General features: G+C 53.8%; 5 protein-coding genes, 2 long non-coding RNA genes and 1 pseudogene across 7 annotated transcripts in view; 3 read left to right on the top strand and 5 right to left on the bottom strand.

The window, feature by feature from the left end:
- LOC119091622 (protein ABHD14B) overlaps positions 1 to 8039 on the top strand; it is a 20181-nt gene extending 12142 nt beyond the window's left edge. The window contains exons 3-7 of the mRNA XM_037214429.1: positions 4011 to 4253; positions 4644 to 4818; positions 5359 to 5597; positions 7235 to 7429; positions 8034 to 8039. Coding sequence (XP_037070324.1) covers positions 4011 to 4253; positions 4644 to 4818; positions 5359 to 5597; positions 7235 to 7429; positions 8034 to 8039 — 858 coding nt within the window. The remainder of the gene's footprint in view (positions 1 to 4010; positions 4254 to 4643; positions 4819 to 5358; positions 5598 to 7234; positions 7430 to 8033) is intronic.
- On the top strand, positions 5557 to 8176 carry LOC119092743 (uncharacterized). Its single transcript, XR_005093538.1, has 2 exons — positions 5557 to 5597; positions 7235 to 8176. It is a non-coding gene; the product is annotated as an uncharacterized LOC119092743 (long non-coding RNA).
- A 927-nt stretch (positions 8177 to 9103) lies between these two features.
- On the top strand, positions 9104 to 12351 carry LOC119092637 (V-type proton ATPase 16 kDa proteolipid subunit). Its single transcript, XM_037215600.1, has 3 exons — positions 9104 to 9305; positions 11063 to 11252; positions 11694 to 12351. The coding sequence occupies exons 1-3, from the start codon at positions 9230 to 9232 to the stop codon at positions 11899 to 11901; spliced, it is 474 nt and encodes a 157-aa protein (XP_037071495.1). The 5' UTR covers positions 9104 to 9229; the 3' UTR covers positions 11902 to 12351.
- Positions 12352 to 13726: 1375 nt separating this feature from the next.
- On the bottom strand, positions 13727 to 19372 carry LOC119092112 (NEDD4 family-interacting protein 1-like; the record flags this gene model as incomplete). The annotated part of the gene is made up of 4 exons (XM_037215085.1): positions 13727 to 15156; positions 15718 to 15903; positions 17041 to 17194; positions 19166 to 19372. Coding segments are annotated over 4 exons (651 nt in total), but the record flags the coding sequence as incomplete, so codon positions are not given.
- LOC119092113 (uncharacterized) lies at positions 19373 to 23296 on the bottom strand. Its single transcript, XR_005093504.1, has 3 exons — positions 23211 to 23296; positions 20174 to 20242; positions 19373 to 19429 (listed from the first exon to the last, which is right to left on the bottom strand). It is a non-coding gene; the product is annotated as an uncharacterized LOC119092113 (long non-coding RNA).
- Positions 23297 to 31558: 8262 nt separating this feature from the next.
- LOC119091623 (ceramide kinase) lies at positions 31559 to 50588 on the bottom strand. The gene is made up of 10 exons (XM_037214430.1): positions 50363 to 50588; positions 46742 to 47014; positions 45760 to 45875; positions 40727 to 40916; positions 40181 to 40258; positions 34621 to 34773; positions 34240 to 34404; positions 33151 to 33347; positions 32338 to 32588; positions 31559 to 31661 (listed from the first exon to the last, which is right to left on the bottom strand). Exons 1-10 carry the CDS (start codon positions 50505 to 50507, stop codon positions 31559 to 31561), a joined length of 1671 nt encoding a protein of 556 aa, XP_037070325.1. The 5' UTR covers positions 50508 to 50588.
- Positions 50589 to 53425: 2837 nt separating this feature from the next.
- On the bottom strand, positions 53426 to 60271 carry LOC119091624 (histone-lysine N-methyltransferase KMT5B-B). Its single transcript, XM_037214431.1, has 6 exons — positions 60066 to 60271; positions 56172 to 56336; positions 55596 to 55764; positions 54964 to 55076; positions 53905 to 54091; positions 53426 to 53527 (listed from the first exon to the last, which is right to left on the bottom strand). The coding sequence occupies exons 2-6, from the start codon at positions 56318 to 56320 to the stop codon at positions 53426 to 53428; spliced, it is 720 nt and encodes a 239-aa protein (XP_037070326.1). The 5' UTR covers positions 56321 to 56336; positions 60066 to 60271.
- A 5021-nt stretch (positions 60272 to 65292) lies between these two features.
- Positions 65293 to 69955, bottom strand: part of LOC119091625 (actin-like) — a 5031-nt pseudogene continuing 368 nt past the window's right edge.

Genomic DNA, 69955 nt, shown 5'->3' on the forward strand with positions numbered 1-69955 from the left:
ATATATATATATGGCCTCGCAGGTAGGGTATTTGCAAAGAAGCATTTATATTCACATTTATGAGATTTGGTACGTTTCTGCATCGTTTCATCTTAAAGCGCACCAGCTTTTTGCTGAAAAACAGTGCAACAAATCACTGGTTTAAATCATTACAAACGCATACAGATGTCAGCTCAATTAATTGTTTGCAAATTATTCATATATGATTATTTCAAGGTACAGACAGAGCATAAATAGAGCATATAGAACAGATAGATATAGGACAGATAGATAGAACATTATAATAGAACAGATAGAGAATAAAACAAAGGGTGGACTTTCTCGTAATTGCGAATGGTTGACCCAGCGCAAAATTTGGGGATGGATGGATGGTCATGATCCCCGAAAAGAGGTCATCTCCGAAGAACATCCGTTAAAAGCGCGTGGAGGGAAAGTCGAAGTGCAGAGCACACTGTCGAATAGGTACGCAGTCCTAGCCCGTGCGGGCGCGAGCTACTGCCGCTCGGCATGTCAGCCTGCGTGTCGCACGTAGCCGGCCCGTCAATCAGACCAGCGGAAGAAAACAAATGACGTCATGATCTGGTCTTAGTTTCACAGAGCAAAATTATTGTATTTTAGCTTGTGACGTACTAGCATACGCGCCGAAACTGAATCTATATTTCACTTGATCTTTCGGCTCTAAAGCCGATGATAACTATGATGTGTCGATGGCCTATGATGTTTGCGTTCCGTTGTTTTTTAGAACGATGTGAATCGAAAGTGCGTCGGTTCGTTTTTTTTTATAAAGTCAGACGCTGACCAGCCGTATCGGTGCTCCACTATCGGTGCTGACTCACAGCCGTGGACGCGCTCAGTTGACGTGCTGAGTACGCCCTTGCTGTTCGAGACGTCAATAGTCAGCCAAAGCGACCGTGCTGATGAAAGCTGTCCGGAGCAGAGGAGTGGGCTGAGATAACACACGCTCCCTGGCAACTGCAGTTTTCTATTGCAGTTTCCGAGTTTCCGATTGCAGCGTTTGCGTGGGCCTACCTATTAAGAGGATTCGCATGCTTTGAGTTTGGTTCGTGACGCCTCCGACGCTGTAAAAGTCGTTAGAGAAGATAAAGGATTTCATATTGGCGGGAAGGCTTAAGTAAGTTATCATTAAAATACCTCCGCGCGATATTTATTCCACGATGATATAATGGCGTGCCATGTTTTTAATCCACTTATTCTTGCATGTCTATCTCGATTTTTAATCGTCAACATTGCTACGTGGATATTTTTACTTGGTAATATTTCATAGGAGCAAGTGCCCCCGGTGCTCCTTACTCTCCTCCCCCTCTAGAAAATATCCCTGAAGAGCTGCGTCAAATAAGAAGGGCATGTCACGTTTTGTGTGAGATGTTGTGATTTTATTAACTTCACCGGAACTCGCGCACAAGCGTTCAACTTTTGCGGGTCTCGGATATTGTGCGGAGGGCGCCCAAGTCTTGAAAGTTACAGCGGACGTGTCCCTACGTCCCTCACGGTATCACCATCCCTGGCCGGGACCAGGAGGGACCGGAACACTATTTTGAGGGCTGGCCCGAAGTGCTCGTCGTGTAGTAAAAGTGCGTGATTTCCCGATGTAGAGAAGCATGATGAGAAAGTCTTACATCTACAAAATTCCTCCTTTTTGCAAATTAGGGAGGCACTACTGCTCCCCTTTGTTCTCCCCGAAAGGGAACCGCATTAGTTCAGAGTCGGCGTTTTTCGAAACCAATATGCTGCATAAAAGAATTTGGAAACAATCCACCCCATATGGTATATTCTCACCGCGGTCATATTGGCGCGCAAAAGACATTTACAATGCACCGGAGCCAATGCTCTGTTTGGGTTCATTCAAAGATATACCCCGGGCACGCGGGAGGGTAGGCGTTAATAGTGTTTACCGGGATTGGTGGGGTTATCACGTAATGCAATGCAACTGAAAACTTACCTGCATCCTGATCCTGCACTCCAATGCGTTACTTGAGAACCAATCTGTGTTGTGCAGCCAGGATAAGTGCCTTTACAGAAAATATTAAGCCCTTCCCCATTTAGTGTGTGTTTCTCTTTGGATCCTTCAGAACTCCTGTCAGTTCATTGGGTCTAAGAATAAATATGGCTTGCATATGAACATTGAGTTGGTGTATGTGGCTTGCAGAGGCATAGATCAATGTAGCTTTGAAATGAATTAACCATTAAGTAGGGCAACCACGAAGTAAAGAGTCATGGGATTCCAGCAATTTTTAGGTATAAATAGCTATATATCTTTAGATGCATGTGTGTGCATGCATTTGTGGCATCCTATAGATGTGCTGAATATGATATATGCATAGCTGCTTATGCATATGCTGAAATATGAAGTTGAGTAAAACATTAACATTGGCAAGTCAGTAAGATAACAGCAATAACATTACCTGCTATCTTCTCAGATGCTGGGTGTACCTGACTCAAGCAGCTTGAGAAAGCCTAGTATGCATTGTGAATGTGTCATAGGTATATTTTGGTAGTTAAAATAGTGTACTTAAATAAACATACTTAAAAATGATATACTTCACTTTCAGTAGTTTGGCTCATGCATTTTTCTGACAGACAGATGATGACTCACTATCAGCTATATAGAATGTACCTGATTGGCTGATAACATGCACCAATTTTACATGGGACCATGACATCATAGGTTAAGTGGAGTTCTGGACATTTAGATCCTAGGAGTGATCTCCCCAAGTACTGTGGTGACTCACATTCTACTTTCACTGGTGTTTTATGCTCTTCTGATGTACATCAGAAAGTGGATGACTCTTGTGTAGTTATGATACAGCATAATTATACTGCAGGTACAATTGTCAATTTGAATCATCTTTATTATTCAGGTCTACATTAAGACTGTGATCAATGAGCTACAGCTGATCCTCTACTAAGCTGTTTTTCTTACAAGGCTGACATTCTTATGCTATCACCATTACTATGTGGTACTTTCCTCCTAGTTAATGCCAGCATGTTAAGTTTTCCAGTGTGAGACCAGCAGTTCAATAATAGCATAACATTTTGCAGTAAAGGTTTAAGGTAGGCATATCTGGGAATAGGAACAATGAAATTGCTAAGATTGTAATGACTTTTGGAATGGATACTATGCACCTGTTTGTAAAACTGTGGATATTTTTCTGATGGTAACATGCACAGTGGCCGGCACTACATACCCATAGAATTTCCATGGTCATGTATCCCTCGACAGCAGAGGCCATGTTGTCAAGGTCCATTTCATAAGTGGTGATGCTTGTCATTTCCAGTCCATGGCAGACCCACATAATAATTGCAAGGCTGGTTACTGAGCCCAAGTGTATGTTCACACTCATTATGTGGTTAGTTTCATTCCATTTTGAAGTCACAGTACCCAGGCTTTCATGTTGTGATCTGCTCCATTTGCTGAGATCTGACATGAGCCACTTAAAAACATAGTAAGCTGGGCAGATCCATGCTTTTCCCATGGCAGCATGTGGCCATCTATCTGTATACCTATTCACACTTACTTACTTACTTACTTACTCACTTACACTTCTGTCATTATGATTTCCTTGCAAGAGAATCTGTCAATCTTTCGTCGCTGCGACGCCGCGTTGTCAAAATCCGGGTGCGGTTTTGACCTGTGTTCTTCAGGATTTGTAACAAGTAGGTCAAGGTGTTAAGGAATGGGAAGGTGAAATAATAATTTTGCATTGTTGCAGGGAAAACTTCACTGATGAGACAACTCATGCACAAATGGTCAACAATATATCCCGCACAACCTTTCAAAAAACGGCACTTGTTTTCGCTGGAAACCGTATGAACCTGTGATCAGTGGCTGCAAAGCCATAAGCTTCCACAAAGCGCGGCGGCCGAACCAAGCCACGCCCCTGAGTTTGAAAAAGTAATGTTCAGTTCATGCAAAACTCGCTCGGTAATGCACTTTAGGTGATGCAGCTATCTAAGTGTGGCATTTTCATCTAAGCAGTACCATTCCACAGGCGCAGTTCTCGTTTCCGCCACGCACGATCATCAAGGGCAACAGCTTATATGAGCGCCTTCTGGCTGCCGGGAAAAAGTCGCCCATCATCATGGCTGGCGTGAATGACGGCGTGGCGTCGTCGGGACGCGTTGAGTCTCGGGCTGGCGCCGCTAGGAGCGCTGCCATCGACCTCACTGTTGGCCAGCTGCCCAGCCTCAGTGTGGACGAGATTACGGTGAAAACCGGAGAAGTCTCGGTTCAGGTGAGTGCTTGTTAACCAATTTTAATGTTTCGTGACTTCCTCTACCCTATGAAATTTGGAGATTTTGTACCAAGTGATGTACATGCAGCAAAGCACTGCGCGTTTAAACAGCAGCGCGGAGAAGAACATCGCGAGCATTGATATCTACCTGATCTGATTGAGTTGTGCGCGTTCTGGGCACGAAACTGTTGCCCATATCTCCTTATCTGTCTGGTAGCAGGATGAGGATTGTCAAGAGAAACGGTTTCGGAGGACCACGGAAGGGCTCATCCGCCAACAAGCGGCCGATCACGGCGCTGGGTCTCACTCTCGCTGCAGCTCCGACCGCACGCCCCCGTCGAGGCCCATGCCGGTGACTGATGGGCCTCGTCTGACCTCTCCCTCCTGCAGGGTGTGGACGTGCACTACGCGGTGGCACTGCCCGAGGCGCCGCCGGCGGACGGCTTGACATTCCTGCTGCTGCACGGCTCCCGCTTCTCGTCGGCCACGTGGCAGGAGATGAAGACGCTGCGCACGCTGGCCGCGCTCGGCTACACGGCCGTGGCCATCGACCTGCCTGGCGCCGGTACGGCGCATGCGCAGGCCCGGTCGGGACGTGCGGTGCCGCTGTGACTGCATTACTCACTGCCATGTCCAGCACAAGTATCCGAAAGGATGTGTCTTGCATTCACTTATTGTTGCCTTGTTGTGTTCGTCGTTGTTGTCCCTTAGTGTCGTTGCTGTGCTGTCTTGTGGTCCCAGCATGTGCTGCCACGTGGCTGAACCGTGCTCACGTCTATACAGGGGTGCGGAAACTCACCGCAAATGTGGAAGAGGGACAGAAACGTCTCGCAAATGCGTCTCGATCACACAATGCGATAATATCATTGTTTAATCATTCTCCATAATGTGAGGGCAACCGCGCCAGATCCTGTGTGGTAGTGCCGGCCATGGCGGATTGCGAGGTGTTTCACCACTCGCCCATCCACCCCGATCCCACCCGTCCGGACGAGCCTCACGCTGTGCACTCTGCAGTGCGTGAGTCGTTGCTGCGTGTGTCCGCCGCCTCACCGCTGCCCTCCATATCACGCGCCGCCGCGTGTCACGCTGCCCTTCTCGCCGTCAGGCTTCTCCAAATCGCGGTCGCGCGGCAGCCTGCCGGCCGACGCCAGCCGCGCCGGCTTCCTGGCGGCCGTGCGCAGCGCGCTGGGCCTGAGCGGGCGCACGGTGCTCGTGTCGCCCTCGCTCTCGGGCGAGTTCTCGCTGCCGCTGCTGGCCGAGCAGCCCGGCTGGCTGGCCGGCTTCGTGCCCGTGGCGCCGGTCGGCACCGAGAAGCTTTCAGCTGAGCAGCTGCGCGCCATCCGGGTACGCGGCGGACCGTCTGCGGGTCGGCCGTCACCCGCCGGCCGCGACGGTGGCGCCGTCGTGCGGCCGCGGCGGGCGCCGTCGTCGTCATAAGGGCTTTATGACGCTCTCAGCTGCTGAGACTGTATGGCGTCGCCTGTCTCTCACCGTGGCAGGAAGGGGGGGGGGGGGGGCGGGGGCACTGCGGTGAATCGAATCCCTGGTTTCCCAGACACGCAATGGTGAACGCAGACGCGTTAACCACTACACTGTTTCCACCCCCACGGTTGGCACCCGTAGTGGCTGTTGGGGTGGGACCTTTGGAATGGGTGGTGGAGCCTTATCGTCGTGTGGCCTGGACGACAGCTCGATTTCCAAGTGCATCGTGGTGCAATACTCCGTCAGTTGGGACGGAAACCGGCGAGTGGGTATTTTTACTTCCGGTACTGTAATCTGTCTGGGTCGGGTGTGCACCATGACTCCATAAGTTCCAGTGCCTGTTGTGGTTGTCTAACTGTCAAAGTAATCATTCACATTTGAAGATATTGTGGCAGGCATGAGATGAGACAGAACAAGCTCACTTGTGACTATTGGTACGCCTTTCACTGCAAAAGACCGTTCTAGATAAAGCAATGTTACTAGTCAGTTAATATGACCCTCGAAACGTCATCGTTTGATTAAGCCATGGCACAATTTTGTGGCGTCAGAGTCGCTGTCAGACTAGCCCTGTCAGAATTGCGAATTTTGGCGTTGGCTGACCTACTTATAGTACTTTAATTCGCCGCAAGGTGTTTCGTGAATTATGAGCAAAAAACGACCATCGTGATGTACGCGTGTTTTGGCCCTTTCTCGTGGTGTTCTTTTATATTTTTCCGTGATAGCGTGTTTTTTACTTGCATTTGCATTCTTCTGTCGGGCGCTTTTCTTAAGCTATTCGATTCCCAGTCTCATGTCTGTTACGATTAGTAGATCTGCCCAAAAGTCTGTGTTATGCACACAAGTCACAAAACGCTTTTCGAGATTTGCATTTAACGGGTTAGGCTTGTTGAAAGCTAACTGGTGTCCGTTGATGCGACAATGCGTGCTGCCGCAATTCAGGCACGGAAAGATCATTGGCCTTGCGTTTGTTGACCTTGAACACAATATGGCCTTCGAGGAGGCGGAATTCTTGTGACGTTTTTTCGACGTCATGCATCTCTGGGTGCTTTTAAACTAGGTGTCGCGAAAAATATGTACAAGTTCGCATGCGCCTAGCTTAGAAACGAGAGGATTTGAAGCGTTAAAAAGAGCATGGCTGTGAACTGCATGGAAGGATTTGAGAAAATGTCTGTCTCATTTCAAACCCCATACAAAAGTGGAACGATCCTTATCACTACACCTGCAAAAGTTGCTCGCCAAACTGCTGAGAAAAAAATCGTTTGCGTTAACAGATGTGTGGGCATTCGATTAGCTTGCAAAAAATCGGCCTTTAGCCATAGCCCTCACGCACGGTGGCTGCAACGTGTCGGTGCGTGCCATTCGTCGTCGAGTCACTGACCGTCCGTGTGTGTCGATGTCGGCTATGCCCGGGTAGGGTCCGCTGCCGCGTGCGGTCCGCCAGCCGCCTGACGCCGCCGCATGTAACCCGCCGGCCGCCTGACGCCACCCCGTGCCGGCAGGTGCCGACCGCCATCGTGTACGGCTCAGAAGACCGCGGCCTGGGCGCCGCGTCGCAGCGCGCGCTCTCGGCCATCCCGACGTCGACGGTGGCGGTGATCCCTGGCGGCGGGCACCCGGCGTACCTGCACGACCCGGCGCTCTGGCACCGCGTGCTGCACAACTTCGCCCAGAGCCTGGCGCAGCTGGCCGCCCAGGCGTGAGGGCGCTCGGCCGCGCTGGTCACGCGGCCGGCGGTCGCGGCGTGCGCTGTGGCGATTGGTGGAGCTCTCGGCGTGGTCGGCATCGCGCCTGGCGCCCGGCGCCCGGGGGTGATGCGCAACCTGGTTTTCCCGGCGCCTGGCCCGGTCGCGGTGTTTTATGAGGGGTAGTGATTTTGATGACCGGCGTGCCTCGGCGATGGCTCTATTTTAGTGATGCTTGTGTGGGGCGCGTGGCTTTGTTACGAGTGTGTTTGCGTGTGACTGACCTGATAGGTGACCTTACGATTCCCTAAGTCACCCTGCTCACGTGTCTTTGGTTTTTAGACGCGTTTTGCAGTGAGGCTGAGTGAATGATCATCATTTCATGTTCTCTCGCTTTGAGGGATAAGTTCATTCTGTTGGATGCGCCTGATTTTGTTGATGGTTTGTATCCTTTGTAATTTGCATGACTTGGTATAGACGATTAATTTATGATACAATCTTAGCTATAAAGTGGGAACTGTGACATTCGCCTGATGCTGCATGGTTTGCACATCACCCATTCCAGCTGGTTTAAGTGACGTCCTCATAGCATGTCCCACATGGTATACGTCTTCAGTACTAGTGTTTGTTCTGCGCTTTCTGTGAACGCGAAGATAACGTGATGCGAAGAAGTCCCGCACGCAGTCTGTTATTACATGAGCATAGGGTGGTGAATGTAGTGTTGATCCGTAGTCGTTCATAAATACGCATCCAATTGGTGATGGTTGTTTGATTTCGTCTTACAGATCAATATTTTTTGAGTATCTGGTCGGAGATTGACATACTATGATCTAAATATTGGGACTTATGTCCCGTGCAATCACATGAACATCAATACTTGCAACACAAGCGATTTAATCCGTCTGAACGCGATCTGGAGATTATGGTTGATGAGGCGGACTGCCTCGCGCGTGATTTATACAAAACGCGCACTGATTAGGTTCGGTGGCGGGGCGCCACCACAGCTCGGTGGTGTTTCAAATAAGCTGCAGGTTCCAGTTGGTTTTTGGAGGGAGGGGGCAGACCTTGGCGGAACGGGAGTCGACACTGTTGTCAGGTGTGGTCACGAGGCATCTGGGAAGGGAAGATATGACCCTTCTTGCCGGTCACGCTGCCTCCAATCTCTTGGACGACTTCATCAGCATCGGGCCGGACCGCGCAAATTTGGGTGAACCGCGCAAGTTTAGGCCTTACTGGAAACTGTCGGAAAGCCGGTTGTATCACAAATTGACCTAAATAAGGTTTCTGGACTTCAAAACTAGCTTCAACAGCTGAAAAAAATCGATTCAGAAAAAAAGTTTCGTAGCGTTTGCTTTCGCTACTTCTTCGCAGTTTTTTTCTGGGTACGTCGGTGAAGTTTGACGAAAGCTGTTGGGAGAAAACAGGGAACAAGGCTAAACCCAAGACGGCATGCTAAACATAGGCCTAATTAGGGTGGCTTCCCTTATGCAATCGCATAAACTAGCTAACGTTAGTCCTCTTTACCGTAGTAAATCCCACTTTCCTAGTCAAGTTTTGTGACGTCAGAGGACGTCATCGGCACGGTGCTGAGTGACAGGGTCTCTGATTGGTTTATGGAGGACGAAACTTGGGCCGTTGACGAATCAAAACCGCTAGAACAAATACATCCCGTCGCCGACTATTGAGTGTCACAAGACTCGGCCATCTCCCGACAGCACCGGCTGGGAAGTGGCTGTGTCGTGCCCCGTGCTGGCTGCCTGTAGGTTGGGTCGTTAAAGACACGTCACATAAAGTATTTCCAAGACCTACAACATGTCGACTGACGAAAGACCAATCTATGGCCCCTTTTTCGGCGTCATGGGAGCTGCTTCAGCCATGGTGTTCAGTGGTAAGGACCGCCGTATGTGAACTTGCCTATTGTTCGTCCCTGCCGTTAGCCTGTGGCCGGAGAAGTGGTGCTTGGATCTTTCCTTTCAGTTGAAGACATTGTGCAGAGTTTGTGGTATAATTGGCCAATGTCTGTGAATTGCTTTGTGTGAATTAGGGAATGTTTGCATGGATTGCAGTCACATTGGATAACAGGGTAAGGTGCCTAGGCAATGTGGATCGTCTGGCTTGGCCAGATGTGGCCCTCAATAAAGCTCTGAAATAGGAATTTGCATTTCCTCAGGCTCACCTTGACTCATCTTGCTTCTTGTTTTGCCATGCCTTAATGTTTGTCCAATCTAATTGAGCAGTCTTCCCTCCCCTGCGGTGTCACCTGATTGATGTTGTAACCTACTAAGCTAGGGATCAGGGTGAACAGTTCTCAGCTGTGTGATTTGACAAGGAGCTTGCACATTTTGAGGAACCAAAGCTGGCACCTAGATGTGAAGGTCTTTGGCTGCTTATTATGATGGCATTCCTCAAGATCATGTTAGAATGGGCATCACAGAAATAATGCTAGTTGGGACAAGCTTAAAATGTTGGGCAGTGATTCTGTTATGTGCTGTATGGCTTAACTGTGATGGGGGTGTGATCTATTGTAAGTTATCCTGAAATGTTGATGTAATTAAGAGTGGAAGGCCCACATATTAGGGACATCATTTTGATATATCAAGCATCTTTCTGACAGCCCTGTCATGCTTTGTGAGCTGGGGGTTAGTGGTATATCATTAGTGCAAAATCTGATGAAGTTTGGTTCCTTGACTGCATAATTAACTGAATAAAGCATAGCAGCATGTCAGGCTGCTGTTCTGGGTCTCTTAACATTCAAGATGAGTGCTGAAATATTTTTTAGCAGTCATTTGGCAGAGCCTGTGGACCATCTGTTCTGAGAGAAGGCCATCTTAAGTTATTCTGTGAAACAATTGAAAAATGATCATTTTTATGGATGGTTCTGAGATAAGACATTGTAATAAGTGATATGCAGACAGGATGTGAAGACCATGATATCTAGCACCATATCAGGGCAGTTCCATTTCAACAGCAAGTGTTGAGACAGCATGAGAGAATATTTCCTGTATCATATAATGCTGAGGGATGCCGCTCTGTGGCAGTTATGATATCTCACAGGCCAGTTGGCATCTAAACAAGAATGGCAAAATGTTAAGAGGCCCCATGACACACACACACACACACATATATATATATATATATATATATATATATATATATATATATATATATATATATATATAACTGTTGTTCATGAGTTCATGTTCAAGTTACAATCACTAGTCATGATCAATGAGGAAAATAGAATATGGTAGACTACACAAGACTGTGGGTGAAGTGAGAACATTGTTTTGGAACTTTGAGCAGCTCCTCTGTTTGTCTCTCCTTTCCTGCAGCAATTGAAAGTGCTAATAGGTTCAGGGATTTTATCCCCTGGACAGGTCTAAAAAGCAAATACAAGAGAAAATGTTGTTATGTGGCATAAAAATGATCCCCTCCCCACACCCTGTGAGGGATGACTGCGCCCCCCGAACTTTGCTCTTGTGTTCTGTCAATGATGTGAAGTCCTGCACACAGCATACAAACCGTGCTAGGTGCCCCTGATTGTCTGAGGGATCCATGACTGTCTGTGCCAGCCCAGTATCAGGTGACAGAGTTTTACGATGTGTGCTGCCAGTCACTGCTGACCCTGATGTGGGTTTTTCGCAGCGATGGGCGCCGCATATGGCACAGCCAAGTCGGGCACCGGCATCGCGGCCATGTCGGTGATGCGGCCCGAGCTCATCATGAAGTCCATCATCCCCGTGGTGATGGCTGGTATCCTCGCCATCTATGGTCTGGTGGTGGCCGTGCTTATCGCTGGTGGCATTACCAAGCCAGCCACCTACGAGCTCTTCTCGTGAGTTCTGCGTCCCGGTACCCGTGCACTGGTTGGCCAACATGTGCTCAAAGGGGCTGTGGACTGTGAGACATTCCGAGAAGGATGGATGACACTGATACACGCAAAATGTCGGAGATTCAGTGAGTCCTCCTTGGGGCATGAAGCATTAATGCCACTTCACTGTGTTCAAGGTCTCAGCGATGTTGTATTATGTTCAAGGTCTCAACAAATGCTGTCCTTTTAGAGTCATTGTTGACACCAGCTCATGAATGTTCGAGCCGTTTAACGTGATGCAGGAGTGTCACGTGGCGCAGCAGTGTCACGTGGCGCAGAAGTGTCCCGTGATGCAGGAGTGTCATGTGGCGCAGGCGTGTCACGTGACGCAGCGCGACTGTGTCCAGTCGGAAGCTGGCTGGCTCCCTTGACACTGCAGATGAGATGACCACGTCCCCTCCACAGCGGGTTCGTGCACTTTGGCGCCGGCCTGTCGGTCGGTCTGAGCGGGCTGGCGGCCGGCTTCGCCATCGGCATCGTGGGCGACGCGGGCGTGCGCGGCACGGCGCAGCAGCCGCGCCTCTTCGTCGGCATGATCCTCATCCTCATTTTCGCCGAGGTGCTCGGCCTGTACGGCCTCATCGTGGCCATCTTCCTCTACATCAAGGCGTAATGGGTGGCCGCGCGACCACCCCGCCCCCGCCTATATTCCATGTGATGCTGCTCTGAAGCGAGCTGCGTCGTCCGCCGCCACATTCCTAGCGGCGGCGCGCCGGACCGGCCGGCACCGAGCACGCCGCCGCAGGTGGAGCACGCGACTGTGGCGTGCGCCAGCCGGCCCCAGCCCGGGCCGCGTGCCGTTTTGATCATTTGTAGGGTGGTGCCAGTGCGAGGGTCAACCGAGCCGGGGTGTGCAGACGTGTGCAGGTGTGCGCGTGAGTGTGGTGCTACATGCTGCACGTCAAATATCATTGTAATTATTGTCCGCGTTAGGGAATTTGCCATTGATCTTTCCATTGGCTGAGCTACCTAGAGCTTTGTCGTACACATGGCGCCTGTAGTATGATGGCCTGCACAGGAAACGAATTGTGAGAAAGTTGAATAATAAATCCTGGAGAATATACCGCCGACCAGCCATACCACCAGTACACGGTGAATTGAAGGTACCGGACAACTTCCCAAAGGAGAAATGCATTAAATGGCATTTAAAATAAGCAGCGCCTCAGTGAAGACGCCTTCAAAAGTCGACGCACACCATGCTGACTTCTTAGATCCAAAATAAGCGATAGTAAAAAGTCAAGGGCTAAGCTATGCACGGGAAATTACGTAAGCTTGTCGCATGCACCAGCAGCTCATGCAAGCCGTGATGGATTAGCTCGCGGGGTCACGTCTACGGAAACCGGGGCTTTCGTGAGACGAAAGTCGTTTGGGCGCCGAGGAAAAATGAGCTTCTGCGCAAATCAGTTTGCCAAGCACAAACCTTTAGGTTTTTGTCATGTGGGAAGTGTGGTGCACTTCGTAAACGAACGAAGGATTTAGACGGTAGTAATAGCCTTATTCCTCCGAGAACAAACCGGAGAATGGAGGTATCGATGCCTTGAGAGTTTGGTATCATGCTTTTAGCGAAACGAAAAGCAGAAGCGGAAATACATCACCCTCCTACATTTTTCTCTGAGGAATAAGGCTGTTGCTACGTCTCACCTCTGTATATAATATTCATCGCGCATGCCCTTAACAGCTTACGGGGCTAAGAAGTAGTAGTAGTAATTGGGGGTTTACGGCGTTTCGACTGCGCGGTCATATAGCGTCCATTGGGAGCAATTAAAATCTTGCATTGCTGAGCGCATCGTGGATCGGGGCCAGAGGCGCGCGGCGCGTGGGTCGCGGAATAAAAGTACACATGTCAGGCCTCCGATCCGGTTGTTTACGAAATCCACATGCTGCGCTGTTTGCAAGGCACGGCACAACGTCCTTTGCTAGCAACATAACCCGCATTGCATAATCGATGGAGCATGTCGCAGGAGGTGCGGAAGGGATGCCGATGCTGATGGACTCGTATGTTGCGTTGTGCCATGAACACTAAGGCTGAGCAAACGCCCGGGTGTCGGTGTCATACGTGCCGGGGGGGGGGGAGGGGTACGGTCTGTCAGTGGCGCGTCCCTGACGGATGAAATCCACCACCTCCCCGTGCCAGTAATGCTCACCCCTCCCAATAATCCTAGAACTGGGAAGTTCTCGGAGAAAGGCCGCTGTGTACGATAGCACCTGGGTGATGACTCCTGGATGACAGATAAAATGACCGAAAGGTCAGGTAGCTTCGGGCCAAACGAAGTAAAAATTGATAAAAATCGTTGGCTAGTTGGAGGGGGACATTTATCGGACTGGAACCTACGGGGAGAATCTGCAAAGGCCTGGACTCATGCGTCTCTGATCGAAAGCGAGAGGCGACGCCCGCCCCCTAACCTTGGCAGGTGTACATGGGCAGAGCCACACACAAAGATGGTAGTTTAGGTGTATTTTGGACTAAATGACGACTCCTCTGACATCCGCGTGGCCCGGCGGTGACGGGCCTCGTGGCGGCTCCGCAGACAGCGTTCAAGGCGCCAGTGCCGACGGCCGCCTCGCAACAACGACCGGTGACTGGACAGAACACGCAAGTGCACACGACGGTTAGCTTCGAGGCGACTAGAGGACGTGAAGGCGCGTGGTTAGCGGATGAAGCGCGGCGGCGGCTATGTCCTCGACAAATGCCGACCGAGCGACGCATCGGCGACAGCGATACCGAAACCGGCGGAAACGGGGCCCACCCCGCGGACGACAACTGGACAACCCGACAACGCCTGTGCGTTTGACCGGACGGGCATGGCCATCAATGCTAAGTAGCAGACACGGCGACTAAGCTGGGGCCCGAAGAACCACTAGGGAAACCACCAACGCAACATCACATTCTAGTACAGGCGCACGGAGATGCGGTCCACCGAAAGGTGGCGCCAGTTCGACAGGTGCGGCACAAAAGCTCCCGAAGAAGTAGTAAAACGATAGAACGCATCTGCCCTCTTCACGACCTGCCATTACGCCTGCGATTAATGCAGCAAAGTGTGTATCCAGTCCCCATTAAATGTATCCAATACGCCGTCCAGCACATTTAAAACTTATGTGGCTGTCCCCCAACAACGCCGTCGGGACAAGACGGCGCTCAGAAGCAGCGAGGGGCGGAGCGTGGGCTCCTCCGATTAGGCAGGATCGGGAATGCACACTGTAAGAAGCGCTGTTGCCGCCGCCAATATCCCATATGCAACATTAGGTGCCCCGGCGTATGAAGGTATATCTCCTATCCTACTAGATCACATCAGCAGCATCCAACACTGCACGTCCCCCCAGCCGGAAACACGGATCACAGTCACACGCTATCATGGCCCGTGGCGGCCAACTGTACTCCAAACATGCACGCTACATACAGCCAGTGCAGTGGCGGCCGCGCAAACGGCCTTGCGCTTTTACACTGGTCAGAAAGCGCCGCGGCAACGGAACGGAGTCCCCGCAACGAAGTAGCCACGTCAATCAATAAAACCAAAAACCTATCCTTGATACGGAGGCCGGCAAGCGGGCTATCAGACTGGAGGTGGCTGCGGCAGCGCTCGACAGAGCCCTACACGGCGGGTGCGGCAGCAAGTGCTGGTGACCCGCGGCCGACTGACCGGAGGCAGCGTACGCCCCGGTCGGCCCGGCCGGGAGCGCGCCGCCAGCAACGGTCCGCCGCCGCCCCAGGGCCAGGCTCAGGCCGTCCCCACGCCACGCCCGGGGCGACGGCGCCGCGGCACCGCCTAGTAGAAGAAGATGAGCCGCTGGCGGGCGGCGACCGACAGCTGGCGCCACTCGCGCTTGATGTATAGGTACTGCAGCATGGCGCGAACAGAGATCACCAGCCCTGGCGGTGACGGGGTGTACAGGTCAGGGCGGCATCGACACCGCGTCGCCCCACAACGCGGTGTCAGGCGACGCAGGACGCCGCGGGACCTCGGTGGACACGACAGGGCGGGACCGCGGTGGACACGACAGGGCGGCACCGCAGTGGACATGACAGAGCGGGACAGCGGTGGACACGACAGGGCGGGACCGCGGCAGACACGACAGAGCGGGACCACGGCGGACACGACCGACACTCCGTAGGCATCGCGAAGGGCGAAACAAGGTACTTTCTAGCTAACTGGAATCAAATGTCAACATACACCCAGCAGCAGCAGATGAGTTTAAATGGACATTTTTAGCTAGACATTAGTCCCAAAAGTGGCGAACGGTAAGCAAATCACAGACTGATCCCAGGTCGGACATAACACCTCAGGTTGAAAGACGTCAACCTTAGTCAGCCTCGTGCCACACAAGATATCAGACCACGCCCACCAATCAAACTTCACCCCACGCGGTCCACTCCCGCCAGCATGACCTCGTGCTTACGCCGCCTCGCAGCGAGCGCAAGAGCGCTACTGACCGAACGCCATGATGAGCCACCAGAGCCAGGAGTTGTCGTGCGAGACAAGCGTGGTCGAGTTCTTCACGATCAGGGTCCACTTGGCGAGCGAGAGGCCGAAGCCAGCCAGCGCTCCGTAGCGTCCGGCCACCGAGTGGCAGAAGCACAGCAGCAGCAGGAACCCGATCCAGTTGAAGAGGAACGCCGCTGCGGACCGGGCGCCGACGGGTCGGGTCAGGCTGGGGCGCGGTGCCGCCGGCACAGGCCCGGGACAAGGCGGGACACGGGCAGGCGCGGGCGGCGCGGGCAGGCGATGGTGGGGGGCGTGGCAGCGGCGCCGCAGCCGGACACCACTGACATGTGGGGAGGAAGTCATACCAGCACAGCCAACGGATGATGAACGCACGGTGGAGATATGTGCAGAGCACATGATATGTGAACCGCGACATTTGAATGGGACAGGGTACAAACTGCTGTCGAAGATATCCCACATCTGGGTAATCAGTGACTAGACTGCAAACTGGACTACCAGACTACCAAATCACTGGGCATACCAGGTGGCAAGTGACCTGCTGGCAAGACGACCAATGATCAGGTCATCGTATCAGACAAATCACCAGGTCAGGTCAGTGCCCCACTAGACTAAACCATTTCTGAGTTTGCTACTGGGAAGAACGTGAAAGCCGAGCACAAGGCTCGACAACGCAATTGTGAAGAGCCGGATGACCGCAACGTTATTCACAACACTGGCTGGGCGGCCACCTGGTCAGGCTGAGGACAGCATCATATCGACTGCTTCGATGCGTTTTAGGCTATGTCCCGATAATTCCCCAACCCTCGTCAATTGCATCTGGTGACACAATCAAACATACAATTCAAGTCAAGTAAGCAATCACGTGACTGCATTGTGCTGTCATGGGCGGTGGTCCCACCAGAACGAGACTATTCATGCACTAAGAATTGCGAAGACCATTATATGTACTATGGAACCTTCTCGTCATCGCTCACCACTTGAGTCAATCTTCTCTTTCATCAACATGCTTCATGTGATATGTCCTATATGCAAGTGAGGTATCTAAACGAATTCTCCAAAACATGCATCACCAGAAAAAGGTAGTGAAGGATGCTCACTGGGCAGTGATCAAGAGCACGAAGGTGGTGCCAAGGCTGATGGAAGCAGAAGATGAAGACCATGAGGTCAGTGCCGAGACTGACTGACGAAGAAAATGAAAAACATGGGGTCGATATCGAGACTAACCGAGGAAGGGGGATACAAACATGGGGTCGGTGCCGAAACTGATCGAAGACGTGGATGAAGAGCATGAGGTCGGCGCCGAGACTGACCGAGGAAGGCGGTGAAGAACATGAGGTCGGTGCCGAGCAGCTGCTGGTCGTGCAGGGCGGCCGCAGCCTCCGGATCGAGGCCGACCGACGAGATGCGCCACAGGTGCAGCGCTGACCGGTCCTCGTCAAGCTCATCCGGGAGCGGCTCGGCCGGCTGTCGAGGTGAAGGTCATGAGGTCAGCCGGCAGCGAAACGGCCACGCCTGACAGCACCCGACGTCAGGCGGGCAGCGGGGCGTCACACACGTCGGGCGGGCAGCGGGGCGTCACGGACTTCGGGCGGGCAGCGGGGCTTCACAGACGTCAGGCGGGCAGCAGGGCGTCACAGACGTCAGGCGGGGCAGCGGGACGTCACAGACGTCAGGCGGGCAGCAGGGCGTCACAGACGTCAGGCGGGGCAGCGGGACGTCACAGACGTCAGGCGGGCAGCAGGGCGTCACAGACGTCAGGCGGGGCAGCGGGACGTCACAGACGTCAGGCGGGGCAGCGGGACGTCTCACACGTCAAGTGGGACGGCCAGATGTCACGGACGTCATTATCAAGCAGTGCGGGACATCACAGACGTCAGGAGAGACGGTACAACATCACAGACTCTGGGCCAGATAACAGACCTAGCGGCCACCAGGGTAGAAAGCAGGAGGTAAAGACCCCAGGGGAGACGACGGGAAGTCACCGACGCCAGGGGAGACAACGGAATGTCACAGACTCCAGAGGAGACATCGGAACGTCACAGACCCTAGGTGAGACAACGTGACGTCACAGACCCCGGAGAAGACAGCGGGACATCAGACGCCAGGAGACAACAGAACGTCACAGACACCAGAAGAGACATCGGGATGTCACAGACCCCAGGGGAGACATCAGGACGTCACAGATCCCAAGGGAGACAACGAGACGTCAGACCCCAGGGGACCACGGGACGTCAGACCCCAGAGGAGACATCGGGACGTCACAGACCCCAGGGGAGACAACGAGACGTCAGACCCCAGGGGAGACAGTCCAAAGTCCCAGACGCCAGGGGACAATGGGACGAAACATACCTCAGGCGAGACAACGGGACGTCACAGGCCGCACGTGCGACAACGGGACGTCAGAGACCCCAGGGGAGACAATGGGAAGTCACAGACGCCAGGGGAGACAACGGCCCGACACAGACACCAATGTCTTTTGTTTCAAAATTTTCCGTCACAGGGCAAACAAAGGGAGGTGTGAAATCAAGGCTCCAGAAATATAGAACTGATACAAAACAACTGAAATAACACTTGGCTCTGTCACGTCAGAAGGTCAGATCAATCACACAGCACACAACTCCTGCACATATCAAGAAAAATCGCCTGGGGATTGAGCACACCTATAATCAATACCAGTTGCATGAAATGTTACGCAGATTTTGAGCTGCCACTTCCATGAAGCATGGTGAATACTGAATAACTTCTTGAACTAAGCCCCAGGGGTCTTCTAAACCTCCAAAGGGTTTGTCATTCCTAAGGTGCTCCATCGCCACCAAATTTGCCCAAACCGAAAAGGGTCAGGGCCAAAAGTTGATCCGACGGGAAATGGCGGACCTATCTCCGAAGCAGTGAACCACGTGCGCGTCAGATGGACTGAAATGGTGGAGCCATCTTCGAGACAATGAACCACGTGCGCAACAGATGGACTGAAGTGGCGGACTTATCTTCGAAACAATGAGCCAGGTGCGCGAGCGGACGGGCTGGTCATATGTTGCACTAGAACACATACACACATACACCACTACAACACAATGTCGTTTTCGCAAATTCTCTTCACCAGTTCAGCACTCAGAATGAAGCTGGGTAGCATGCAGCAGCCAAGCACAGATGGGTGATCAGGCATCATTTGGCAGGGACACAGCTGGCGCGATGTCTCCGTTTAAAGGGTGGTACGGCCTTCACGGGACAGTCATCTGCACTCCTATGGGGATACGCTTACACGCCCAGCACCCGGGACTGGGGAGTGCACACGCACACGCGCACACGTCTCATCAGCTACCGACAGTGGCCAGCCAGCTGGTCGCCCTCAGCCGGAAGACACGGACCACAGACAGAACAGCAGCCGGGCGCGGCGGCCTGCGCTGGCGGGAGGCGGCCGTGCGGCGCGGGACGTACCGGCAGCGCCCCACCCTCGCGGGCCTTCTCCTGCTGCACCTCGTCGTAGCTCGGCAGCTTGGCCGGGTTGGTGGCGTCGTCGTACGCCGGCGGCGGCTCGAAGGGCGTGGCCTTCTCGGCCGACAGCGGCGGAGGCGGCGGCGGTGGCGGCGGCGGCGGCGGCGGACCGGCCACCGCCTGCGCCGCCTCGTACGGCGGCGGCGGCTCTGTCGGCGGCGCCGGCACGCTGGGCTCGGCGGCCGCCGCCGCCGGCGGCTCAGACACCTGTTAGACGGCCAGGCGATCATTCAGCGTATGGGAAGATGTCAGGGTCAAATGAATTGGGGAGGGACGTGAACTCATATTCAGTATTGGTCGAATAATGCCCTGTCTCCATTCTGAGCCCAGACTTCAGATACCATATGGGCCAGAGATCTGTGGGGTTGGAAAGACCCCAGTAGCCACAAGGAGAGCCAGCTGTGAGGGAAAGTGACTCAGCCACACAGTATCATGCCAGAACCTGATACAGGAAGCATCATAAACTTGTAAAATGGAGAAGATATGCTGGATGGTCATATAACACAAAGCAACTGAAAATTAATGTAAATGCATATATCCTTAGCAATATCTTCTGCCCCAAATATAACAGGAAACTCCAGAACAGTACATGATTGCCACCTCAATCATCAGGGCTGCTTTACATCTTACCTCATCCACCTATTCATTATAACTATATCTCATCTCTGGCAAAATATATCAGGCCTAATTCAGTTGAATAGCTCTTCTGTGGAAGCTCAAATTTGAAATAAGGTGAGTTTCTTAAGGGGCTTTTCAACAGTAACAGTACATGCATGTCCATCCAGTAGTTGTGGCTATAGACTGAGAATCAGGCAATAGAGCAATATGTGTCTCCTAAGGCTAAACATTCAGCAGCCGTAAGGTAGCTCCTGCTTTTAAACATGGTTCAGTACACTATTGGAACAGGCACTGCACACAGCATGTTATTTCAGTATCTTGGGAACCACTTACCCTCTGATATCTTGACATTGTTTCCTGTCTGTGCTTCTGAATATTACTTAGACTTTAAACAACTTAAGTCTGAAAACCAGCAGAGACAAATCAGTGTGATTGCAGCTGTACACATGGTTAGTGGTTACAAGTGAGTGATGTCATTCATGGCTACATTAGGACTTTAACTTTCAATACAAAGCAAACTACACCAAGCCCTAATTCAGGTGGCAGGCAGTGGTGCAGGTAGGATTTCGCCAAGCATGACACTGAACTGGGTCATAGGGGAACAGGGGGTATTCCAGCATATATTGATTGATGTCTACTTGGAGGGGATTCTCAACAACAGGACCACTCTGTGTTACTTAGAGGCCATGTTTTAGCATTTCAGTGATATTTTTAGGCACAGAATCAGAGGTAAATACCTAGATAGCCTATTTATATATCTTGGAAGCTCTGTATACACCCTAAACTGTAAGTCCTAGCCATAAGTGACACTGCTAACCCCAGCAGGAGGGTAATATGACTTGAAAAGCTTCCACTTAGCTATGCTGCTCATGGAAGGCAAATGTTTTGTTGTCACACATTTGTTAATTTTCATTGAGATCATTGTAAAACACTTTTGCACCTGCTGTAGCCTTTTCAAGTTCTACTAAGAAGGCAGCCAATACCACATGGTGCTCAAAAGTATACAAAATATGTGGTCAGTTACATGAGTAGAGGAACTGCTGATTGCAAAGCATAGGCACATGAGCCAAGGCTGGGTAAGCAGGAGTGCATGTGTAAGGTTAACGTAAGTCCACTGGTTTGACTGGTGTTACTTGGGATTGTTGTGTTGTGTTGTGTTGATCCTCTGATGCCCCCTAGCTTGAACACAAATTTGACAGCCAATCCACCTTAAGAGGCATTCAAATTTCCCCCAAAACTGAGACAACACTATGACATCTCCACTGCTTCTCACTGTTGCTGGTGAGCAGTGCTCTAGAATAAGACAGGCAGCAATATTTTAAAGAGCAAAAATGTAAACTACATTATTGGTAGGCCCCACCTTGTAAGTGCACATCTTGTAAGTACATCAAGTAATACTTGCCTTCCACATGATACTGGAAATTGCAAACAGTTGTGGGATGTGACTCACATATTGAATGATATCTATTTTTTTAAAATTTATACCGAATGGTTTGTATGGGTGACTTCAGATTCAGAGTGCCTGCTAAGCATAGCTTGTTGCGTGTACCCCGAACCCACCGCCCAAGCGTGCCATCCAGTTCAACAGCTAATTTTGCCTCCGCCCTTTCGCCGGACAGGAATGCGGAGGGTTTTACGTACCCCACAATGCTGCCACACGGCCGCCTGGGGTCTGGGTTGAACCTCGTTGGCCAGTTGCCAGCTGGCCTTTCCGTTTCAGTGGGGTCACACAATGCGCCCACTCTGGGACTTGTACCCAGTGCCGCTGGATTACGAGTCCAGCATCTTTCCCCAAGACCATGGAGGCGGCATTGGTGTATTTTAAGCATTGGTGTGCAATTTGATGGTGCTCCTCTCCAGCCCAGCTAACCACTTAGATCATCCATGTCTAGCTGGCTACATGACCATGGAAAGCCAAGCATAATGGTAATGGCAAACATAATGCAGCAAACAATGCTCTGCCACTTGGTATGACATCATTGAAAACAAAACATTACCCATATTTTCCTGGCTAAATCCAGCATAATATTATGCTAAGGTGTCTTTGTGTATTTTGCTTTTTGGTTACATAATACTAGAGCACACATCTTAAGAATATGAAATTCCAATGATTAAATGTTTCAACAATTGATATCAAGATATTTTGGCATACTGATTTAGACCCCAGAAAAATATTAGCAGCATTTATGGGTTGTTTATGCTTTCAAGAAGTGATGTCAATTAGTACACATAAATCATTTAGGATGACCCTATACTCAGCAAAATTTCTGAGTTATGCCATAAGCTAACTATTGGCTAAGTAAATACACTTCAAATTGTCATGACATGTTCAATCTTTAACTAAAACACTATTCCATACATGGGCTTGCACTTAATGCCAAATGGAGATGAAATCCCCTCCTGAATTAACAAAATACTGGTTCAGTCAGAGTTAAATAATTTCTTTTTCAAAACTTTCTGCTCAGTCCTGGCTGAATCAACCAAGTCATCAGCAAGTTCTCTCAAATAAGCTAAAAGCAATGGTATATATTCATGGTTTCATGGTCCACTGCTCTGAGCAGTAGCTATGGTTCAACTGCATGGTTATCATACCACTTATCTATTCAGGGTGGTATGCATGCCATTAACCAGGTTTTCATTCAAACTGTTTTCACTGGAATTCCATCAACTGGAGAGGATTTCAGGATTGAGCCATATTTGAGTCATAACCAGCAGACTTAAAATTATGCTTTAGTAGTAAGTACTAATCCCATGAATAGAAGCATAGCTACTCAGCCAGAATGGATTCTGTGAAAGCTAAACCAGGCGCCAATCTAGCACCCAGTCTTCAGACATCATTGACATCATGGTGAGCACAAGTAAAATAGACCTTTAGATCATACAACTGTCATACTGGTATCTTCAGCAGCTGGTGTGGGTATGGGCATAATCAAATTTCTGAGATTATGGGGATACATCAAGTTTGGGAGAGCCAACATGAAATCTGGGGACAGGGGCACAATTCACAACTTGACCTCAAAATGGCATTTTCAAACATGCATTCAATGACAATGCAAAAACAATGCAAAAACATGCTTTCTGTGGGCAAGATTGCAAGAGAAAAATTACATTCTGAAAAAATTGGAGGAAATGTCCCCAATTAGAGGCTGCACCCAAGAATGTGAACCCTTCCTTCCTTCCTCTTAATCTGATTCCACATCAGACTAACCAAACAGGAGTATGGCCTCACAATCCACCTGCCCCGGACTTGCCGAGAACCCAACAACTAACTGCCATCAAATTTCATACGATGCAGGCATTGGCGCCTAAAGGATTAGAGCAAACAACAATTTCTTTTCCCCTTACGCGCCAACGCCTACTCACCACCCACCTCCAACCACAAATGTATAATTTACTCCACCGATCCCACAAATATGTTTTCTTCGACCAACGTTACGGTGTTTTCGTCTTTGGGTCCGTTCATTTTTGATAACATGCCCAGTCGAATACGGGATCTACGAAGTACCACTCACCATTCTTATGACGTCAAAGTAAACTTACGCAACAAGAAATGTGTGGAAGAAAGGGTAATTAAGAGGCAGCAGCTTTGAAGAAAGCTTTTTTTTTGCATTTTTAATAAAACATTGGATTGGACATTGGGGCTTTCACACCAAAACTCTTTTTGTGTTACATATGACTTCTACGTAGTAACGTTCTCACAGTTGCGGGTGTTTATTCAGCATAGGTACAGGGTAACTCGGGAATTATGAACGATAGTCCCCTGTGATTCCATGCATCCACGGTTGATGACATTGTATATTCGGTGCAAGACAGTATCGTGCCCCGCGAGTCTACGTTGTATGGCGGTTCCCAGACCCATAGTCAGGCATGTGGAAGGGATATGTGACGCGTTGATGCTAACGCATGACGAGACAGAGGACATGGTCATTCCGAAGAAGATGGATTTCGAGTACATGCATCTTAGTGTTTGACTGGCATCGCGAGCTCTGTACGGGGCACTGGCGGCAAGTGGCGGGACCAAACCTGTTACCACAGCGAACTACGTTCTACTATGAGTCTTGTGGCATGCGACAGTGCAAGTGTGATGAAGGTGGTAGTCAGATAACAGCTGACCTTCAATTGATACTTGTCTGTGTGGATGGGGCTGCAGAGTTGGTATTGTCTTAATTCCCCTCCTCATCAATTGCCACCTTCATCACATATGTATTTTTCATGACTGTCTACTCAGTCTGTCTGTCCATACCAACCCATTCAGTCTATTAAATCATTATGATCAGAATGAGTTGGGCGCACCATACCCATGTTGGGTGTTTTGGACAATTCTCTATCTTGGAAACCATTCCTGTTGACAATGTGGTGCATAGAGTGCCTCAGGGTACAATGAAAAGTGAATTTCCTGTGTAATTTTGTTGTTCCTTCTTTGCTTTCAGAAAGCTTTTAGCAATCTTGGCCAGATGTTGATGGGGTTCTAGCCCCATCCCCTGATCTGTGCAGATCTTTCCCCAGACTATGGAGGTGGCAACATGAATTGGTCAGGGTGTTAGAACATTTAAGAAAACTTGGCTATCAATATCAATGGTATTGCGTCTGGACTATTTAAGCAATCTGAGCTGTCACCATCAAAGATGTTGCTTCTGAGACAGATGATGCATGGTGGGCGGATGTGCAGTATGGCAGCCCAGGTGGCTGTCAGACACTCCTTTCTAAGCCCAGTCATACCCCGATATGCAAGTACTTTCCTGAGTGATGTGCCCTTTGACTTCAGTCCATATCAGTGTGTGGGCTTTGACCTGGACAACACGCTATGCCAGTACCAGGTGCAGCCACTGATGGAGATGGCTTACGACCAGTGTCTTGTGCCGCACCTCATCTCTCGCTGGCAGTACCCAGCCGACGTGTTTGCGCCCATGTGTGACCAGCTCGAGTTGTGCGCGCGTGGCCTCATCCTGGACACGATGCGCGGCAACCTGCTGAAGTTGCGCCACGACGGCGCCGTACTGCGTGCGACGCACGGCTCGCAGCCGCTGACGCGCGCCGAGCTGGTGGAGGCGTACGGTCGGGGCGGCGCGCCGGCGGCCGCCCGCCACCTGGCGCTCTCCGTGGCCGATCCGCCGTGCGGCACGCTACGCAGTTTCCGCGACTATTTCGACGCGGTGGGCGTGCCGGCGGCCGCCTGCCTGGTGGACGCCGTCGACGCCGGCCGGCTGCCGGGCGTCGACTACGCGGCCGTGGCGGCCGCCGTCCAGGACGGCATCGCGCACATGTACGCGCGCCATCAGTTCGCCGCCGACGACGGCGGCTTCTTCAGCCGGCTGCGCGCCGACACGCCGGCGCTGGCGCACCCGTGCAGCGCCGCCGTGCTGCGCCTGCTGCGCCAGCTGCGCAGCCAGGGCAAGCTGCTGTTCCTGATCACATCGTCACACGCTGACTACGCGCGGCACATGGCGCGGCTAGCGCTCGGCGGCGCCGACTGGTTCGACTTTTTCGACGTGGTGGTGACGTACGCCTGCAAGCCGCGCTTCTTCACGGGCCGCGCGCCGTTCCTGGCCTTGGACGCGGCCGACCGCGAGGCGGCGCCAGTGGCGGGCGCTGCGCTGCGGCCTGGCCGCGTGTACTCGCAGGGCAGCTGGGCCGAGCTGTACGGCCTGCTGCAGCGGCAGCTCGGCACCGAGCGGCCCGCCTGCGTCTACGTGGGCGACAACCTCGCGTACGACGTGCACCCGGCGCGCGCCTACACGCGCTGTCACGTGGTCGCCGTCTGCGAGGAGCTGGAGGCGGAGTGGGGTGTGCGCTGCGCGAGCGGTGCGCCCACCACCGTGCGCCACTCGCGCCTCTGGGGCTCGCTGCTCTCGGAGGGCGACCAAGACACGCTGTGGGGCGCCGTAGTGCGCGGCGCGCACGGCTGCGTGCCCAGGGTCGATTACCTGGTGCCGCACTGAGACGAGGCGGGCCGGCTCCGTGGCCGCCGGAGGCTAATGTCCAACCATTTGTGACTGGCGATGTTTCATGCGTCCCTCCGGGGATCTTGAAGTTTCTCTGGTAGACGTCGGTAGATGTGATTGATGCATGTATCAGCAAGGTGTGCGTGCTGCTGCTGGCGTTATTTACGTTTTACGTGATTATTTTTACGAATTTCCCCGTAGGTGTGTGCTGCCGCATGCTAGCAATATGGAACTATGAATGTACGTTTGACGGTCCTTTCTTCCACGTCATTGCGTGATGAGTCTTGCGGTTTCTGAGCTGTGCCTTGTGTGTGCTTTTCGCTTGAACAGCGCTAACCTCGCTCATTTACCGAAACGCTCGATGGGTTGTGCGTGCTGTAGAACTGTCCCGTGACAGTGCACTTTACCTCGTAGGTGACAATGCTGGCGTTTTGTGACGTTAACCTTCCATCTCGATGACCCCCAATGCCGATAGGCACTGCTCTTGGTCGTTTGTGCGGTTTCGTGATTTCGGGGAACGCGTTTTGAGTCATAAAATGGCGGATAATGCGCACTTGTGCATGGGATTCCCCATTTGTGTTGTGATATTTGCATTCCTGATCTGATGTGTGTTGCCGTTCGCGTTGAAGACAAACGGTCTCGCAGTCGCCCGTTCTGCAAGGCGCCATGATGCACAGTGGTCGGCGCTCTCTAACGCATCTTACGCTGCAGCCTCGCTAGCCCAAAACCGGAGCAACAGATATGGTAGCTTGTCCGTGAGAGGCGGTGCTTTTCACATGTGCCCTATAATAAATCCTGTGCATTTAACAGCTCGGCGAGTTTGACCTTCACCGACATGCACGCCGAGATACCTGCAAGCGGCCACCGAGCGGCGCACTTACGAATTGCCGATGGTCTAGGCTTCGCGGCACCTGTACTCATGACATCCCCGCGGCATCTGCACGCGTGGCATCACTGCGGCACCTGCACGCGCGGCATCCCCAGCGGCACCTGCACGCGCGGCATCCCCGGCGGCACCTGCGCGCACGACATCCCCAGCGGCACCTGCGCGCATGGCATCCGCGCGGCACCAGCCGGCCCGAGCAGACCGGCCAGCCATAACCCGCGGCTGGCTGCGCCGGCCGCCGCGTCTGAGACCGCGCGAGCCCACGGACGCCAGTAAACACAGCACGCCTGATCTGAATCTTTTCATGACAGCTAGCTCAGGCTTCGTTACAATGACTTGGTAAGAGGGGCAAATTTGCCATGCGTCATTCTCCTGCATGTTTTGTCCATGCTGGGTCATTAAAACTTCTTTCATCTCAATCGCCAGCCACCACCATTACTACTGTAATGTGGCACTTCGTCGCCACACCAGTCACTTCGCTCACCACCACATCACCTGAAGTCACCATGTGTCACAGCTCATCAAAATTGCTCTTCCTTTCTGGGGGAATTACGATAACAGACGTCCAGTTAAAGGGCTGTGCCTGGCCATGCGGGGCCGCCTGATCTCTGGTTTACCACAACCGCAGGAGCCGCGGACCTGAGCGGAGGCGCTGCGACTTCATGGTTTAATAGTTCAATGACAAATATCTGGACTTTGTTTCGGCGTGTTGAAAAGCAGTGGTGGGGCATCCCTGCAAATATGCCAGCTGTACGTCTTATGCAAGTCATGATCCATACAGCCGGGATCCCTGCTCGGATGTTTGCAGGAGTTGCATTTCTGGCCGATGTAAGCAAACATCCGAGCAGGGATCCAGGCTGTATGGATCATAATGTGCATAAGACGTACAACTGGCATATTTACAGGGATGCCCCACCACTGCTTTTCAACACGCCGAAACAAAGTCCAGGTATTTGTCACTGAACTATTAAACCATGAAGTCGCAGCGTCTCTCCACAGGTCCGTGGCTCCTGCGGTCACGGTAAACCCGAGATCAGACGGCACCGCATGGCCAGGTTGCCCTCACTAGAGGGAGCCGAACAGCCACCCCCATGCTTACGTATCTAAGGCAGCTTACCAGCGTCCAGTTGCACAAGCACCATCGGCCGGCTGCGTTGCGTCCGTCTGACAATCCAATCTGGTTCCCCTCCAATACCCTCTAGCTGATATTGTGAACCAGTGAGGTCCACTAGTCCAGTCCGGACAACCAGCGATAAACGCCTTGACAGTTGTGCCGAGTCATACGCCGTCAGACCTCACGAACATCACCGGTATTTACGTAATTGCGGGAACTAATCGAGGAAAACGCACGGTTATTACACCAGACACAGTCAAGTCTAGCCCAAACCATACCATCATACATGTTTAAAGCATACAGCCCTGCCAGAAATACGATGCATATGCAGCTAAACGACTAGAATGCGGCTGTGGGTAGCGAAGCCACCACGCGTTGCCGCTGACGCACAACTAATGAAAACGGGATGACCCAGCTCCGTTGGCAGAAGTGTTAACTCGTCTATCGTTACACCGTCATTGTCATTGATCACAGCTGTGAAGCTTGCCTTTCGAATCGATATCGGGTTCCGGCGTTCCGGTGCGCCAGCGGAACACACGTGGGCTGCAGTGCTCCAGTTCACACAGACGCTGAGGATAGCCGATTTATTTATAGGTGATTTTCGTATCCACCCGGCCCATCAGTCGCGTGGACAAGTGGCAACTCTTATCACGTCGATCGACTATACGATCCAAAACACCGGAACAGAACCGACCCGTGCCCACACTGCACGCCGCTCGGCGGGAATGCCAGCGCGGGCAGCCCCGGCACCACCCGCACCGCTCGACAGGACGAGCCAGCGCGGGCAGCCCGGGGCCACCTGCACCGCTCGACAGGACGAGCCGGCGCGGGCAGTCCCGGCGTCACCTGCACCGCTCGACAGCACGAGCCAGCGCGGGCAGCCCCGGCGCCACCCGCACCGCTCGACGGGACGAGCCGGCGCGGGCAGCCCCGGCGCCACCTGCACCGCTCGACGGGACGAGCCTGCGCGGGCAGCCCCGGCGCCACCCGCACCGCTCGACGGGACGAGCCGGCGCGGGCAGCCCCGGCGCCACTCGCACCGCTCGACGGGACGAGCCTGCGCGGGCAGCCCGGGGCCACCTGCACCGCTCGACAGGACGAGCCGGCGCGGGCAGCCTCAGGGCCACCCGCACCGCTCGATGGGACAAGCCTGCGCGGGCAGTCTCGGGGCCACCTGCACCACTAGACAGGACGAGCCGGCGCGGGCAGCCTCAGGGCCACCCGCACCGCTCGACAGGACAAGCCAGCGTAGGCAGCCCCGGCGCCACCTGCACCGCTCGATGGGACGAGCAGGCGCGGGCAGCCCTGGCGCCACCTGCACCGTTCGACGGGACGAGCCAGCGCGGGCAGTCTCGGGGCCACCTGCACTGCTCGACCGGCAGGGGACCGGACCGCACAACGCGGCAGGTGGCACCACCTCTGCCGGCGTGCTCACCGGCGGCGGTCGCGGGGCGACGGCGGGCGCCATCCTGAGAACGTCGGGGACCGGCAGCCTTTGGCAATCGTGGCGCAGTGAGCGTCAGCAGCGAACACCAGTGACGTCACGCTGCAGAGGCACGTCGACCACAACACAAACACCGCAGACGGGATACACAGGCATCGAACGCCGCGTGAAGACGATCTGCTCAATTGCGCAACAATCAGGACCGGAATCGCCGCACAGCACACACCACGGAATTGGGCTACAGAAGCCTTTTATCGCACACGTCAAGTTCTCCTCTGGTCTGGTCTGAAGCTGGAATTACGTAGAGGAATCGCCAAGCTCCAGCGCAGCAACGTTAGCACACAGTGCGTGCGTCACGGAATTCCATTTTCTCATGCAAATGATCGCCGCATCCTCGACTTGATCAACAGACGCACATTCCTACCTCGACGTGGTCCCTCGTTCGTTTGTATCGAGCAACACGTCCATTTTGGCGCTACACTGAGGGCACTCCCAGTCCATCAGAGGGCCCGGCCGGTGAGGTGATCGCGTGTCGGAGTGGTTGGTCGGGGGCGGCCGGCACCACCGCCCGTGCAGTGTGGGAGGCCTCATTGTCCAGGGGAAACAAAAAATCAATGTCGCAGCGGACTGGCGAATAGCACAATGTCATCGTCATTGTCAAATGACGGGACATAGCGGTCAAAAATTGCACAAGACGTCAGGAAAGCTTCCAACAAAGTTAGGGGAAAAATAGATCAACTTGAACTCATGATTGAGCGAGGAAACTGCGAGCCAACACTCTAAATCACAATAACCCTAAGACGAAGACTAAAGGCAGTTCTACTAAAAAAAAACGAAGATAAGGAAGAATCAACGAGGATGGATGGAAAGAACAGCAACGCAATCGAAGCCAATACCATGATTTGATTATCAAAGGGCCGGTTACCAGGGTGCAGATCATAGACGGCTGCGAGCAACACACATCAAACACAGCGCAACGGTCACTGGTCAGTATCACAACACCTGTTAGGCTGCACTTGCTATCTAACCTGGCTCGATGGTTTGCAATACTAAGACGATTTTCATGCAACATTCCAGACATTGCATATTCTCAAAAATTGTTCAGCCCTGTCTCGAAAATAGATCAGGAATGTTGTTCACATTTCAAAATTTTTCTACAAAATGGCTCCAATCGTGGCCAGCGTACGACCTCCCTAGAGACAACGGAAGGGACGGAACGCATCTGCCCATTAATTGGCATGCGGCCGCGGCACCAGCACCGGACACCGTATAATGCCCTATAGCCTATGAAACAGACAGCCGGCATCATAGCTGTGATTGACTAGACTGGGGATGGCAGACTTTCAGTCCATGCAAGAACCGTTCAAGAATCGCGATAATTATCACAATTATTTTCGGAACCAACAAAATCACTACTGCGGCCCGGGAGCAAAAATCATTCATAGATGTATGATACCAATCAAATCAAACTCATTGACTTATAGTTCAAAGCAGCAACCAACACCTGACTTCGACTGAGACCTTCGGCCGCAGCCCCATTAACACTCCAAGACCTAACTACGTGCTACAAGTCGCCGTGAAATGGAACTTGTACCAGAGAAGGATGCATCAAGATACAAAAATAAAGGGAGAGTAGAATGGAGGATGAACACTACAGAGCACTTGGGGAAAGCTGCCACCCCTACTCTCTCCATATGAAAATATTTTTAGCAGCTCCCACCAAACAGAAACGCGCACATCCACCAGAAGACGTGCAGGGACGAATACCAGATTAGGATGCTGCCAACCGGGGTTGCTGTGCTGCGGGTCCCGTATCGAATGCCCATACAGCCGAAGGGCATTACTCCAGCTGCAACCTGTATTGGTCCTCGTAAGGATAACCCACGCAAGCTGCCCTTGAACAAGACTGAGCAAAGTTAAGTGTTTGCAGTGTATCAAGTCTTAAGTGTCTATAAATGAGTCGTGCCACAGCCGGCGGGCTGCGTCGTCCTGGCCAAGGGTCGGGTCAGTTCGGTCGTGTCGATTCGGAAGCAACTTTGCGGTTCAAACCATAGGGTTCGAGCCGCCGCGTCGCGTCCGTCGATGCGCCGGACCCGCGACTCCAACGAGCGGCCAGAACATTCCCGTATCGGATCAGCGTGACCCAGCGTCAGGACGACACCCACGGACCCATCCGGCTCGAGCGCAGGGTCCATCCCGACAGGCTATGGCGGCCGCGGTCAGCCACAACCGCCGGGGCCGGCTGGCTACGGACGCGTGTTCAGACAACGCAGTCGGGCAGTGCGGCGGCGTGGGGGCGGCGGGTGGCCGCTGGCGCCGGCGGCTCCGCCGGTCAGATGTGCTTCTTGGCGCGGCCGCCGCAGCCGCCGCAGCAGCCGCGCTCCTCCACGCGCTCCACGCCGCGTCCAAACATGCGCACGGCGCGCGGGTGCACCCTGCCGAGCGGAGGACGACACAGTGTCAGCACAATAGAGCGCGGCCCTAGCACAGCGCAGAACGCGGCCCTAGCACAGCGCAGAGCGCGGCCCGAGCACAGCGCAGAGCACGGCCCCAGCACAGCATAGAGCGTGGCCCGAGCACAGCGCAGAGCGCAGAGCGCAGCCCAGCACAGCGCAGAGCAGGCCTTCAGCACGGCAGAGTATGGACGTCGGGGCGGTGTCAGCTGGGCAGTGCGCGCGGCGTCAGGACAGCGGAGAGCACGGCTGACTGGCTGCTCGCTTTCAGCACGGCTGAGCCGGACGGCCCGAGGGCGGCAGGCGAGCGCCACAGGACTGCCGTCCGCCGCTCGCCGCCGGTAAGCGACACCGCCCACTGAGCCTCGGTGCACTGGCGGCTACAGCCGACACCCCAGGTCCGGCCAGGTCAGACCAGGGGATAGAGTGGGCCGACAGTTAGACAACTGGCATAGCCGTTGGACCAGGGTAACCCGTGCCGCCTGATCAGCCATGTGTCGTGGGCATTGGAGATTGCTGGCGGCTGGATGTGCGCACCTCAGATTGCTGGCGGCTGGACATTCTCATCTGAGAATGATGCGCGGCTGGATCTGCCCATCTAAGATTGATGGCGGCTGGATGTGCTCACCCGAAATTGCTGGCGGCTGGATATGCTCACCTGAGATTGATGCGCGGCTGGGCCACCACCTCGCCGTCGCAGTTCCAGACGCTGTCGCGCGCGTCGCCGGCAGCCGGCGGCACCACGGCCACCTCCGGATCGGCCGCCGGCCAGTCGCCGGCCGCCGCCGAGTCCACCGACAGCGCCGAGTTGACGTGCGTCTCCCAGAGCAGGCGGTGGCCATCGCCGACCACCTCCGGCAGCAGCTCGAACTCCTTGACGCGGTAGTACTCGACAAACGGCAGGTCGAACTGGCGGTGGGAGCAGCGGTCAGCAGCGGCGAGCCTGCGGGGAGGCGTCCGCCAGCAGGGGGTGGCAGGCGCCGCAGCACACTCCCAGACATGGTCCGGCCCAATGGAGCCTACGATCAGCCGATGCATTTACTTAAGCCCGTCTGGCGACATGGGCTGGTTGATACTGCTCGGGTACATCTTTTGCACTCCTATTTCACCCATCGGCACCCTTGCTTGCGTGTTGCTTTCGGCAATCGCCACCAGTCAAAACTTATCCACCATACACGAAACACTAGCAGACGGTGGAGTGGGCGCCCTCTATTCGCAGGATTGCGAAATGTAGATACAATGATCAGGAGCATAAGCAGGATTCCTCAATAAGCGGGGTGCAAAACTTTTTTCTCGGAGAAGGCAGCATTTTAGCACGTCCCGCGTTCGTCAGATTTCTTGCACGGTGCACAACGAAGTTGCCTGGGTTTTAAACTACTTTTACTTTTACTTTTTAACAACGCCCAGCGCCCCAGCACCAGCCCTCTCGCGCCGCGGCCCTCTCTCCGGAGGGCGGGGCGGCGGCACACACCGGGTCCTTGCCGGCCGCCGAGCGGTACATGTAGCGCAGGAAGTTGGCGCGCGATGTCTTGCGCACCAGGATCAGGTGCGCCCAGCCGTCCGACAGGTGGGCGCGCGGGCACATGCCGGCCGGCGTGATCTTGCAGCGGCAGCTGACGTTGGCACTGCTCACCACCAGGAACGGGCCGCTCACGCGATGCCACTCGCCTGTCGGAGGTTAGAGCCGGCGGGACGTCAGAGACGGCGGGAGGTCACAGACGGCGGGAGGTCAGAGCGGGCGGGCGGTTAGTCAGAGCGGGCGGGCGGTCAGTCAAAACGGGCCGGCGGTCGGTCAGAGACGACGGGAGGTCAGAGGGGGGCGGGAGGTCAGGGCCGGAGGGAGGTCAGGGACGGAGAAAGTCAGGGCCGGCGGGAGGTCAGAGACGACGGGAGGTCAGAGGGGGGCGGGAGGTCAGGGCCGGAGGGAGGTCAGGGACGGAGGGAGTCGGGGCCGGCGGGAGGTCAGCGCGGGCGGAAGGTCAGCGCGGGCGGGAGATCAGCGCCGACGTGCGGTCAGAGCGGGCGGAAGGTCAGAGAGGGCGGGAGGTCACAACCGGCGGGAGGTTAGAGCGGGAGGCAGTTCAGTCAGAGCCGGCGGGAGGTCACAGCCGGCGGAAGGTCAGAGCGGGCGGGAGGTCACAGCCGGCGGAAGGTCAGAGCGGGCAGGAGATCAGCCAACGGAGCGCCACCGGCGGCGGACAATCGGACAAGTGTTTCCACCTCAGCACGAGCGCCACCGTCGAACGGCTCGGTTCATCGCACTTTGGAAAAAAGCAATAACGCTTTCTAGGGAACGGTAACCTACCATTAGAGTCAATTACTATCCAGAAAACACTCTGCCCGGACAGGCCAAGAAATAATTAAGCCTTTGCTGATCTGTGCAAAAAATGTACCGTTACATGTCCAACAATATGATGTCACATATGCCAGAGACCCGTCCGCGTTACCACATCCCCAAACACAGATATGCCGCCACCCGTGACCCCACACTGCTCCCCCCCCCCCATCCCCATCGGGACGGCCCCTCTCCACCGTGACCTCACGAGGCCGGAGTGCCCACCTGTCGGCTCGGCCGGCTCCGTCTGCGCGTCGGGCGGCGGCGGCGGCTCGCGGCAGCACACATCACAGTCGGCGAAGCAGGGCTTGTGCGGCGCGAGCGAGCCAGCGGCCGTGCGGAACGCCACCGAGCCTCGGTAGGCGCGGCTCCGCCAGAACCGGCCGGCCCCTGCGGCACAGCCCACGGCGGCGTCACACCCGCGCCCCTCCGACGGCCTGACGGGCGCAGCACGCCACGCGTCGGCGACGTCACGGAGTCGGCGGAACGCAACAACAAACGAACGTCACGTCCCTCGCCACGTGTCGAGGTATAAACAAGCACGGAGAGAACGCGGGACCAGCGCCGAGGGTGGGGCCGATACGGCCTCCTGGGCTGCCGGCTGACCTGCCACGTTGTAGCGCATCGGACCGAGCCAGAGCAGCTTCTCGCTGTCCTTCAGCAGGTCGCCGAAGAAGCCGTACGTGATCATGGAGAGGGAGTAGCGCAGGAGACGGCCGCCGCTGCGCAGGCTGCACACGTCCACCCAGCGGGTGCTACCTGTCGGCAGGACGCAAGCCCCGTCACGGTCACGGTCACGGCTGGGCGGCGGCGGCACCTGGCTGCGGGGGGGGGGGAAGAGGCAGCCAAAGCGTGTCGGGTTTAATCCACGGCCAGCGGAATATACGGCCGTCTTTAAGCCAGGCTTAGTTCACGTACGCATGTGCGCGGTGGCCGGGACGGACGCAGCGTCCTGCCCGCCGCTGTTTGGTTCATCAGCTAGAAAACAGTGGATGACCACTGATTCCCTGCAAGGAGAGGCCTCTCAGTCCGAATGATTGGATTGGGGTACCATGGGTGAGTGTGGGTGCAGACGGTGACGGGGGGCGTGACATCCGGATCTGGGGGGATCAGTGCGCCCACATCCAGGCAGCAAACTCAAGGCCATCCCGCCCGGCCCAGTTTTCGCTGAGCGTTCCGATGTGTTGCGATGCGAGGCAGAACGTAATCCAAAAGCAGTATAGCAACCAAAATAGGCCGCACCGAAGCATAACAAAACAACGGCGACAAAGAGTAGCTTGTCAAAACGGCAGGTCATGGTGCGTTCCACGGCAATCCCCAGCGAGCGGTGGAAATAGTTGACTGAGATTCAACTTGCATCTGGCAAGGACAGCTCCCTCCCAACTCGCACGCAGGCTACAGCGTGGGGCGCATTGGGAACATCATTGCTTCCAACGTTATACTCCTCTTCAGTTCCGTTCCGCCTCACATCGTCAACGCCACGCAACGCAGAGGCCGGAGTGGAGCAGCCTTAAGCTCCCGGCCGGGCGCGCCTCGTCCCAGGTCCCCGAGGAGAGCCGCTCGGACCATGTCACCGCAGCTTCCGGCCACCCCGCCTCGTCCCAGGTCCCCGAGGAGAGCCGCTCGGACCGTGTCACCGCAGCTCCCGGCCACCCCGCCTCGTCCCGGGTCCCCAAGGAGAGCCGCTCGGACCATGTCACCGCAGCTTCCGGCCAGCCCCACCTCGTCCCAGGTCCCCGAGGAGAGCCGCTCGGACCATGTCACCGCAGCTTCCGGCCACCCCGCCTCGTCCCAGGTCCCCGAGGAGAGTCTCGTGGACCGTGTCATCGCAGCTTCCGGCCACCCCGCCTCGTCCCAGGTCCCCGAGGAGAGTCTCGTGGACCGTGTCACCGCAGCTTCCGGCCACCCCACCTCGTCCCAGGTCCCCGAGGAGAGCCGCTCGGACCATGTCACCGCAGCTTCCGGCCACCCCGCCTCGTCCGAGGTCCCCGAGGAGAGCCGCTCGGACCGTGTCACCGCAGCTTCCGGCCAGCCCCACCTCGTCCCAGGTCCCCGAGGAGAGCCGCTCGGACCATGTCACCGCAGCTTCCGGCCAGCCCCACCTCGTCCCAGGTCCCCGAGGAAAGCCGCTCGGACCATGTCACCGCAGCTTCCGGCCACCCCGCCTCGTCCCAGGTCCCCGAGGAAAGCCGCTCGGACCATGTCACCGCAGCTTCCGGCCACCCCGCCTCGTCCCAGGTCCCCGAGGAGAGTCTCGTGGACCGTGTCACCGCAGCTTTCGGCCACCCCGCCTCGTCCCAGGTCCCCGAGGAGAGCCGCTCGGACCGTGTCACCGCAGCTCCCGGCCACCCCGCCTCGTCCCAGGTCCCCGAGGAGAGTCTCGTGGACCGTGTCACCGCAGCTTTCGGCCACCCCGCCTCGTCCCAGGTCCCCGATGAGAGTCTCGTGAACCGTGTCTCCGCAGCTTCCGGCCAGCCCCGCCCGGCGCCTGGGGTGTCCGGTGCGAGGGCGGGATCACCCCGAGCGTTGGCGACACCGCGCTTACGGACGCCCCGAGCAGCGCGATGCGGCGCCACCAGCCCGCGCAAGAGGAGTCAGGTGCCGGGCCGGCGTCCGACGCCGCGCCACCCGGCGACGGGGCGTGGCCAGGCTCGAACCGGAGCCTTTCCGGCGCCGCCGGACAACCGAGCCGGCACCGACGTCGCATCCGACCCGGACACGGGCAGGGGAGGGGCTCAGCCGGCGGCCACATCGGCAGCTGTAGCGATGTTTATCAGTGAGGCTGTGTATTAAGGTCACCTGGCGCTAGAGGCAGCTGGTAAGGTCATACCCAACTTCTTGATCCTAACGTAAGCATAAGGACCAAACTGGCCGGGGACGCGCCCACGCTTATTATATGCTAGAGCACCTCCTATATTCAAGAAACCTAACAGCAGCCGCTGAGACTTCCAAATCACAGGAGCCAGACCTGTGTGGCTGCATTTCTCCAGCTCAAGCATGCTTCAACAAAAGGGACGAACGGTGAGCTTAGCACATAAAAGTTGCTTCACCCAAACCAGTGCAATGAGAAACTTGAGTGTACATTAATCGGAAGCGCCACAAACGTCGTAAAGGGGATGTTGCAAATGAACTGAGTACGTTCGACAATAGTGCACATCCTCCTTCCTTTCGGGTTCGATTAAGATCATTATTGACTGATCTAGCACTCGAATTTCAAGGACATTGGATTCTGTGTAGACAATCTGCCCCATCGGAAGTGCTCGAGGATTAAGCTCGAGCTGCAGTAAAGTGTGAGTACACTAAACATGGTCAGCCAGTCACGAGGCATAGGCAAGACGTAGGCGGGAGGTGCTTCGAATCTCCGGGAACGACAATGCACGCCAGATCGTTGTTAACAGCACCAGCCAACAGAGCACAGCTAACAAACTGTCGGGGCGGCGACCATACAGCACACCACCCGCTCGGTGTCCCTGGGAATGGCTGTGGTAACCGCTCAAGTCCACCAGCGTTGGGGGCCGCTCCCCCTCGCGGGAGTGTCTTGACATGCGAGGCACCCGAACTAGGGCACGCGCAGCCTCCACGACACCCACAAAGCATACGTATGGGTGTATTAAAACGCAATGCAGGTAATGTCCAACTGCTGTGTGAATGAGATCAGATATCAGTTCTATCCGAATTAGGTCAGATAAGGTCAGAAAACGACGTAGGTCCTGGCGGGCATCGCGGCACGTTAATTTATCACTGATATCTGCCGTTACACTGGAAGTTCACGATCGGGTGGTAGTCAGCGTCCACACAAGCACTGTTTGGCGTTAGCTCCGTTTTCAGAAGGTCACTCAAACAAAATGGTTCCGAGTAAATCTACAAAGGTGACCTCGCGCGGGTGACGAACAATCGCCGCGCGAAAGCCTTGATCGCCTGGCTGCGCCGGCGCTGGCGCTCTGGTGAGAACCACACCTCCGTCCTGGCGGCTCGCCCATCGTCGACAGCTGCCGACACATCACATGACGGCGATCGGCGATGGGTCACGAGGCTCATCAACGCCTCATCGGCCGATCGGGGCCACCTGCGACCCGCCATTAGCGACACTGGCGCGTCCAGGCCGGCCGGGCGCCCGCACCGCGCGCGACCTCGCGGCTGGTGCACCGCCGGTGGATGGTTCGGCGGACGGACGCTGCGCCTGCGCGGCCATGGAGCGCCCGTGGTGCGACTGGTGTGTCCCAACTCCGGTGGACACGGCCAGTCGTGGAGGGTGACGAGTGTCGTGCCGCGCGTTGGTTCAGGGGTTATCTACAGAGACGCGCGACTGTCTCCTTCGAGCTGCAGTGGATTTGTAGCAGCGCGTGCTTGTTCTACGCAATCAGCTTCTTTGACAATATTCGGGAAACGAGGTCACATTAAGACCCAGCGTGCACTCTCCACGACGTCACGCATCACGCTTTGCACGTACCATCCGGAATGGTAACGTACTTTTGCGTTATCAAGCGCAAGTCTCCAATGTGAGGCAGACAGCCATCCCGAGCAACAACGCGACGAATCGTCGAGCCACTGCTCCCCCATCGTCTTAAACGGCAGCTCGTCTCGGCTGGGCCGGCCAGACCAGCTCCACATCGGCCGGCCGTGGCCTCGTACGGCGCTGGGGGCGGCGGCGGGCCGCGTACGCCGGGCCGGCCGTCGATACGGACCGATAGCGGTTATCTGGCGCCGCCCGATCCGTGTGTACACCGCCGGCCGTTGGCCAGGCCCGGTGACGACCGAGGCAGGGCGGAGGTGGCACCAGACGGCCGGTATGCAGCCGACCGGACGTGACGCGGCGGGAGCCCGACGGCTGCGGCTGAGCTCGCGGCGGGGACGGCCGGCGGGGATCCCGACGGCTGCTGCTGAGCTCGCGGCGGGGACGGCCGGCGGGGAGCCCGACGACTGCGGCTGAGCTCGCGGCGGGGACGGCCGGCAGGGGCCCGACGGCTGCGGCTGAGCTCGCGGCGGGGACGGCCGGCAGGGAGCCTGACGTCCGCGGCTGAGCTCGCGGCGGGGACGGCCGGCGGGGATCCCGACGGCTGCGGCTGAGCTCGCGGCGGGGACGGCCGGCGGGGAGCCCGACAACTGCGGCTGAGCTCGCGGCGGGGACGGCCGGCGGGGAGCCCGACGACTGCGGCTGAGCTCGCGGCGGGGACGGCCGGCGGGGAGCCTGACGGCTGCGGCTGAGCTCGCGGCGGGGACGGCCGGCAGGGAGCCTGACGTCCGCGGCTGAGCTCGCGGCGGGGACGGCCGGCAGGGAGCCTGACGTCCGCGGCTGAGCTCGCGGCGGGGACGGCCGGCAGGGAGCCTGACGTCCGCGGCTGAGCTCGCGGCGGGGACGGCCGGCAGGGAGCCCGACGTCCGCGGCTGAGCTGGCAGCGGCCGCCCGCCGCGGTCGGTGCACATGTTCCGACCGAGATCCGAGTGGCACGGAGCGTCAGACATGACCTCACCCATTACAAAAGTGAGGGGCGACACTGGAAGGAGATCAGAGGGTAAAGAACCACTGGAAATGAAAGGAAAACTCGTAGGAAACTGTACAAGTCACATTAAACCGTGCCACACATCAATTCGCCATTTTTTTATATCACCACTAGTACCCACACTGGTGTAAGTTAATCCGGGCGCGAGCAAAAAATGTTAGACCAAAACTAAGGCTCAGCGACCAAGCATTTGTTCCAGAGTGACACGCCACCATCCCAAATAATTTATAGCCAGTGCCTTCCCAAACCCACCTGGTTCAGAAATGCATACATATGGCACAAGGCACGTGTAACCGACCTCAAGCGTGCTACATATTTGCATAAGGGCCAGCCGCTCACACCGGTACCTGTCCCCCGGGAATTACCGGTGCTCGAAACTTCGCGACAACAGCCGTTCCCGTTCACAACCACTTGATTACATTACGGGAGACTCGCGCCAGACAAAATCGGAACAAAAAAGCAGGGTCCTTCTTGCCTTTCACTATCTTACAAGACGGCGGGAACTCACATGCAACCGACGGGCAGAAAATCTGACTACTGCGCACCACTCAATCGCATGTGGGCTGCATGGCTGCAGCGGTAACCACCACCGTCAGACAAACGCACGCACGCCGCGTGAGCGTGCGGGCGCGGCCGGGCGGCCGCCGCCGGCCCGCGGTACGTACCCATCACGATGTGCAGGGCGGCGGTGACGGCGTCCTGACTACCCTGTAGGCTGCCGCACACGGCGTCCGTGCTGCCCGCTGCGGAGTGGACAGGGCGCTCGTGAGCAAAGCCGTGCCCAGGGCGCCGACACCACGGCAACGGTGCCGGCACACACAAGCCGTCGTGTATGTAGTAGTATGCTCGGGTGAGACTATGTGGATATCGACGTTCGCGCAGAGGCCTGTAGTGAACAGCGTTTTACGGCAAGTTGAGTGTTTAAAAAAAGGAAGAAAATAACAACTTTCTCAACTAATTTCAAATCAAAGTCAACTCGTATTTAAGTAACGGGAAACTTTATCGTGACGACGGTTTATCATAAACATACAAAACATGACTGAAAACGACGCAGAAAACGTACGGCAGCGATTTTACGTTGCTTTCGTACATATCCCAGCACTCCGCCATATCAGAGTAGGCCACGATAAACGAAGGGGACACTCCTGAGCGACGATAACACCCATAGAGAGCCCACTGTCCGGGAATGGCGCCGGTGAGAAACCACTTACCGGGGATGACACCGATGGGGACGGGCGCGTTGGGCGACTGGTCGTCGGGCTGCCGCTTCAGCAGGCCGTTCAGCACCTCCATCAGGGTGCCGTCGCCGCCCACCACCACGACGCCATCGCAGCCGCTGAGCGAGCACTGCTGCAGCAGCGACGAGGCGTGGCTGGCGTGCGTGGTCTGGATCACCTCCGTCTGCCGGCCGGCGGCGGTCACGGAGGGTCAGAGCGGGTCACGGCCGGTCACAGTCGGTAACAGCGCCTCGCGGCGAAGCGCAGCAAGTCGACCACGCGCCACCAGATCCTGACCAGTCGCCTCGACATCCTCACCATTCACCTCGACATCCTGACCGGTCGCATCGACATCCTAACCAGTCGCATCGACATCCTGACCATTCACCTTGACATCCTCGCCATTCGCGTCGACATCCCAACCAGTCGCTTCGACATTCTGACCGGTCGCATCGACATCCTGACCAGTCGCATCGACATCCTGATCAGTCGCTTCGCCATCCTGGCCGGTCGCATCGACATCCTGACCAGTCGCATCGACATCCTGACCAGTCGCTTCGACATCCTGACCGGTCGCATCGACATCCTGACCAGTCGCTTCGACATCCTGACCGGTCGCATCGACATCCTGACCGGTCGCATCGACATCCTGATCAGTCGCTTCGACATCCTGACTCGTCGGCACTGGGTATTCATCACGCGGCACTAAGCCCCAACCAGCGTCAAAACATCTAGACAAGTCCCCGTTAAACCCCGACCAGTGGGCGCTAGCCTCCAAACAGGCGCTCCAAACGCCGACCGGGAGTCGCCCGATCCTGCCCGCATGCTGTTTCCGGAGCCCAACAACGGTGTGTCCTGATCACGTCCGCTCACCAACGGAGTGCTGCCGAGCGTTCCCGCAATCTGACACGCCATCCTGATTCAGCACGCACATCGAAGCCAACTGACAACGCCACGCAGAGGTGCACGACTGCGCGGCCCTCCGTCACAACACGCTGTGCTGCGGGTGGCAGAACTGGCTGAAAACAGCGCTGCCATGGCTCGTTCGGCACGGACTGGCAGAGGCGGCAAAAGATCGCACGTGACCAGGAGTGGCATGGGGAGGACAGTGGTGGTGCCATGAGGAGTTCCAGGCATGGAGACGTCGCGAGGAGCGAGCCTGTTTCGCATTACAGGATTCGGTCCGGAGTCGCCCATGAGGCGGCGGGATGCTCCCTGGGGCTCAGGGCCACATGGGAACCATTACCTCCACTTTCCTCCCACGCGAGAGCAATTCCGAGATGGCAGCGAGGGCCGCTATCTTGAATCAGCCATAGCAAATTACTGCCTTCATTTATGCACGTCAATCAACACAGAAAAGAGAGCAGCTACATTATCGTTCCAGCATTTTGGGGGGCAATGCCACCAGACCACGAAACAGAAAAAGAACATTTACTTATAACATCCACATATGTACAAGAACATTTATTATACAAGCATATATATATATATATATATATATATATATATATATATATATATACATATACGCATGAACAGCTTCCAAAGCTAAGCACACTAGTTGGCAAATGCCTCGCTATAACAAAAGACAGCCGTTCAATGGCGATCAATTTACCACCGTGCGGTAGCGTGTGGAATCGAAGATGGCTGCGAGATTCTCACCGATCGTGTGAAGGCCTGGTCATAAAAGTATCATGCTTGAATGACTACAGAGGGCCCATACGCCGTCGATCGTCGCATCACTCTGCTCCGTAAGACTCAGAAGTGCCAAACACATCCGGGGCGTGAAAAGCTGGCATTCATACCACCTGGTACAATGGTATTCACGCACGTCCACAAATACCAGCACTCCATTCAAAACACCGCAAGCCGGAATCCCGGACAAAAGGAGCCAGCTCCGCCCAGCATATCGATAAAGCAAATCAGCAGGCGATCCGTGTCCCAGGACTCGCCATCGGTCCGTGGCACTGGCGCCACGGCCAACCGCCATCGTTCCGTGGCCCTGGCGCCATGGCCGACCGCCATCGTTCCGTGGCCCTCGCGCCACGGCCGACCGCCATCGTTCCGTAGCCCTCGCGCCACGACCAATCGCCACCGTCGCGCACGGAGTGGCTTCAAAAGGGGCGCACACTGAGATATCCAGAGTTTAACGTCCAAGGTCAAAACGTCAAAAATCACAGAAACCTGAGGTTGCGCGCCCCAAAAAAACCTGCGCCCAAAAATATTTTATGTCCATGGGTGGAAAGAATCACAACATCCAAGCTAGCAGCATCCAAAATAGAAACACCCAAAGTTCATAACATCCAGCGTTCATTCCATCCAAAAGTTGGAGAACACTTAACTATTTGCTTAGTACACGATAAAGCGGTGGCGTCGTTGATTTGTCCTGCTATGCCGACGAGTAACGTCATCCGGTACAGTGCTACCTAACTAATACTACTGTGCGTGGGCAAAGACAACGTTCTGTTTACGCACGCGAATTTCACCGTGTCTGCATGTGTTCGGTAGTATGCTTATGACGAATTTAGAATTATTGATCCCCGGCTCGTGACCTCGAAGATCTCTGGTTACTGGGCAGTAGGTGCACGGCGGCCGTGGAAGGCTATTGTCGGATCACCTGCTAGTTTTTTATTGCGATGGACAAAATCCTCCGCGGTGATTGGTTCCCCTAGCTCCTTTATTGGACCGGTCATGTTTCACGAATCATTTTGCTGATGGATTCGATTACCTCTTCCAATTCGTAAAAGCCTCGTGAGTTTGCGTCGTTTCTAAGACCATCACCTTTACCGCAGCTAGCACATCGATTATATTCAGAGCAGCAATTGGTGTTAATGGCTGTTTGAAACCGATAGCACAGCCGCTGAGTCAAAGTTGAGAAGCGGCATCGATGGCTTCTTGTTAAACAATTTCCTTGAATGGAGCGTGCCAGGCGTGACGCTGCACCATAAGTAAATCGATGCCGATGGTTTGTAGACCGTTTCACGACATTAGAGCCGCAACAAAAAATATTACAGACAGGAGCGCTACGACATTGCTTCTGCTGCCAATACTCATACACATTAGTGTTACAAAACGAAATTTATGCTGAAAAAACTGGACTGGTTGGACTGGACATTCCTACCACTAACACTTGTAGTTATTATTTATACACGGCATTAGTTCTACCGCGAAAACTTCAACGCGACGTTAGTGCTACACGACCATATCTTACCTTCACTTATATTGCAAAACCCTTACGCGAAGTAAGTGCCACAAGTGCTAATCTTGATCACAACTCTTTGTTGCATACGTAATGACGAGCATAAACTTTTGCAGCATACATTCGTGTCGTGTAGCACTCACGTCATGTATGAGTTTTTGCAGACGAAGCAATGTCCGTATAAGTAATATAAGTTCTTGCAGAAGATGCAATGACCTGTTTAAGTTTTTGAAGCCAATTTTGTTTTGTCGTGTAGCACTCATGCCGTGCATAAGTTTTTGCAACAGAAGTAATGGCGCGTACAAGCAGTCTACATAAGCTTTTGCAGTGGAAATAATGTCGCGTATAACTGATGTCGTGGCACTCCCGTCCGCAGGAGTTTTTGCCGCAGCGCTCAAGTCGTGACACCATATAGGCTCCCTCTTAGAACGGAATCTATGCCGGGGCCGAATACAGGACCGCCAGCCGCCAAACGCTCTAGGTAATTCGGAACAACCATGTTCCACGGTACTTATCATGTGATCACGGGTGAACGCGAAGCTGACTAAGCCATCTTTTTGGCAGAGGAAAATATGGTATTGTTGAGTCATCTAGCAACAAGAATGGAAAAAGTACGCTGCAATGTCGTGCCATGTAGCAGCAGGAATCAAAACTAGTTTTGGCCGTCGTCGTCTCTTGATGTCATACATATTGGATGTTATGAATTTGGACGTGGCTTGTTTGTTTCACATCAAATCCGCCAATGGGTACGGAATAAGACGCGCTCGGGATGTTGTGAACGCTGTATGCTGCGACTTGGGATGACATGAACAGTGGACACTGCGATCTTGGACGTTCTGGTGCCCCTCCCCTTACAACGATCGTGCCGGTGGTGACATCACCATCCTGACGTCACTAGCACGTATGGAGCGGTCTCAGGGCGGCCGGCGCAAGTTCCCATTGACTTCCGATACTGCCCACCGACGGCCACGACCAAGCCAGTTTGTACGTAGGCATGGCGAGCGACCGAGGGCGTGCTAGGGTCCACACGAAGCAACCCCCCCCCCCCCCCCTCTCTAGCGCGCAACGCCCGATGCCTGTTCATCTCCACGTGCCGACGGGCGGGGCCGCAGGGCGGTGCCGCCGCGCACACACTCATCCCATTCAAGTCAAGTGCCCACGTGCGATAGCGGCCGCCTTCGCCATTGGGCGTGCTTAGAAACCGTTGTTTAGTCCATGCGTCGTCCCTAGCTACTGCGGGACACTGCTCGGAGACGGCGGGGGGCGGTGCGGAAGGCGGGCCAGGCGGCGAACGCGTCGTGACCGCCGGCATTGATCAGCGCCTACGACCCGGCAGAGTCACGGCCGACTGTGACCATGACGACACTCGTCAACAAACACAGCGACCAGTTGAACGGCGCGCGCTGGACGGCGCGAGGCTGTGACAACGGCGCCGCCCACGGCAAACAGTCGGGCGGCCGGCGGCCGGCACTGACACGCCAGGCGGGACGGCGGGACGAGCGGGTCACTGCTGAGCCAGCGCCACCACACACAGACGCAAACACAGCGTGCGCAGGCAGGCAGACAGGCAGGCAGGCAGGCAGGCAAGCGTGCTTCTAAAGCGGCGTGGACGAACCATTCAGCTGACAGGCAAAGCAACATTCGCGGCGACGATGAATCCCCGCCATCTGCCCGGACTCTGAGCACGCCGACCACGCTCCGTGCTCACCCTGAAATCGTGCTTCAGCGCCGTGCTACATGCATGTATGCATCGTGTAGAGAAAGCCGAGCCACGAACGACACTGCGTGTAAGAGGAGCCACGCGGGTGCGGCGCGTGCTGTTATTTACCTGAACACCCGCTAACGCGAAAATGGGCTTCACTTTCTTCTTGTAAATGGCCGGCCCCCGGCGGCGGCCGCAGGCAGGGTTAATGAACACCATGAGGCTTTGGGGTCTCCGAAAACCTGACGGTATCACAGATGCCGGCGGGCAGACGCATGCTGTCAGCTGCCAGTGGGACTGACGGGGTTATATGCCATGGAATGCGGAAAGGGCATTACAATGCAGCTACTGAGTGGTTAGGCTAACGTTAAGCGCGAAGGCCACTGGTTATATCATTAACAGGAAATAAAACTCACGCAAATGCACCTCCCGAGATCGTTTTATAGGACACACACCACTGCAGCAGTATGAAAGAGCCAAGCAAGGCACATGTGCAAGCTTCTGCGGGCCTCAAGACCCCAAATTTATAATTGATCGCTACAACTGAGCGAAAGATTAAAGGACAATGTTCCTAAGTACAAGCGGTGAAATTGAAAACGGATGGACCGTTTGCCAGTTGAACAAGCGGTTCAAACAGCCAGCTATGGCAAACGTGTATATAAATGACACACATCATGAATCTTGATCACGTTAGATAAAACACTGCGTTTTTCGGCCACTTGAGCGCTGCATCAATGTCTGTTCCCAGGCGTCTGGAATGCGACCGTAATGTTCCCTGTTTACGGCCATATGACTGCGAATCAATCGCTTATGATCCACATCGAGGTCATAATGTACAATTGGTTGTTCCTGACGAGGAAGACGCCACCCTGATTCCGAGAGCTGTTCTCGCGGTGAGCTGCTCCTTTCATACAAAACAAAACGTATACCCCAAACCCAAGGACATGACGAGTTTGCATAGAGCGTTGCCAGAGTGCTGACTCCGCAGGGTCGTATTCCCCTCCCCCTCCCATCGTCACAAGCACAGTGGTGAGAGGTCACTGAGGGCACCGCCCGAAGGCCTAGAAGCACGTGTCCGTCCGCGCGTTGGCCGGCGCCAGCCGCTGACCTTGCAGCAGCGTGTGCAGCTCGTCGACCCACTGCCGCAGCGTGTCGGCGCTGCGCTGGTGGAAGTGCTGCACGCGCACTTTCCAGCGGCGGCCGGCGCGTTCCGCGTAGTGCACGGCGAAGGAGCGGCCGCAGGTGGCGGCGGCCTGCTCGAGCTGGCCGTCTTCGCGCACCGGCACGCGGTACACGGCGGCGCCGGAGCCGGCCGAGGCAGCGCGGCCCGGCTGCGGCCGGCTCACGGCCACCACCTCGCTCAGCGGCACCAGGTGACGCACTGCAACAGGAGCCGAACACCTCGAACACCTCCCGGGACCGAGCACGCACGCACATCGGGCGCGCTCTGGCGATCCGAGAGACAGTCCCTGGTGGTCCAGCAGAACCCCGGAACAGTGGTTAACAAACTTCCAACTCGTAACTGCCAGTCACCATGAATGAACGGACTCAAAACGAGCATCAGTCGCGAAACATGCCATTCTCGCACTGGTGTGACCGAATTTCCGGGTGGCTTTCAGGAAATGGCAATGCCTCCATAAGCAATGTAGTTGATGTTTCTGTTATGCAGACATTGTAAACAAACACGTCCTCACCCTGTCGGTACGCCTGTCGTAACCTTTGTAACGTTTCGCTCACATGCGCGGTGTTCGGGCATGGGCGCTGGCCCTACCGTGGCCTAAACGAATTCCCTTCAAACTCTGTGTGTCATGCAAGATTAAAATAGACTACGATAGCGGACCTGATGCAGCTTGTTTCAGTAGGAATCTACTTCAAACAATGTGTGTCACGCAAGCTAACAACGACTGCTTAAAGCCATTAGACGATTTGCTAATTCAAAGGCCATGGGCGATGTTTCTGCTTGTAATCGATGCTGCCGAGACACCGTTAATCAAAAAGGGTTAAAAGAACTTCAGTCTCGTCTACATTTTGCCAACCGACCTATCCAATTGCAGCTACTTGAGTCATTCACTGAGCTTCAAATAGCCCACACAGACCCTCCTCGAAAAAAAAACACGAATCCAAAGCGGCTTTTAAGGTCACTTCCTTCAGAGCGGCTAGTGCACAAGGCAGGTGGCGGGCCGCGGCATATAATGTTTCCGGAACATGGAAATACGTGCAGAATAAGACAAATAGAGCAAGCAAGTTCAGAAAGGGAGGAACGGAGAGCACGAAAGAGAAAAAGGCCGAACAGGAGGCAAGATGAAAAGGCAACAAAATGTCACACCAAACACTACTCAATCATGTGAATAGTTACAAAACTGACATTCTTCGGCGGTGAAAGTAATGTAAGCACGCCAGACAAAACGTTCCCCGAATACATCTCAGACCAGCGTTGGGGATTTGGTGGGCTGCTAAATAGTGAGCACTATTGCGGAGCAAAGAACGGCGCACCACCACTGCTGGCTGAGTGGCCGGCGCATCTTTACCTCCAGCAAGCAGCCTCACCTGCAGCTCCCAAATGGGTGCCCACTGATGGAGCAGGCTGTGCAACATCATGGCCAAGCCTTTTGCATCAAAGAAGATTAGCGTGAAATTCATCACAATTTGTTTCTGAAAATAGACATCCCTCCACAAGGATGCATCCAGAGAAATCAGATGGAGCTGATAATGAAAAAGGGTCCCCTCTCATCTTCTTTGTCAAACGTCACCTATATCCAGTGATAATGTCTGGTAATTGTCAAGGCATATTTTGTTCAATAGGGCCCTCAGGATGTTCTTTTTACTGAATATTGTTCATCCCTGACTTGTATGTCTATATCTCACCATTAAAATATTCTTAGGCCTGTTTTCCTTGTTATGGAACTAAGCCCTGATGGCAATGACCCATGCTGGGTCCTTAAATTCATTTTCATTTTGAGGTGGAGTACAACATGCATTGCCTTATTTGTTTCCAGTACCTTAAAGAGTGTTCAACATTTGCATGATGCCTTGAACAGAAATGGCATCTTAAAGATTATTTGGTGCAGTACACAGCCCTGCCCTTCTTAAGACCTAAACATCTCTAGTTTCTGAGCTACATGCCCACAAGGATGTGCAGACTTTTTCAGGTAGACTAATTAAAAGCATCCCATAGCTTTTTTCACTTAAAAGTACACCAATAATTACAAGTGAACCTATTTCTTTACTTAAAAGTATACCAATAGTTATAAGTGAACTTATTTCATCATATCTGATGCATGCTTTAAGAGCTTCAAATGTGGAGCATTCCCTTTAATATCAAATTTGTCACTGATATATCCAGAGAAAAGCCAATTGTCAAAGATTCCCATATATTTTGCGAGGTCTGGCAAAACTTAGGACATTTCTCAGTCTTTCCAGGCAGAGCAAGAGGCTGAGTGTTATCCATTTTAACCTAGTTTGGTTAAGAGTGAAACTTTCTATCAGAACTGTATATCGATTACATTTGAAGCCTTGTCAATATACCGATCACAGTCAACATGCAGGCCACATTTTGTAAGATTGCCTGACTGGTCAAGTCTAACAAACATGTGTTAGAATGCATGAATAAACCACTTAGTTTGAACCATAGTATTTGGTTCCGGCAATGTGTATAGGAATTTGCAATTTTACCAAGTTATCAATAGAATCAAAATAAGCATCCCAAACCCAGTTTCAATGCTTGGGATGCCTTGTTGAACAGCCCCTCTTCCCTTCCCATAGTTGGTCAGCTTTATCAACTAGCTGCAGAGTTAGCTACTCAGCTAGCTAGAAAACCAAATCTTGGAAGATGGCCCTGCAACCACTATAGGTTATTTTAGGGTATGCTACTGACACACTGGTTCTTCTGACTGCCAACAGCCATATCCAGGGATGGCAGACTAAGGTGACAGGAAGAAGTTTTCTCCTCTCTCTCCTCCTCATCCTCCTCCCCTCCCCCTTCTATCCTGAGGCAACATTTAACATTAACCCTAAATCAGTCTATGGAAAAAGTAGAAATTCTGTTTGCTCATTGCCCACACCAAAGATGTGAACACTATGTTATCTGCCAGTGGTAAAGTTTTGCAAAATGTGTTGGACACCAGGGGGCTGAGAGGAAGAAATCTGATAACCCCAGCTAAATAAATGCCAACTGGTTTTTCCACAACTTCAGCCCACTTTCTTATCAAATTTGGAATGCTGGAGCCCAATTTGGAGGGGCTGAACATTGGCTGGATAATGGTTGGACTGATATTGCTATTGGTATTGGATTTTGTTGCATTGAACTTAGTCATACACTTCACCTCACCATAAAAGCTTTAATGTTATATGATCCAGGCATTTGAAACCATTAGGTACATATTCATTCCCCTTTTAGAAGGCGATTTCAAAATTAGTTTTGAAAATCCCAATACCTGGGTCAAAATGCCTGCATGATAACATATTTTACACATGTACACATATACACACATCTATATTGGGCACAATTGGTGTTCAAGTACTAACTTTCAAATTGTATCATTCCCAAAAACCTCTTTTTTTACACTGGCTGGGAAAAAAGACACAAAACAAAAAAGTTGCTTGCATATTAAATGGCAGCTTAGCACAACAGGATTATGCAGCGTGTCTCCCATTCTCATATTCTCATTATATAAACAAGCATTAACAGGAAAGCCCGTTCAAGACCGGAACACAAGAATAGGATACTTACAATCTGGAGTTCCTTCCGGTTCCCAAGAAATGTAAGTTTGCCCCATCGACACCTTATGGCGAACCGAATTTATTTGAAAATATCCTTGACGGATGGGGGTGCCCATTGTATTCACGACACCCACCTCCATTCCCTCTACCCGCATGCCAGTTTTGGAAATGTGATTAAGTGGACAGTCCGCCTTAAGCAAAGATATCCATCCGGCGCCCAACTTCCACCCCCTAAAACACCGCGGCCCCGCCCCACCCGACCCCAGCCGTGGAGCGGAACTGACTGAATGAGGGACGGAATCAAGCATGGGAAGTGTGGTGCCACCAAGAGAAGAGAACGGGAAGGAAAAATTCAAATGACGTCAGTATACTTGGTGCTATGATTTATTTCATCTGCATTGGCTTCCGTGCGTTTTTTTAGAGCGCGTACATTTCATCACATTAGAATTTTGAATTTCTGATACATCTTGCTCGTTCTTAAACAGATATAACCCTTACGTTGGAAATCCCCAACGGTATATTTGACGTATGAAGCACTTTTCCGTCAAGGTTAACGGCTAGGAGTCGTCCATGACTTACATTACCGGTGGGCGGGGAGGGAGAGTTTGAGCGAGCGTAACCGAGGCCTAGCTTTAGGAGGGTGGTTTGGACATAGTAACGTTGCGCTCAGGTATGGATACAAAGCTGGCTCGATTCTTTTAAAACATTTCAAATATCGAAGAATCCAATGACTTCCTCTCGTTACAAGGAGCGGGGGTGCAGCCAGAGGGGAAACGCCCATCAGGCCCGTCCTTTTCTTTCTCACCATACGTGGCTCCTGACAGGGAGTCAGAAATCGTCGTGTTACGTGCTCCCCGACCCTCCGCCCTGCCCTTAAGAAAACCCTGGCTGCGCCCCTTGCATGCGGCGTACTCGTTCTCGTTTCACACCTCAACCAATATGCCAAGCGAACGTGACGCCGCGTCACCGGGGCATGTGAGTCAGGTAACAAGTGAGCAATTAGCGGGAGAGTAGAAAGTGGCCAAGAAAATGCCTAGCACAATTCATGCGTGTGCTGTTACCTCGCGATCCCGTTTTTAGCCGGGTCTGCAGCGTTGGACGCCGGTGCGCCGCCATCGAGCTCCACTTGTCACGGGGATGCCGTCATGATTAAATGTCACCCACATATTGCGTCATGTCTACTAGTCATCGTCATGTCCAGTTTTGTTTTGCATATGTAGGTGCGTTACGCGTAAAACTTTGCCACTCCCTAAGATAAGTTGCGGCGTGGACAGGTTCTTCGTTGCAAGGCCCACCCCCGACCCCTCCAAATACCTGAGCCATAGGGGGAAATCGCAATGCCTTTAGCATGCGCTCTCGCGGATCTGCGCTGGAGCTAGAGATAATTATTGCCAAGCGGCATAAAGCGACAAGTTCAGCAACTACACTGAATAAAGCCGAGGGTATGTCGACAAAAGGCAAATGCATACATTTATTACAACCTCGAGGTCATTCAGGACGAATCTCCGTGGGAGCTACCACACAGCGCAGCCCAAAGAAAGGCTCACTCATCGGCGGTAAAAAAGGTCACTAGCGTACTCAGAACAATGAGATCAAAAAAGTCCTACTATTCCACTCCACACAAGGTAAATGCGGCATCGGACTGAGGAACATCTACAAAAGAATCGCCAGCAAGGATAGTTGATTGCTCATGCACAAAATTGACCATGGCAGTGCCGGGATCAGATAATATAGCTCCAATAAAACATACTCCACGGCGGTCGGTGGGCCCTGAACAGCGGCCGCGCACGACGGCCATGGCCACTGGAGGTATAACAACGTTGTACTCGGCCTATGGAATGGGCCGTGGCGCGCGCACGGCCAGTGAAAGACGGGGCGGGCGGCGGCGGCGGCGGCGGCGGCGGCGGTGGTGGCGGTAGCGGCGGCGGCGGCGTCACCCCGTCAGGTCGATGGTCCGCGACACGCCGCCAAACTTCAGTCGCAGTCGCTTGGCACCCGGCGGCCGCTCGGCGCCCAGTCCCGACACGACCGCCTCCAGCTGCGCGCGTCGGCGACGCTCGCGGCTGTGCTTTTTCTTCTTCTTGTGCCAGCTGGCGGCGGGCAGCTCCCCGACGCCCTCGACGCGCAGCACCTCGTACTGCACCTCGCCGCTGGTGGCGCTGTCGTCGCTGAAGTGGCTGCTCGCCGACTCGCTGACGTCGTCGCCGGCCGGACTGCGTTTCATGCGCAGAGTCAGCTTCACGTGGCAGGGAGACGAGCCGGCGGCAGCGGCCGCAGTCGCCGCGGCGGCGGCCCGGCCTCGGCGCGCCGGCGCCGGCAGCGCGGGCGGCGGCAGCGACGGCGGCGGTGGCGGCGGCAGCGGTGGTTCGGACGGAGCCAGCGAGCCGCGGCGCCGACCTGCCGTCGCCGCCGCCGCTGTCGGGGCCTCGGCCACCGCCGACAGCCGGCGCTGGGTGCGTGTCCGGGCGCGCGGCGCGGCACTGGGAGCCGGCGGCGGCGGTGGCGGCGGCGGTGCCGGCTCCAGCCGCAGCCGCTGCTCGGCGATAATCTGGGCATCGTAGCGGGTCATGCCGCGCTGCCGTAGCGTCTCGACCGTCTGCTCCAGGCTGTGGGAGCCGGCGGCCGGCGGCGCCGCCTGCCGTCGACTCGAGTAGCGCAGCTGGTAGCCCTCCGACTGCTGGTCCGCGTCCTTCTTGGCGAACGCGCCCGTCTGCCGCCTGGCGGATGCACGGCAGGGAGTGAGCCGCGCACAGACACGGCTGACTTACCACAGCCGCGGCGGGTCACAGCATCCAATATGCAGGCATCCGGCCAAACCATATGCACAACGACTCCACGCGTGGGCCCGGTGGTGTCAGGTTATGAGCGCCATATGACCAACGTAGTCGGTGCGCCCCAAAGCCCAAATCATCATCATGTGGGCCTGGTGCCCTTAAGAACCACGGTTTGCCTCCCTTTGCTGTTATAATCGAAAGACATTACGCATCGTAATCTAGCACGCTTCACGCCAGCGTAGGGCCGTCACCAGAGAGCTCACCTCTCGCAGGTCTCGCATTCGCAGTAACAGTTGTTATCAGCCGAAGAAGTCGCCGCCGTAGTTGCAGGTAACCTCGTCGCCGGGTTCGATCTCGCGCAGGGTGCGCACCGTCGCCGTGTTCCTGCCAGTGGCCACGAACTGCCGACAGAGACGCGCGGCTCGGGTCACGGCGCGGCAAGGGAGGGAGGGTGGGAGCTGGCCTGACCTCTAGGTTCAACATGCAGCGCAGGACCGCTCCGATGGTCAGCGCGCGTGGTCATGACCCCGCGAGTGTCTCGTCGAGAACATCCTAGCAGCTGGGCGTCTCCGGACCGGCCCACTCCGCACCTGGTTGGAGGGAGCGTTCCTGGCCAACTCCGAAGTCACCGGCGCACAGCAGCCCGGCTCGCATTGGCGATAAAAGGGATCGTTCCTGACAAATTATACATAGACAGCAATGTGGCAGGCCGGTCACGGTACTCCAAGTTAGGGGGGTTGGTCATAAATCATGCATCTCGCAAAGCGCCCGTCGTTACCGTGCAGTTGGCATTGCAGTCGTGGTTGATGTAGGCCGCCGGGCCGAGCCAAAGCTGGCCGCATTTCTTCCTCGTGCTGTACATGACTGAGAAATCGTTCTTGCCCGGGTGAAGAAAGTGGTTCTCTTCTTCCTCCGAAAGTTCAGCAATGCAACCCACTAAAAACTGGATTTCCTCGTTCCGGCCCCTGGTAAGAAATGCGCCTGACTTGATATACTGACAAGCTACACGTCCCCCAGGCATCATACTGCATCATAACAGTATGGCACAGCAATCTACTGGAATGGTCGTCAACACAACGGGCGAATACAAATTGTGATAAATGAACGTCGGTAATACCAAATACACTTAGCATACACGAATATGACCAGTCCTTCGCACTTTAAGTGCATCAAACTTAAGTAACCTTTGATAAGTTTGACTTGTGAGTGACGCGGGGACGGCGCCATTGTGAGAGGGGACGGGGACGCGTTTCGTAACCGATCGAAAAACTGCGATTGCCCTACGAAGCTGCATAGAAATATTGAATCCAACACCTATCCGCTGATTTTCTGAGCGCCGCTGCGGAAATCGTCGGCTGTGGATGCCACATTCGCCGCAAGTGTGAACATAGCTAAGCTGGCTCCTACGCTATCCGCAGGTTCGCTTAGTTATGTGCACCTAAATTGCTACGGCAAGCATAATTCACGTAAAACAAGCTAACGATGCCGTCGCAATTGACCGCAATGACGCAACCCTCCTAGCGTGAGACTTAGCAAATGATTCAGACTTGAGGAACAACGGACAGTAGTGGCCACAATTCCTGATGGCCTTGATCCTGGTCAGCCGCACGCGATGCCGTCTTAGCACCCCGCGGCGACAGCGTGCGCGACGCGGTGCCGCTACCAACGGATCCCGCAAGTACTCCAGCTAGATCGTGCCTTGACCTGAATGCCGACATCACGTCTGGCGCCTGGCAGCCGCCGCGTCGCGCCGCCTGTCCGGCCAGGTGCGCGAGTCGATCACGCGAGCTCGCGCCGCCCCCGCTTCCGGCCGGCCTCGGCGCCGACCGTGACTCACCACGCCTTGGTGGAGCAGACCCGGGCGCCGGCGTTATCCTCCAGCGAGTACCGGCTGCAGCCCATGATCGAGATCCCGGACTCCACGTCCAGCACGCCCAGAAAGCGCATTATCTGCACGGCGGTCAGCACGCTGTCAGACGGCTGGGCAGCGCGGCCGACAGACACAATCCTCAGCTGGCGGCCAATAAATGGTGGGCGACCCCATCGCAGGAACGCAATATGACCCACACATCCCATAAAGGCGGCTAAATATATACCTAATTTAGCGTCTAAATAACCAGTTAAAAATACGGTGAGGGGGCATTAGCACATACCAGCCTATGATGGGACCATAAAAGAAGTCCAGATAAGCCTCTGAGCTTAATGGACCGTCTGCATGAATGCACTTCAGGCTGCTGACTAGATTATTCACTCGCATTCGCGACAGCATTTACAGAGCCCATACAACATCGCAAAAATGATTCTACATCCTGACAAATATGCCCTGGTAAAAATCTCAGCGGCCATTCCATAAAGATACCATGTCCCTGTTTTAGATTTTCCCGTCTCCTGCGATCGGGATAAACTCGAGTGCACCATCGACCCGCATGAGCCGCGCCCCCCCGTGGTCGGCACCGAAGCCCCACTGACGTGGTCCCGCAGGTCGTCCCGGTTGACCCGGTGCTTATAGAAGGCCATCAGCTGGTGCATGGCCTCGGAGCGCTCCAGCCGCTCGTACGTCTCCTCGTAGTTCTGGTCCTTGATGAACGAGAAGATCATGTTGCGCAGCACGTCCTTGTTGCAGCGCGGCGGCCGGTACCTGCGCACGTGCCCGGCCGTCACGGAAGGCTCGCCGAGAGTTACGGCCTCGTTCCGCGCGGCCACCGCGGCGGGCACCGCACGGCCGCAGCGCCCCGGTGGCGCTAACAGTGGGAGGGCGTGACCGTGACGACACGGTAAAGGTACGAACAACCATGTCGGATGTGTGCTGTTTGCGAGGAAGGAAACATCGGGGCACTGGAGCGACACAGGGGTAAATCGTGGACGAGTACATGATCGGATAAGCAATTGAGATTGCTGCTTCTATACACCCATTGCAATATACATGTAACACCTACAGACATTTTCTACACAGGATACAAATGAGCCCTCGCGAAAAGCTGGACACATAGCATATGCTGCAGTCCGACCTCAGGCCATCTTCTGTACGGGCAACAGTCGGCGCACCTGATGCACATCTTGTGCGTGTTGAAGCCCAGGTAGGGGTCGACGGTGAGCGCGGTGGCGATGTCGTCGCAGTCGGACAGCTCCTGGGGCGACAGCGTCTTGCCGCTGCCGCCGCCAGCGTGCCGGCGCTCCACCCTGCTGATCACCATCCCCCGCGGCGCCACACTGTCCGCACACGGGCGCGCGTCACCGGCCGCCAGCGCCATCGGTCCGGACGAGAGCCGCCGACCGCCGGCCGGGCCACGGCCGCGGCCGCGGACACAGCGGGGAGGCGATGATGGCTGGTCCGAGACCAGGACACGGATGACGTATGGGGACGGACGTGCGCTTTTAGAGGAAGCGATGGCGAACAGAACAGCATTTATGGCAGATGGACGGACCTGAACACAAAATAATTGGCATGTAGTCAATATCATTTAAGAGTTTGAGCACCCCTAGATACATGCCGATCAACGCAAACTAGCAAAAGCATTGCAAACCAGAACTGCATTGAACAATATTGGTTGCAATGTGTCCCATATATATGCTTGGAAGCATCCAAACAATGTGTTAGCACCATCATAGTATCGCGATATTCCATCTCACGGCAATTGCGGCACAGCACAGGGTAATCAGGTCCACACAACCTTGTGTCGCCCGCTCCCAGCCCATAATACTCCAACCAGCATCAACTTCCATCTGCAGGATATAATCAGTAAGAGCAGTGTAATGTAGTTGACTGAACCATATACAGCAATCCCTCCCGATCATTTTGGACAACTGTGAACTCTAAAGCTGCACCAGCCGCGTTTGCCATGCCTTTTACACTGGTTGCAGACAAAAGTATGCATAGAAAACCCTTCGCACATAAATTGTCCATGCCATAAAGTCCTGTGTGCTTGAAAATATCAGGAGAGCGTACGTCCCGAAGAAAAATTATAACGTAAATTTCGATGTAGAATAATGCAACGACGAATTTCTCACCATTTATGTAGAATAAAGTCTGACTGGGAAAATTCTTGGCAGGAAGTTTGTTGTATGTTTGTATCAGTATAAGTACGCATGGACGAGGATTATATTCAACAGGGGTTGTGGTTAAGGGCTTTAAAAAGTGTTCAACAAATTTGAAAGGGGTTGCAGGAAAAAGATGTAAAGGGGAGGGAATGACTTAGTTAAGTACCCAAAAAAGCATCACAATGTTTTTTGTTGTGTTTTGATGTTTCAGGGCACACTTATTACAAAGGTCATTTTTGGGCCCATAACATACCAAGGGGGAACAAGATAGCAATGTGCTGTCATTGCACCAAAGGACCAAGCCAGATTCTGCTTCTGCTTCATGAAGCTGCAGTTTTCCTTCAAAGACTTTAGATTTGGCTCCAGATTTGAGCTGTTTTTCACATCTGGCTTCAGCCCTGCCTTCAGCTTCCTGTCACTTAAACAGTTTGTTTCCATTGCTTCCTCAGTTTAAAAAAGCTTTGAGCTATAGCTCCAGCTTTGGCTCCACCCAATTTTAATCTGCTGGCTAAGGCTTTGTCATGACTGTTCATTACAGTTGGCTCTATTTACAGGCTCTATTTCACAAAACCAGTTCCCTTCCTGTTACCCCAATATACCACACAGCCATGCAAGGCAGCGACACAAACATTGCTGAAAGCCAAAACTAGCAGCTGTTCTGAAGAGCAATCAACACCTGATGAAGAACACCTCATAAGAGCTAACTTTCTGAAATGTTGTACACACAGGTAGCACACTAACACACAAACATTACTTGAGAATTTCTGTTACATAAGCTTACAACTTGTCTCGCCCACTCTGCAGCACCATTGTATTTCCTCATGCCACTTAAGTTGAGCTGATTGAAAAATGGTTTCAGGCCTGCAAAGCATCACTGTACTCTAGATTCAGTTTGGGCTTTAACCTAGTGACTTTGGCAGGTGGGTTTGGCTTTAGCTTCACATTACCAGAGTTTCAAACCTTTGGCTTTGGATCAACATGTACAAAGTCATAAGCCTTAAATATAAATGAACCATATATATATATATATATATATATATATATATATATATATATATATATATATATATATATTATAAGTCTTTGTCTACAACTTCAGCTTTACAGTTATCAACTTCAAAGCCATCCCCTTCAGCTTTGACCTCTGCTCATGTCATTGTCTCAGCTTTGTTGTCAGTTTTGAAGCCAGCCTTCGTCCCCATGTCCAACTGAGATGATGTTGTGAATCATGTCAAACCTTTCATTTCAATGTTCCACAATCCTAAGATTAGATACTCAATCAGATGCCACCTCTTTGGCATTTACCTTATTGTTGTGTTATGTATTGTTTCACCTATCAAATGTGTCCCACTTGATCAGTCAACCAGTTTTTCCAAAATACTAGCTCAGAATTTTGATCTGCAGTGGCTACTCCAAAGGGAAAACCCATTGGACACATGCTTGTACCTATAAATGTAATAGTTATGTGTCCAATGGCATTTTCACTTACTATGACAACTATTGTTAAGGCTATTCCATAGCCTTACACAATGCTTGCAATATACATGTCACAATGGTTTGCAATTATGACCATAACAGCTTGGAGTTCTCTATCTAGGAAGAAAACATTAGAATATACCATCTTTATCACACAAATTCAACACAATATTACACAATAGTCTTTATTTCTCCCTAAGGTGTTCAACACAATGATTCTTTTATAAGTATACTTTGGCTTATGAAAACAGATGCATCATGTGTTCTAAAGAGTACCTGGTACTGGTACAGGCTTCTGCTGATGAGCTTCTTGCAAATGGCCCCACCCACTGTACTGATCAACATATATTTGTTTCAAATTACGTAATTTATACCAGTATAGATGCCACTTTTCAGCTTGCAAGCCTACAATGTTCAGGTTAACAGAGCTAACAAGTGGTATGTTAGGCCTGGAACAGCTGATCATGGCCGGCAGCACATTCTGCCCTTATCAGCTGATATGGCCAAATGCTGCATCCTGGGGCTCCAAAGAATAAAGAAGTTCTTTGGCAAATGCTGATTGTAATTTGGACCATACAATAATTAAATTTGACTGCCCACTTTATCTTGTTGGTGCACTGGTGACACTACCCACAAGTGTTGCCAAAATATCTGACCCTGACATTTCACCTCAGTATGCTTTTGAAATACACCCAAAGGGCAACAGACCCTCTTTAAGTGGTAATCTTTTTATGGCATGTAACATCACAGGAGAATGTCAATCTGAAACAAATCTGACCAACCTGCCAAGTGCTCAAGTGATAATGATATTCTTAACCTCATACATTTGTGCACTGGGCATGGTTTAGGGCTAAGTAAAGCTTATGTTACCTAAAAATTAAGCTTAAAACAACACCTCTTGGGGACTATTCAGATTGTTGCACCCTGAAGCTACCACTACTTTATCCCTAATCACACCTACAATGACTCTCCAAGCACAACAATTTGTGGAGATAGAGCATCTAAGGGTAGCTGCACAAATTCATTGCAAAACGTGTAAAGAAATTTGCAGCTACAGCAAGTATCTCAGGCATAACAAATATTTTAGCAGTCTAAGGACAGTGTAAAACACAAAAATGAAAATTTTAGCCATTCTGAGCTAACAAGGGCTAAGTCTTTTTCAAAAATGAAAATGTTCTGCTCATTTGGCAACATATTTGGCAGCTTTTGGGACCAGTCTACATAGCCCTTTATGCACACCTTGGCATGCATGGCAATGATAAGTGAACATATTTGCCATATTACAAGGTCCATTGGCCTGCATTGAGACCCAGCCCTTAAATGAAATGGCAGGACGTCGAAAGTGCTGGAACTAATAACATACGGCTGAACTCTACGAAGTTTCTCCCTTCTACAGGTACGGCCATTGAGTTAAAGCATACATACCCATTCGCACTGGGGCAATTCTGGCGCAGCACTTAAATCTTCTATTACCATGCAACAGGCCGCAATATACCCAGTCAAACGAGCTAATAGTATGCTGTAGTCATCTCGCGAGTCATATAAATCACAGCTGTATCAAATACAAGCTTCCTGAGAGCAAAATAACAGAAGAATACGCCAGATCCGACTACTGCCAAACCAATAGTAGTGAGCAGATACCGTTACTGATGTATTGCTGTTTTTGCTTGCTATTCACCAATGAAGGAAGCAAAATGTATATTTATATGATTGCTTGGTACATTCGTCAACATTTTCAGCGCCTTTTTTTATCCACATGAATATATCAGAGCAAAAATAAATAAGGTAAGTGAGCATCACTACCACATTGAAGAGAATTGATCGGCAAATTGCTGTTTTGCCGATCGCAGTTCAATGTTGTCTCTTTGGCGCAACGGTACACCACAGAAACATAGATCTGGAGCCTCCGGAGTCTTGAGTGATAACCAGTGTTAGAGGAGCTAGAGTCAGCCACATAGTTCACTATAAGAGAGGCCACAAAATTGCATATTTCACGTCATGTCTCGGCCACTATCGCTGCCAGGTACCAGTGGGAGGGGCAAGTGGAAACCAAAGTCAATAAAGACATATCCCTCCTCCGAAAGCCATCCCGTCCCATCCCCACAAAGCATGAGGACTGAAAAACTCACTATTTTTTAGGATAATGGAAGGCTCTCACATGGCTCTTGCGCTCTCCAAAGCAGCACGTAAAACAAAATAATTTGGGCAATGAATTGCAAAAAGACACCTTCGGTGCAACATATCCCTAAGCTCGTGGTGATTATTTCAGGTTTTTTTTTGGTAGTTTTCGAAGTGCGTTGAACTCTCAGATCTGGTAGCAAAATGCACTCGTGTAAAATGTGCCACTGCTCAACGGGATCTGCTGCCTGCGGGACGCGCAAATGCGTTCGTTTTACACAGTAAACGCAAAGATTGTAAAGTTCCAAAAATGACAAAATGGCCGGCGAAAATCAGGTTTTTAGTTTGACAACAAAGGGTTACAGCGATACGAAATCAGCACATTTTCGACTTGGCAAAGAACGGGAAATGACACCCACGACAATATGGGTCAATGCGTGCGGTGGTGCACGTAAGGTCGTGCTAAATCCCCAGATTTCGGGGTGCTAGGGCCAGAATTGATCTCAGATCTCAGCAGTCCGTCTGTGTGACGCTACGAACTCCACGCAGTAGGTGTATGCACTGTCTACAGATGGCCTCGCAGCCCAAAACTATCTGGCCGTCGGTGACGCCAGTAATCGATCGGTAAGCCAGCGATGCTCTTTTTTGAAACTGATCTCGAATGCAGCACGCTGTCGCATAAACAGAGTAGAGATTAAGTACGGTAAATACGCTCTTATGTGCCAGGGCTGCCCATCCTACACTCACAGTGTGCCCGGCATATCCGTCTGCCGGTTGATTGCCAGCTCTTTCTCCGGACAAAAAGAAAGACACTTCCAGCACATTCACTTTCACTTTTTGTTTGCACTTAGCCAGTATAGTGGTATTTTCCACCAATTCGGACCAAAGTAGTGTCCTTCCATGACCTGGTGTCACATACCGCTTTGGCGCACCGTCCTGGAAGTACATCGTCATCTCTTGAGTACGGTCGTGGTACGGCCGACATACATATGTGGTACATACATACGACATACGAGTGTGGTCGACGCGCGCAATTGTCAATGGGCCGTTAGAACCCGCAGATAACGTTGGTCATTTTCAGTGGTGAGCCATTCGTGGATATGTTGCTCTGCATACTAAGGTTTCATATGCTAGGACTTTTTTGTAAGTTGTCAGCTTGCTGTTGTCTGCGCGAAGCGGGAAGCGGCGTGATGTTGCTGGGAAGTAGTTTATGGACATCATAACGCGAGTAGCTTTTTCCTCATCCCTGTATGTAGCTGACATATTGTTTTGGTAATACGGTTTTTAATGTCAGTTCTTGCCAGTTACACAAGTTAGACTAGTTGTTCTTGACCAGGATGTGTCTAATACCGTCGAACTATCGGTCATGAACGGTCATGCCGCGTCTGAATGCCTGTTGTGTGTATGATCGGATCACGCTTTGTTATATTGATCTGGACACTCACTACGACCACTGAGGCAATTTTTATTTCCTGTGAGTTTTCGAAATGTTGAAGTTACATATTTTCTGCATGACGCATCAACAGCTACGTCTAAAAACGGAATTGTGTGGCCAAACGATGGCTCTGCTGTGTATTTTAGAGCTGAGGTTTCTTCAAGGATTGAACATTGGCAGAGAAGCTGCTGCTCGCTGGGAATATACTGACGAACACGTCGTCAATATATCGACAGTATGTGCACGGTTTCGTTTCCGTACCGCCGATAGCTCGTCACTTGATGTGCGCCATAATGAGCTCTTAAAAGGGCGTGTCTTTAGTGCAGATGTGCAAACATTTTTTGGTCCTCCAGAAAAGAACTCCAGGTAAGTACACCGCTGAAATGGACACGTGTGAGTAAACGTACTAAGGCATTATTTTAACGCTTTCGGAAATCGGTGCGTTCATGAATAGTGATGAGGCGTGAAGGTATATTGATATACCCTTCTGCAAACTGGAGCGCCCGAAATCCGGGAGGAATCTGGTTTTGTGGATAGGTTACGCCAGCCTTACCGGTTCAGCCTCCCCACAACCGACTGCAAGTGATACCCCTGCCTTTCGTATGACATATTTTCCAAACAAAAGCGACATTCGTGGGTACGAGTGCTAAGAAGCATTCACGCACCCCAACACATGACCCTTTTCATTCATTTTGACGCTCGGACGATACCGAGGTTGGGACGCTTGTCAAGTGACTGTAACGCGGCTCTTAAGTATTGATAATCACTCAGATTTATTCACAAATCGATATCAGGGGCTATCAGGCGCGTTTAATTCATCAAGCACAGTATCATCTCTATTTAATACGCGTATCATGATGCACCCATATATATATATATATATATATATATATATATATATATATATATATATATATATATAATCACGAGGGTATTCGTAGGGTTTCGCGTAACGTTGATATGTGTTGGTTGTGGTAGCACATATACAGATACTTGACTAATATGAGCGTTAAGAAACAAGGTCATGTTGCTCCTACACTTTGACAATGTAGCGCCGGCAACGACCCTCGGCCGCCGGTTCCGTTCGACCCTCGTCGTTATCGCCATCGTATACTACATGTTCAGCGTCAGACCCTCGTGGGGTGCGCATGCACCGGCTTTAGCAGGCCTCAGGGCAGCTTGAGTGCACGCAGTTGCGTTGGATCAGTTGACTGGTAGGCTGCACGAGTGCAGTTATCGTGTGGGGCAATACAGATCAGGGTAATGGACCACAACATCTGTAGTGCCGGGCCAGCTGGTCACAAAATATGGCTCAAAGTGTTTTTGGAGCTTGCGTCCATTGGATTTGGATTTGCCCTCCGTGCTGTTGCACAAGGAAATTACGCAAAATACCTCCTCATTCCTTGGTACAGCCATTGGTGTCCACAGGCTGCTGCAAATTGTGTGGTGGTGGCCAAACATGTCCACGATTGTGTGGTGACGTTGAGCAGAATAAAAAACTCGACCGTCATCGTGACATCGCAAACAAAGGCGTCCATCGCGCTTGATGAAGCTCTGGTTATCAGCGATTTTGTCTGGCATTATACCCATTTTCAGCAGGATGCCACTTAGGGGATGTACTTGGATGAATTCCAGTACACGGTTAGCACACTCATAGCCTTGGTGAAAATGGAATGACGCAACACAAAACTATTGCATGCTATGGGATTGTAACAAATACAATGCAGTAATTTTGCACGTGTTTATCAAATATTTGGCCAGATACGAATGAATTATTATCCCTATCCTCCCTTCTCCCTAAGGATGTCACTAGGTCCTAGCTGTCGGGTAAAACTAGGTCAAACAAGGTCAAACCGAAGATCAGTGCCTGAAATGCTCTCAGATCTCTTCCCGCTGGGAGGAGATCTAATGCGTCTTGTTGCATCAAGTTACATAACGTCGTCCAACGCTCCGTTATCGTGTCATATCAAACGATTCCCTAGCGAATGCGTTTGCTGACAGTAATGGTCAGGCTTGGCCCTGCCGTAGGTCAGCGACCTTTCGAGGCATGTCTAATGTTTATATGAAAAGATCGGCTAGTCAGTTGCTGACAGGCAAGCAAAGTCTGGCGCGACTATGCCAATCACCGTTACGAAATTATTCTGTAAAGCCCCCGGGTGGTGGGGGCAAATTGACCCCTAACCGAACGCATGTTTACGTCGCTCATCGTCTTCACACATATTTTGAAACATGCGCTGGGTGAGTTTTCTTTACATGTCATGTCAAAACAGCATGTGACGGTATTTGGGGGTGATGAAACCAGCCGCGGTCCGAAAGAGCCTGAGGCGGAGCCATCAACAACGCGTTCGAGTCCCATGCCATTGGGTAGGCAGATGTCCCATGTAGGTGGCGTGCGAATGCCAAAATGAGTGAAAAGTGCCCTGTTCTCAACCATGGGTAGCCCATTTAGGCATACATACACTCGGATATTATTGCTGTTCAGGGAGACCAACGTGTGAAAGGTGTTGTTTGCTGTACGGCCTGCGATATGGATAACTTCTGCACGTACATTAGCGTTTGCGAGCATATGCGTTTACGGCCATCGATGATATCAACTGCCGTACGTGCATTAGCAGCTACACACATGAGATGTTTGCAAAAGTGTCGCAATGAGATATTAGATGGAAAACAATGTGATGTCCGTTATAGAATGTATTATGGTCGAACCAGTCATTGATATAATAAATTAACACCAACTATGGACTGGTATCAGCAGTTACAAGTGCAAGAAATCATAACATCAAAGATAAATCATTACACAGGAGCAGCTCGGCGTCTCAAACCGTCAAAACGCTCACGAGCAATAACACTCGACCTTGCACCAATCGCGCGGCGACGTCGGGAAGCACGTCTGACGTCGGCCTATAACGTCAGCCAGGCGTCAGCCAATCGGAATGGAGGCTCGGTCGCGGTACCGTTCCGCTGAACCCGGCGGACAGCGTCGACACGCTAGCTGTACCCAGCTGTGGTCGTCACACGACGGAATGGGATCTGGCATCCGCTTGCACGTCACTGGATTGCGGCGCTGCCTATCAAACATCGGGCACTTCCGTCCTTCCCACGAGCTGACTCAGGGTGTAGTCGCACACATCTTTCGCACCGCGCGCCCTCGACCACACAACGCTGCATAATTGCTCCTCGACTATTTGTACAACCTCACCAACTGGTATGCCGCCGAAGGCGGCAAAGTCTCCGAAACACAGAGAATCACAGACGGCCCAGGGCGGCCTCACGCGGCCGCCACATGGCCAGTACGAAGCACCACCACCCTCGATGACGTCACTGGTAGCGCGGCGCCCGGGGCGCTACACGGTCCACTTTTTGAGCGCCGACACGCCCAGCTTGAGCCAGCTGTCGCGCGTCACCATCGCCTGCTGGAAGCCGTCGGAGCCGGCCAACACGCAGGCGCCCAGGTACGCGGCGTGGTACCGGTACGGAGATGCATGCACCTGCGGTACAGGGTACAGGTCAGCTGGACCCGGCAGGGCGGAGGGCTCGTGTCAACTGGGTTAGTCAACTGGACATGCTATGCGGCCTGGGAAGGCTGTCAGCCAGGGGAAGAAACCAGGTCGGCAGCATCAAACATCACCGGCTTAAGAACGCAGAACTGACGCTGCAAGTGCTATTTCGAAACGGGCAGAAGAGCGTATTTATGTCAGCAAAGCGTTCTAACTCACGACGTAAAACAAAAACTTCCAGCACGATGACATCAACATCCATGTCATGTGCGTCGCTGGCATGCAACAGGTCGCAAGCCTACGCCAACTCGGTATAGTAGACCTATAATAACAATATTGATGTCTCATGCCAGCGTGTGAGCAGTCCGAGTTCAGTTCTGTGATCCAGAGTACGGCACATGGACTGGGCCAAGATGAGACTACAGACTTACTCGAAGCGTCACCGGCGGCTAGCCTAGGAGCGAAACTGGAGGACTGGCGCCGGATGTGACAGACATTTAACCCCGGATGTGACGTGGAACGGACGTCAAGTCCGGGATGTGACGCGGGACGGACGTCCCAGCCCGGCTGAAGACGGACATCTGACCCGAGATGTGACACGGGACTAGCGCCTAGCCCATGCAGCGAGCGTACCACCGACGACATCGCCAACATCTAGCCCACGGTCATCGGACGGCCCTCTGAGCCCGGATGTGACATCTGCCGGTCGCGGGATGTGGCCGATGACTGACCTTGGGCGTGACTGAGGGTGGCGTCAGCTTGTCCATCTCGGCCTGCAGCCGCTCGGCGAAGCCGGGCAGCAGCGTCACACCGCCGGCCAGGTAAATGGAGCGCACCATCTCCTTGCGGATGTCCACACTGCACTCCTGAGGGCCGCAGCGGAAGCAGTTGGCTCAGCTCGCACGGAGCCAGACCATAACCATGCGGATTGCACTCCAGTGCCAGGAGCATCTACACAGCAACACTCCAACCGCGCCGACTGTTAAACGTTAAAGACCGACCGCGCCGACTGTTGAACGTTAAAGACCGACTGCGCCGACTGTTAAACGTTAAAGACCGACTGCGCCGACTGTTAAACGTTGAAGACCGACTGCGCCGACTGTTAAACGTTTAAACGGCGATCGTCGTGGATATCGCATTTACAGAGCCTTTGCTCTGTGAAAACTAAAGAAGTAAAACCATCAACACACATTTCAAAGAAGGAATTCCCGCCGAATTTTCCAAGCATATGCAGGTCGCTGCCTGGCATATGCTGGAAATTATATATATATATATATATATATATATATATATATATATATATATGTACGCCAGCATATGCACATGCTGGCGGACCACGCACCGGAACGACAGCCGACTTACGCACCTGCACGGCCTTGTGGACGAGCTTGTGGACGCCCTTGTTGTCCAGGCCCCAAGCCTCGGGCGTGAAGAGCCCCTCGGCAGGCCTGGAACCGGCCGCTGTCGAGCGTGATCCGCCTGCAAAGCAGCAGTCAGCGCTCACGCACCCGCCGCCGTCGGCGAAATAGCCGTCCCCAGCCCGGCTAACACCAGGTTTGTCGGAGCACGGGATGGTGACAACAGCAGAAGAGGCGCGACCGGAAGGTGGTTCCGGCAGCTTAGTACACGTGGATGATGCCAGCTATGCGGTGAGTAATCCAAATCGACATGGGAGAACTTCCTGCGGCATAAGCAGCACATACCGACCAGAGCTTCCCCAATTCAGCGACAGCGCCTTGGCTCCGCGCACGTCTCACATAGCAACCAGATCCGACAGATCGCACCGGATTCCACAAGCTTAGCCGCACTAGACCGGCTGGGCCTCGCGGGGGCGCCGTCGAGCCGAGCGGCCGGCACCCACCTCCAGGACACGCTGTCACCGAGGAACTCCTTGACCGAAACGGACTTCTCGAGGCTAGCCGGGTCGGCCTGGAAGCGCTGCAGGTCGGCGGCGTACCGCTCGGACACGAAGCAGAGCCGCTCCATGGCCAGCCGTACCACCAGCGACTCGACCTCGGTCACCAGCGAGTAGTGCTTCTGCAGCAGGAAGTGGCGCAGGTGGTCCTGGATCCGCACGCCGCCGTACGGCACGCGCGACACGCCGCCCTCCACGATGTACCCTGCCGCAGAGAGCGTGGCGTTCAGTGGCCGGAGACCGGCGAGGACACGGTGTGACGCGGGACCAATGCTACCGAGCCGGGGCACTGCAATGTAAAGGCGAGCAGACCACTCAGACAAACACTTTTCGTAACGTGATATGCGAGGAGTATAGATAACATCATAGAACATGCGATAAACACGAATATATCACGGGGGCAAATATCATACATTGCATGTGGATGCATAACGAGCTGGTCATTGTCAAAGTATCGCTAGTACAGCTGCGTTGAGGTACGGAAAATGCAGCGCCAGCTCACGCTGATTAAAATGGACTGTTGCGTAGATGAACAGTTGTCCCAGGCCCGCCTCTAAGACACCTCCGATGTGCCGTTCTCAGAGGACCGCGGCGCTCGCGCCTCCTCCCCACCCGCCGAGGGCCGCAGCGCTCGGGCCGCCTCCCCGTCCGCCGCTCACCGTCGATGACGGGCACGACATCCATGCGGTCGCCGACGTCGACGACCACGCCACTCGTGGCGTTGTACGACCACATGGCCAGGATGCTCTGGTGCGTCAGGTTGACGCCCTGCGCGCCGAACTTGTCGAAGAGCAGGCGCAGGATCTCGCCCAGCGTGGCCGTGTTGAAGCTGCGCGGCAGGCTCAGCTGGACGCTGTAGTCGGCCGGGCTGACGCGCAGCTCGCGGAACGTCAGCTGCAGCAGGCCGGCCAGCGCCGGCACGTCCACGGAGTACTTGGTGATCTTGCTGGACGGCCGCAGCGGGAAGGAGAGCACGCCGGTGGCGCGCACCTCGGGCCGCAGCGCCGCCGCGCCGAACGTCAGTTGACGGCCCTCGCGTGACGTCACCATCACCGCCGGGAAGAACAGCTGCGGCAGTGCGGCTGTGGACACGGAGGCGCCGGTGAGAGGGCGCTGCGGGCGCTACCAGCGACCAACGTTCCAGCTACGCGGCACGCCGACGTTGGCGGTGAGACGTTCTACATGCCAGTCTAGCGACAACTGCACATGCTTCCAGCCTGTCTGTCAGGCGTTTGAAACGTCAGCAGCGGTCTAATTCACGCCTCGTATTTGAACAGGGGTGCCGGCAGTGTAGTTGTTTGCGCGTCTGCGTCAACCACTGCGTGTGTGGGAAACCAGAGATACGGGGTTCGATTCCCCGCGGTGCCCGCCCTTTCTGCAAGGTGAGAGACAGGGCGACGCCATAAAGCCTGAGCAGCTGAGTGCGTCGTAAAGCCCCAGTGACACACGTTGTATCTGAATAGCACAACAAAAAACTGGCTTCAACGCGACAAACCCCACCCACCCCCGCCCCGTCCCCGGCGCGCCACAGCGCCACTCCCTGTGCGCTCTCCGTCCTCCGGTGACAGCTCGCACTCACGCTGATCGTGCAGCACGCCGGCGCGAAATGACGAGCTGCCCAGGTCGATGACCACGCAGCGGCGCGCCGGCGCCACGCTGGCCGGCACTGCCACCGGCTGCACGTAGGTGGCGTTGTAGTCTCGACCGTGTGTGAGAGGAGCTCGGCGCGTCCAGCGCTCCGCCTCCTGCCGGCTGCTGCAGCGCACCACCACGTAGCGGCCCTTTCTGCGGGCGACGGGCGGCGGGCGCCGGCGGTGAGGGGCGGCTCACACGGCAGAAGCAGGACTGAGAGGCGGCGGCCGGGGCAGTCAGATTGAGGACGAGCGGCAGCGGCCGGGGCAGTCGGATGAGGACGAACGGCAGCGGCCGGGGCAGTCGGATGGGGACGAGCAGAAGCGGCCGGGCAGTCGGATGAGGACGAGCGGCAGCGGCCGGGGGCAGTCGGATGAGGACGAGCGGCAGCGGCCGGGCAGTCGGATGAGGACGAGCGGCAGCGGCCGGGGCAGTCGGATGAGGACGAGAGGCGGCGGCCGGGCAGTCGGATGGAGGACGAGAGGCGGCGGCCGAGGCAGTCGGATGAGGACGACGGCCAGCGGCCGGGGCAGTCGGATGAGGACGAGTGGCAAGCGGCCGGGGCAGTCGGATGAGGACGAGTGGCAGCGGCCGGGGCAGTCGGATGAGGACGAGTGGCAGCGTTGGAGCGAATGCTCGCAAGGGGAGGCAGTCAGGGCACAGATGTAGTTTCCCATTCAGCTGGCGGGAGTGGGAGGCTCTGACCTACTCCTCCAAG

Source organism: Pollicipes pollicipes, unplaced genomic scaffold (assembly GCF_011947565.3).
Source record: "Pollicipes pollicipes isolate AB1234 unplaced genomic scaffold, Ppol_2.1 Scaffold_3447;HRSCAF=4054_pilon_pilon_pilon, whole genome shotgun sequence".
NCBI lineage: Eukaryota > Metazoa > Arthropoda > Thecostraca > Pollicipedomorpha > Pollicipedidae > Pollicipes > Pollicipes pollicipes.

What these genes read in the sequence shown, in the direction of transcription:
- LOC119091623 (XM_037214430.1), bottom strand. Translation starts at nt 50,507, where the DNA reads ATGCGGGTAGAGGGAATGGAGGTGGGTGTCGTGAATACAATGGGCACC. An exon ending in ACCGGAAGGAACTCCAGATT is followed by an intron (nt 47,015 to 50,362) that starts GTAAGTATCCTA and finishes CTCCTGTTGCAG; the next exon opens with TGCGTCACCTGGTGCCGCTG. An exon ending in GCTGCACACGCTGCTGCAAG is followed by an intron (nt 45,876 to 46,741) that starts GTCAGCGGCTGG and finishes TGATACCGTCAG; the next exon opens with GTTTTCGGAGACCCCAAAGC.
- LOC119091624 (XM_037214431.1), bottom strand. Translation starts at nt 56,320, where the DNA reads ATGGTGATCAGCAGGGTGGAGCGCCGGCACGCTGGCGGCGGCAGCGGC. An exon ending in GGGACGACCTGCGGGACCAC is followed by an intron (nt 55,077 to 55,595) that starts GTCAGTGGGGCT and finishes ACCGCCGTGCAG; the next exon opens with ATAATGCGCTTTCTGGGCGT. An exon ending in ACTGCAATGCCAACTGCACG is followed by an intron (nt 53,528 to 53,904) that starts GTAACGACGGGC and finishes CTCTGTCGGCAG; the next exon opens with TTCGTGGCCACTGGCAGGAA.
- LOC119092637 (XM_037215600.1), top strand. Translation starts at nt 9,230, where the DNA reads ATGTCGACTGACGAAAGACCAATCTATGGCCCCTTTTTCGGCGTCATG. An exon ending in TTCAGCCATGGTGTTCAGTG is followed by an intron (nt 9,306 to 11,062) that starts GTAAGGACCGCC and finishes GGTTTTTCGCAG; the next exon opens with CGATGGGCGCCGCATATGGC. An exon ending in GCCACCTACGAGCTCTTCTC is followed by an intron (nt 11,253 to 11,693) that starts GTGAGTTCTGCG and finishes TCCCCTCCACAG; the next exon opens with CGGGTTCGTGCACTTTGGCG.